Here is a 62,554-nt window from a genome sequence, read left to right as displayed (position 1 = left end):
TGTTTTAAGGACTTTACATTTATTAACTCATTTAATTCTTAAAACAACCTCATGAGGTAGGTGCTGTTACCATCCATATTTGCAACTGAAGGCACAGAGATGTTTAATCATTCGTTTAAGGTCACACAGCGGGTTGGGAGCAGGAGCAGAGCCAGCCTCTGGAATTCATCTTTTTTTTTTTTTTTTTTTTTTTTGAGACGGAGTCTCACTCTGTCGCCCAGGCTGGAGTGCAGTGGCCGGATCTCAGCTCACTGCAAGCTCCACCTCCCGGGTTTACGCCATTCTCCTGCCTCAGCCTCCTGAGTAGCTGGGACTACAGGCGCCCGCCACCTCACCCGGCTAGTTTTTTGTATTTTTTAGTAGAGACGGGGTTTCACCGTGTTAGCCAGGATGGTCTCGATCTTCTGACCTCGTGATCCGCCCGTCTCGGCCTCCCAAAGTGCTGGGATTACAGGCTTGAGCCACCGCGCCCGGCCTGGAATTCATCTTTTAACTAGGATTGCACAGCCTCTTGAAGACATCAAGATAATTCAGAAGATAATTGAGAAGAAATCCATAGCCCCTCGAGTCTGCACCCCCTTTGCCCTGCTCCATGTCAATGATATACAACCATTCACCCATCCTTCTTGACTCCCAGGGTCAGGCTGAAGTCAGCTGGGCAGCATCCTGGACTTCTGTCCCTTCCTCACTGTTCCGGACTTGGCCCTGGCCCTTCCTGACTGTCTTCCTATCTCCCCTGCATCTCTCCCATTCTCACTAACCTAGACCCTCCGCTTCAACCAGGCAGCAGGGCAGATGTGGGCTCTATATCCAGTGGAACTGATTCCGGTCCCCTCTGTGTCCCTCTACAGTTCTGATTTTTACTTTCCTCATGTGAAAGGGAGACAAATACAACACTGAAGACCCAAGATTGTTCTGAGCATCAAATGATAGAATAAAATTCATTCATTCCTTTCTCCATCAGATGGTTTTTGAATATCAACTATGAGCCAGGCCCTATGCTAGGGATACAATGGAGAGCAAAACAGGAATGGCATTGCCTTTCAGGGAACAGGGGAAACAGATAGCAAACAAACACACACAGAGTAATATGCAATTACAAACTCTGATCAGTGTTGTGACTGGAAGGTACTGGATGCTGACTGTCAGGGCATGAAAGAGGACTTGGACCTAGTCTGTGGCTAGGAAAGGTCTCCTTGAGGAACTAACATTTAACCAGAGACAGAAGGGTAAAAGTCAGAGAAAAGAAGCACAGGTGAGTGGAGGAGTTTTTTTCTTTTGTGTGTGTATGAAACAGAGTCTTGCCCTATTGCCCAGGCTGGAGTGCAGAGGTGTGATCTCAGCTCACTGCAATCTCTGCCTCCTGAGTTCAAGAGACTCTCCTGCCTCAGTCTCCCGAGTAGCTGGGACTACAGGCATGCACCACCATGCCTGGCTAATTTTTTTGTATTTTTAATAGAGACCGGGTTTCTCCATGTCAGCCAGGCTGGTCTCAAACCCCTGGTCTCAAGTGATTCATCTGCCTCAGCCTCCCAAAGTGCTGGGATTACAGGCGTGAGCCACTGTGTCCAGCCTGGAGGAGTGTTTTGAAGAGAGGGAATAGCAGGTGAGAACTTGAATAAGCTTCACGCCTCACTGAGATCCTAGCACAATCTGTTTAGAACCTTCCCCACAATTGAGGACCCAACCCCACACACAAATTGCTTAATCCTCATCCTTGAGCAAGTGACACCACTTGCTTTTTCCTTGAGATTATGACAAGCCTGGATGTTTTGTTCCCACTTCTTCAGTCTTCTGAAGAGCTGACCCCTCATCTTTTTCCTTTCAACATACATTTATTGAGCATCAGCAAAGGCTGAATTTGAAGAAGAGGAAGGGTTACTGATGATTTGGGTGGGAAAACACTCCCAGCACTCATGGGAATTGTTCATTCAGTCAATGAATGGTGCCTACTCTGAGCCAGGCCTATGCAAGGCTCTGGGAACAGAACAAGGAATAAGACATGGTCCCATTCCTCTGGAGTCAAGCAATTGCTAACTGGCAATCACCACCTTGTTGGGATGGCCCAAATTGTTCTACTTTCTTCTTCCCTGAGCACTTCTCTTGGTAGGAATTGCTGTTTTAACTAGGCCAAGATGCAAAGCTAGCTTAATCAGTCTTCCAGGAACAACTTTCAGAAAACTCAGTTATGGCACTAGAATCTGTTGGCTCAATCTGGTCCCATGTGGACCACTTGAAGCTTCTCCCATAATGGATGAGTAGACAGGGGCTTGGTGGTGAAAGGTAAAAAGAGTTTGTCCTTTGGCCCAGCAAGACCAGTGCCAGAGGTGGGTATACTGGGCACTGGGAGTAGCTGGAAAGACCAAATATAAGGGAGATTCAGGTTACTTAAGAATTTGCCAATTTGTCAAAGCTGATTGCTGGAAATGGGTCCACAGCCAGGGAGAAGTGGAAGTCTTATAATGGTAGTAAAATGGATCTACCACAGTGAAAAAGCCTGGGGTCACCACTAGGGGAAGCTACCCTCAGACTGATCCCAGACAGGGCCTGTAATGTGATGTGCACAGGCTGGACAGCCATCAGGGCTCCAGGTGGACTTGGACAGCCATCTCTTCTTTAGTCCTCAGTAAGAGTTAAAGAAAGAGGAAAGAAACACGAAAAGCAGCTCAACAGTCAAAGACAGATTTATTTTGGAGAATAAACCTGAGAGGGGCTTCTGGCCGATTTCGGTCATGAGTGCTCTCTCTTACAGACTAAGAGTATTGGTTTTAGGGTGAGAGAGCTTATCACAGGCTTGGAATGTTTCTATGTGTGGGAGAAATTTATTGCAGGTTGGAATGTCTCTGGTCAGAGAGGAGGCAGTCTTGGGCTGGCATGTCTCTGGTTGGGGAGGGATTTATCTTATGGTTGGAGTGTTTCTGGTCAGAGATGTCATTTGTGATTTATGGTCATGCTGACCTTAGACATTAGGCTGATGCCCTTTGGATTTAGGTGGTTTTTGATCAAGGTAAACTTTAAAATGGCGGTGCTTGTCCAAGATGGTGATACTCCTGCTCTGTCAATCCTGACCCTATAGTTATAAAAAGGATGAGGGGTGGTATGTTCTTTCTGGCTACTTCCTGCTGATTGGGGGACAGAGAGTTTTCTGGTCTCAGATTGACTGTAGGAGTAACACTCTGTATTTGTTTCTGGGTAGTTGTCTGTGAAATGGCAATGATCCTTTCAGTTAAAAATATTTGAAAAAAGGTTAATTAGGCAGGGTAAGAACATTAGTCCTAGGTATGTTATTAGAAGAGAAGGCCCAGAAATGGGATGACCCATGCTATTATTTTGTTTCCAAACTAATAATCTGTTTGGTTGTTTTGGTATTCTCTTACCTTTTCAGCCCTTTCTTTAAATTTTTCAGCAGCGTCTCTTACTAGGCCCAATTGGTTGAGATAGAAACAACATTCCTTACCTAATGAGAGGCAGAGGCACATGTTTGGAAAGGCCTGTGTGTTATTTTCTGTTAGTAACCATTTTTCCTGCTATGAGGATAATAATTAAGCAAAATGCTACAGTAACTGAGATTCTCTGTCTGATATTCCACCTTGAGGCCGCTACGGTATATAATCCTACTGCAAATTGTAGAGTGAGTAAAGCAGTTCCCACAGGGTGGCATAGTCAATAATTTCCATTAAAAGATTTTAATATTTGGCTGAGAAGGAGAGGTAGGAATGACAAAAAGCATTTGGTGAAGTAGGGGTGAGACTGAGTAAGATGAGTAGTTCTCACTTAGTTACTTATTTTTTATGATTTTCAGCTTAAGATTTCCTATTTCTTTACATTGATATTTAGGATGTTCCTTTGGGCTGTCAGGGGTTGCTTCCTCAGCTTTCCAGGCTTTGACTTGAGTGTGATGTACCCAGGAGTTGATTCCTGTAACAGATACTGTCTCAATTACCCTGGGTTCCATGGACTTACTAGACGTGGGGGCGAAGGATGCTGGGCACCCTCAGTTATTAGTTGTCAGCGCCAGCAGTGAAGAGATTTCTTCGTGTGATGATCAGAGGCTTAGAGGCAGCGCCTGCTGAAACAGCTAGTTTTCAGTTCATAGGGCTTTGAGAAAGCACAGCTTATTTTGGAAACTTGTAGCCAGGAAAGTTAGAATTTAATTTAAACTGTAGAAAATAATAAAAATTGAGAAACATTTTGCAACACTAGAATTTAATAACAGGCATGCTATAGTTTTTGAAACATAATTTCCTTTCTTCAATTTCCCATTTTTATTAAAAGACAAATCATGGTAGGAATGGCTTGTTTTATTACTCTTGGCTTAATTATTTGCATAAGTGCAGCAAGGATAATTATTTGTTACATAGGCCTTTTAAATTGGCATTGATGGAACTTTTTTCCACAGAAGGAATCTCAGATAAGACTTTTTAAAGCTGAGCCCAGCCATGGAATTGTACTATTAAATACCTATTAGTTTCCCCTTGAGATTCCAAAATAACTTGGGGTTCCTGGCCTATCAGAAAGTGACATTCTTTACTTACTGCAGATCAGAAACCCTGTACAGGGACTGTGTACACAAAACATGAGGCCAGTTTCCCAAGGGCTTCCTTGGCTTCATAAGTCAGGTTTGATTCCTTAAAGGAAAGCACACCATTCCAGTCAAAGCCTTGGTAAAATAACCAGTTTTTCCAGTTGTGTCCTGTTACAAAAGAAAACAGATTCTTATTGCACTTATGCAAATAACTATATTGGCACAACTTAAGAATACTCAGTTTCCAAATTCTGGAGAAAGTCAGGTAGAGAGAAACAAGTATGCTCCAAATTTTGTTCATGGGAGTATACTAAATTGTCAAAAGCTGTCAATAGCTCAAAAGAAGAGTTTCTTTGACTTTGAAAAGCAAAACAAAGGATTATCACTATTTTAAGCAAAACGTCAAAGAGATCACTTCAGTCTCCTATTAGTTCAGTTAATGCAGTTAATTTCTGTCCTGCTTGATAGTAATGAACATATTAGCTCTTCAAAAGTCCTGAATATTTTTCCTCTATTCTGATGTCACAGTCTCCAAAGTTATCCAAAACCTCCATTCAAGAGCACCTGTTAGAGCTTTATAGCTGATTATAAGACTGTCTTCTAAAGAGGACCAAAACAACGCAACAATTGTTGACGGATGACAAAAAGTTTTAGAGTAGCTATAGCTAAAGTCACAATTGACAAGGATATCTGTTACCTTTGTGGCACACAATAATTTTAACATAACAATTATAATTATTACTGATAACATACACTAAGATATATCAGAATTATAGGAGTCTCCCATAACTTTGGAACACATGCCAATAACATATTTATACAAATATAGCTCAAAGAAAGCCAAACACCATTTTATATTTGACAATGCTTTCTGTATGATTTTATACCACATTTTACCATTATATTAGTGTGCTATTAATGTTAAGCTCAATTTTTAACAAAACCTTGTACACAAATTTACTCAATTTTAATGTTTGACCATAAGGTAAAGATTTTTATAGACCCTTTTTAACCCTTTATAATTTTTGCTAAAAATCAAGTTAGCGCTTTAAAAGAAATCTGTGCTTTTATTTTAATGCTCAATTTACAGAAAAACTGGATCATACCCCTTCAACTTTAGCCAATATGTTTACAGAGAATTTCCTTTACAATTAACCTTTCAAAAATTGCTTAAACCTTCATTTTTATTTTATTAAACTTAAAACAGTTCTTTAATCTTTAAATCTAGGTAAAAATCCACATTACATTTTCATGCCTCCTTATAATCTTTTTACCAAAAGTATATGTAAACTTTTTTCAGTAGTCTTAAATACATGTCACACTGTTAACTTTTAGCAACCTTTACTTTTGTTGGTGAGTTTGGGATTTTATTTTTATTTATTTATTTTTGAGATGGAGTTTCACTCTTGTCACCCAGGCTGGAGTGCAATGGTGCAATCTCAACTCACTGCAACCTCCACCTCCTGGATTTAAGCGATTCTTCTGCCTCAGCCTCCCGAGTAGCTGGGATTACAGGCGAGTGCCACCATACCCGGCTAATTTTTATATTTTTAGTAGAGACGGGGTTTCACCATCTTGGCCAGGCTGATCTCGAGCTCCTGACCTCAGGTGATCCTCCTGACTTGGCCTCCCAAAGTGCTGGGATTACAGGCATGAGCCACTGTTCCCAGCCAAGCTTGGGATTTTAATTATGTACTAGGTGTAGAGCCTAGGACTAGACAGAAGTGCAGATAAAGTCTGACTTATCCAAGCATTTAACTCCATGTGTCCTAGGTCTTACCTATCTTCAATGAATCAATGAAGGCCAGTTGTACAGCTAAGAGTTATAGTGGCATTTTATAAAGCATGCAGGAGGCCTAATCACTTTTAAATTGTACATTTCTTTTTCTTTCTTTCTTTTTTTTTTTTTTTGAGACGCAGTCTTGCTCTGTCACCCCAGGCTGGAGTACATTGGCACAATCTTGGCTCACTGCAGTCTCCATCTCCTGGGTTCAAGCAATTCTCCTGTCTCAACCTCCTGAGTAGCTGGGACTACAGGCACATGCCACTACGCCCAGCTAAATTAATTTTTGTATTTTTGGTACAGGCAGGGTTTCACCATATTGGTAAGGTTGGTCTCGAACTCCTGAAATGCCTTGGCCTCCCAAAGTGCTGGGATTACAGGCATGAACCACTGCGCCCACCCTAAATTGTACCTTTCTTACATAAATTTCCTTTTATAAAACTTTTTACGACGTACACAGACAATTTCTGACTTGCCTCAACTTTCTGATTTGTTGTAAACATTCCTTTCTTTAAACAATCAGTTAATTTACTTTAGGACAAGACGTTACCATATAAGATTCTTTTTTATATAAATTATCTTTTCTTTAATTTCAAGATTAGAAGTTAGGGTATTTCACTAAATAGTTCAAGATGGAGCTATCTTTATTAAACCAATATTAATGTTTCATTTATTAAACAATTACACAAGCAAAGATTATTCTGTTTGGGCTGAGTTACAGTTTTATAGCCTCTACGCCAAAATTTAACACCTTACAGTATTTGGCAGAGATAGGTATGAAATTGCTTGATAAATAAATGCAAACAAAAATGTATGCTGGCAACTCTTAAGACATTTCTTTTTATTTATTTATTTATTTATTTATTTATTTATTTATTTATTTTGAGACGGAGTCTTGCTCTGTCGCCCAGGCTGGAGTGCAGTGGTGTGATCTCGGCTCACTGTAACCTCCTCCTCCCGGGTTCACACCATTCTCCTGCCTCAGCCTCCCAAGTAGCTGGGACTACAGGCGCCCACCACCACGCCCGGCTAATTATTTTTTTATATATGTTTAGTAGAGATAGGGTTTCACCGTGTTAGCCAGGATGGTCTCCATCTCCTGACCTCGTGATCCACCCGCCTCGGCCTCCCAAACTGCTGGAATTACAGGCGCGAGCCACCGCGCCCAGTCAAAACATTTCTAATCTTACTGTACCAGTAGGTTTTAAAGATTAAAGTCATGCGAACTGAAGGTCCTACTTTGGGACAAACTTTTACTTTGTCCTTAAAAATGTTTGATTTAGGCCGGGCGCGGTGGCTCAAGCCTGTAATCCCAGCACTTTGGGAGGCCGAGGCGGGCGGATCACGAGGTCAGGAGATCGAGACCATCTGGCTAACACGGTGAAACCCCGTCTCTACTAAAAAATACAAAAAACTAGCCGGGCGAGGTGGCCGGCGCCTGTAGTCCCAGCTACTCGGGAGGCTGAGGCAGGAGAATGGCGTAAACCCGGGAGGCGGAGCTTGCAGTGAGCTGAGATCCGGCCACTGCACGCCAGCCCGGGTGACAGAGCGAGACTCCATCTCAAAAAAAAAAAAAAGTTTGATTTAAGTGCTTATTTTTCTTAGGTCAATTAATTAGAGCTTTTAAAATAGATACTGCACACATAACACGTATATAGCCACACAGATAACCAGAAAAAGATCCAGTAATTATAAGATTTAAACAAAAATTTCCCTGTTGGATTAATGGCCTTCGGGTGAGGCCCTTTAAAAATAGGGCTAGGAAAACAATTTCCAGAACCTAATAAACAAGCATAGCTGGAAGACAAAGACAGATTTTGGGAAGTACTTAATCACCTCTAATTCTAGCGGTTGCATAAGGAAAACAGAGATTTTTCCCAAAATGGGATTTGTGGTGCCTTTTTGTTTTCCCAAGGAGTCCCAGGCCACCAGAAGTCATTTTAGGGTCTTTCATACATGCACCAAGAATGGCAAGGCAGAGTGGAGAAAAGTAATTCAGTTGACTGGGAGAAAAAACCTTTCCTAGGAAAATAAGATTTATGAAGAGACAAAACATAAAGGCCTTTTGAATATACTCATAGCTTGGATATCCATTTTAATTAAGCTGAGCACTGTTTTTTTTTTTTTTTTTTTTTTTTTAATCAGGGGTGAGGGTGAAGGTTAGAATTATGTAAATGTTAGGCCAAGTTAAAGGATTGGGTTATGTGCAGGAATTCCCTGTGGTAATGAGAGGGATTTTTCATAGAAAGATCCTAGGTACTGTTTGATTTGCAACAAATCAGACATGGAGAAAGGGCATGAATGCAAGCAATGCCTTCAACCCCAGCCACTTGCCAGAGAGGGAGAATGGCAGAGATGGTTTGATTAGATGGAGCAGTTTTTGAACGGGTAACAGGTGGAGAAGGGGGGGAAGCGGGATTTGGGGCTGAAGGCTTGGGGGCAGGAGGGGCCACCGGGTCAGAGGGTTCAGACATGCGAGGAGCAGAAGCAGGGGGATGAGAAGGCAGAGGGGGTTCATCTGCAGGGTCAAAAGGGGTTTCAGAGGAAGGGGTTTTGAAGGAAGGAGTTTCAAAGGAAGGAGAGACCTGGGGAAGGTTTTCATTAAGAAGAAGGATTTCATGAAGGGTGTAAGCTTGACACAGGGAGGGTTGGAATCTAAGGTAGAAGAAAGCCTGAATATAGAGAACCTCTTGGCATTTGCCATTCCTGGTTATAAAGTTGTCAAGGTCCCTGAGAATTTGAAAGTCAAAGGTGCCATTTTTGGGCTTTTGGCTTGAAAATTTAATTTGCCATTATTTAATTTTTACTGGGGCCAGGCCATGTTGCAATAAAAATCCAAACACTTTGGCTTTATATTTCCTGTTAGCCAAGTTTGGTGAGTTTGTGAAGGAGACAGCCCAGTGGAGAGGATGTGGGAATGTGGGATTGTTTGGCACCCATGTGGACTGGTAAGAGGAAGCCGAGGGTGTCTGGTTTAGTTCTAGGCATTCCCAGTCAAAAGACAGAGACCTGGAATCCTCTTTATAAAGAGGATGGTCAAGTTGAGAAGAAATTGGGCATCCCCAAGATTTCTTCTAGCTTAGTCCCACTGGTCCTCTGAGGACTAGGATGGCAGACCTGACTTTCCCGAGTACCACAAGAAAGAAAGGGGAAGGCAGATCTTACCAGTTAGCTGGATTAGTGTCTGATGTTAGATGTTCCAGGTGGACTGGCAAAGGGCCTCTTGGACTGGAGCCACAAGAGGTGGGGTGAGGAGGAGAGAAAAACAGAGAGAGAGAGAGAGAGGAGGAGGAGGAGGGAGGAAGAGGGGAGAAAGAGAAATACCTGATACCCCTTGTGGGCAGTCAGAGGTGGATTCCTGAGATCTGAGGGTTTTGAGGGCTCACTGGAGAGTAGCCCCAGCCCGAGCCTCGCAGTCTCCTTCAGGTTAGTTGTCCTTGTCACGCAAATCGCTCAAAAAATAAAGTGAGAGACAAGATGGGGTGGATGGCCAGAGACTCTCAGGATCCAGTGGGATGAGCAGCTGCTGTCCACTGCTTCCTGGGTTGCAAAAGAGCCTCTATCCCCAACACCTGTCCTGGCTTTCAGCACCAAATGTAAGAGTTAAAGAGGGAAGAAACACAAAAAGTGGTTCAACAGTCAAAGACAGGTTTCTTTTGGATAATAAACCTGAGAGGGGCTTCTGGCTGATTTTGGTCAGGAGCATCCTGTCTTACAAACTAGGAGTATTTATTGGTTTTAGGGTGAGAGAGCTTATCACAAGCTTGGAATGTTTCTGTGTGTGTGGGAAGTTTACTGTGGGGTTGGAATGTCTCTGGTCGGAGGAGAGGTTATCTCGGGGCTGGCATGTCTCTGGTTGGGGAGGGATTTATCTTATGGTTGGAATGTTTCTGGTTGGAGATGTCATTTGTGGTTTATGGTCATGCTAACTTTAGCCATTAGGCTGATGTCCTTTGGATTCAGGCGTTTTTTTGATCAAGGTGAACTTTAAAATGGCAGTGCTTGTCCAAGATGGTGATGCTCCTGCTCTGTCACTCAGGGAAGCAGCAGGGCAGCTGCTTGGCTGTGGTCTAGGTAGTCAGGGACCACAGCTAGCTCTGCTATGGAGAAACCCTGATCAAGCTGAAAAACAGTAAATACATTCTCCTTTAATCCACTCTCCCTCCCTGCAGTCATCCCTAGAGCAGGGAGAGAGGATCAGCAACTATAGAGGGTTCACCTTGGAACCACAGTCACCAATCACAACACGATTGTGAAGGAAGAGTTATGCCTGAACTATCCTCTTCCCTGCTTCCAAACCACAGAACTGATGGAAAAGAGTTTTCCTACTTAAATAGAGCTGGTGTGGGGACAAGAGCCACTTTATTTTAAATGCAAATCTACCTGGTTAACCCCCAGTCCCAGGAGTGCCTCTAAAATGTCTAGTTGGGCCAGGCACAGTGGCTCTTGCCTGTAATCCCAGCACTTTGGGAGGCTGAGGTGGGAGGATCACCTGAGGTCAGGAGTTCAAGACCAGCCTGACCAACATGGTGAAACCCTCGTCTCTACTAAAAATACAAAATTAGCCAGTTGTGATGGTGCATGCCTGTAGTCCCAGCCACTTGGGAGGCAGAGGCAGGAGAATTGCTTGAACCCGGGAGGCAGAGGTTGCAGTGAGCCAAGATCATGCCACTGCACTCCAACTTGGGCAACAGAGTGAGACTCCATCTTCAAAAAAAAAAATGTCTAGTTGATGTATTACTCTTTTTTTTTTTTTTTTTGAGACGGAGTCTCGCTCTGTCACCCAGGCTGGAGTGCAGTGGCCGGATCTCAGCTCACTGCAAGCTCCGCCTCCCGGGTTTACGCCATTCTCCGGCCTCAGCCTCCCGAGTAGCTGGGACTACAGGCGCCCGCCACCTCGCCTGGCTAGTTTTTTGTATTTCTTAATAGAGACGGGGTTTCACCGTGTTAGCCAGGATGGTCTCGATCTCCTGACCTCGTGATCCGCCCGTCTCGGCCTCCCAAAGTGCTGGGATTACAGGCTTGAGCCACCGCGCCCGGCCGATGTATTACTCTTTATGTATGAACACTTACTCATTGTAAGTTTCCTTCTTATTGTTGCAGAAACCATAAGCTGTGATGCCTGTAGTCACCCATGTATTCCTTCTAGGATACATATGCTTTTTGCCCAAGATATAAGCTGTGGTTTGAGGGGTTGTAGTGTAGAAATCTACCTGCCTTGTGGTGCCCAGGACCACACATCTAAGTTCCCTTAATAAATCACCCAATACCAACAAACTGGATTTGTGTGCCTCCTCCTTTGGTTTCTCAGCTCCTTCAGCATTTGGGGGTCTCTTTGCATATACAACCCTTTCACAGAACAGTTGGTGATACAGGGGGTTCGAGGGAGCCAGCACTGGCTTTAGAGACAGAACTCCTGGGTGAAAATCCTAGCCCCATTGCTGGCCACATAAGCTTGAACAAGTCATGAAAGATCTCATAGGCTCAGTCTTCACATCTGAGAAGTGCCTGACAGTGTTATTACAAGAGCTGAATGAAGGAGGGGAATGCATGTGGAAGCTCTTCCTAAGCAAGGAGGTGTTATACAAATGTGTTTTTTTTTCCCCCTACATGCACGTGGTCAGTACAACACTTTTCTGATTGGTCTTGTCAAAGAGGATCTCTTTTCCAGCCTGGAGCTAGAAAATAGTTACCCGCATTTGCTACATTAAAACTCCTTTCTGAGAGACTCCCTTTCTCTACTGGCTGCCAAGGAGCTCAGACCTGAACTTGGGACTCACCTGCATCAAAGTTGTAGATCACACTGGCATTTCCTTCTACTCTTTTCCAAGACTCACTTTCCCAGACTCCGTCAAAAAGAAAAGCACTGGTCATTTTTTTTTTTTTTTTTTTTTTTTTGAGATGGAGTCACTTTCTGTTACCCAGACTGGAGTGCAGTGCTGCGATCCCAGCTCACTGCAACCTCTACCACCTGGGTTCAAGTGATTCTCGTGCCTCAGCCTCCCAAGTAGCTGGGATTACAGGTGTGTGCCATCACCCCAGGCTAATTTTTGTATTTTTAGTAGAGATGGGGTTTCACTATGTTGACCAGGCTGGTCTCAAACTCCTGGCCTTAAGCGAGTCACTTACCTCAGTTTCCCAAAGTGCTGGGATTACACACGTGAGACACCGCACCCGGCCCTATTTTGCATGCACTTTCACGCCATATTTAAAGATTCTTGCCGGTCGTGGTGGCTCACACCTGTAATCCTAGCACTTTGGGAGGCCGAGGCAGGATGATTGCTTGAGCTCAAGAGTTCAAGGCCAGCCTGGGCAAGAGAGTGAGACTTCCTGTCTACAAATTATTATTATTTTTTAATTAGCCAGGTGTGGTGGTGGGTGCCTGTAGTCCTAGCTACTTGGGTGACTGAGGTGGGAGAATCACTTGAGCGCTGGAGGTCAGGGCTATGAGCTACGATTACACCATTGCACTCCAGCCTAGGCAACAGTTTAAAAAATAAATTCTCATATTTGTGACAGCTGGGCCATTAGAATACAATATAATCATGCGTGAGAGGAGCCATGGGAAACACTGAGCCTGGCTTATGAAAAAGGTCCTGCAAATCTAATTTCATCTGAAGTTCAACAGACTCTTTCTTCCAGGCACACAGGCGTTATGTGGCCCCACGGGTCCCTTGCCCGTTAGAGGGATTCAGCCACACCCCAGCTTTCCAGTCCCTAGGGTCTTTTGCCAGGACAGTACTTGTGGAGTGTGGGGTGAAGTGGAGGGTGGAGGTGGGACCAAGGCCGAATTTAGCGACCCCCAGCATAAGCTGCGGACGGGTCAAGGCCACGAGGTTGGAGTGCACGGGAACACAGCATAGTGAGGAAGGAAAGGTAGGGACTGCGGTGATAGACTAGGGGTGGACGCGGGGATTGTGTTTTTCTGTAAGCGGGAGAGAGAAGCGCGATCACCAGTGGCAGAGGAGAAAGGTCCAGGGTAGAGATGGGGGCGCTGGGATGGGGGCGGTTAGGAGAGAAGGGCGGGGGCCGGATCGCTGCGAGGACCGGCTCCGGTAGCCGGGGGAGAGGACGCAGGCGCGGGGCGGGAAGCGCAGGGGACGCAGCTCGCTGCTCCTGGTGGGCGAGTGGAGACGCTACCGACCCTGGGTCACGTGAGCCTCCCTGCCCCGTCTCGCCCACCCCTTTCCACACAGAAGTTCGGGGACTCTCAGCTCGGACCACCCACCGGTAGAGTCCGGAGGGTCTGGAGGCGAGCGGTGGTGTCTTATAACTTAGCTCCGAGTTCGAGGGACAGAAAATGCACGACTGGAAGCTTCAGGTCACCCAGACTTGGTTCGAATTCTAGCGTCTGCACTTTCCAGCGGATTACCCCACTTTTCCTCGGCTTGCTCTTCTGAAAGGTGAGCTGGTAACTGTCCTCATCTCGTAGGGCCGTTGTGATGAATAAATGACCCCGCGTAGATGAAAAGCGCTTAGCGCGGAGCTCACTGTTTACCTAGCGAGTGTCCCATGCAGGGGCGGTGGTCATCCTTGTCGCCTTCTGGAGTTCTCCTGGGCGCGGGCCACTGGCGGGTCTGTGCGCCGCGGGGTCCAGTGGTCCCCAAACCACGACAACGATGTCTGGACGTGTCGGCGCCAGGCTGGGCGCACAGAAAGACCTAGGGCGTGGGAGGGGAGTGGGTGACGGGGGCGGGGACAGCCCCAAGCGTCCTGCACCTGCTCTGCTCGCCGAGAATTTGCCCGGGTCGGTGCCAGGGCAGGGCAGTCGGAGGCCTGGCTGCTAGGGTCCGCGACATCCGGCCGTCCGAGGGCGGCGGGATTCGGGATGACTTCGGGCAGGTGAGTGTCCCCGGGGCAGAGCGGGGCAAGAGGTGAAACTTCGGGAGCCTGGATCGCCGCGGGTCCTTTCTGGCGTCTGCAGAGCCGGCAGATGCGGGGGCCACAGACGCCGGAGCCCAGGGAGCTGGCGGTTGGAGTCTTAAGTCCAACCGGTTCCCCGCATAGGTGGCTGCAGACGCGAGGTGAGGGCGCCTGCGAAACGAACTCTGCACCCCCAGGAACGGGGAACGCTGGTTTTCCATGGGAAAATTCCACATGGAGGTGGTCTCTTGCTGTCGGGAATGTGTCTCGGGGACGCCCGAGTGTGAGAATCGGCTCGGAACTGCGGGGTTCGGGGCTGGCTGTTTGTTTGGAACTCAGAGGCGCTGACCCGGCCTGGGGCCCCTTTGCTGCCCACCGGAGGAACCGCCGTCAGGGGTATGTAGGTGCCCGGGCGCGGGGATTGAGTGGGGCTCTGGACAGTCGGGGACCCCGGCGGCTTGGTCTCCTTCACAGTCCGCGCTGAGTCAGGGAAAAGTCGGTTTTCAGATCCAGGCGCCCACCGCAGGGCAGAGTGAGCGGCGGTTGTGTGGCCCCGGGTGCTAAAGAGCCTCTACGGAGTGATATAATAATTAACGGGGTAAAGTCTAAATTAATTTTTATAAGCTACGAAGAAGGATCAGGCACACATTTTGTGTTCTTTTATCCCCGAAGTTTATTTTGTTTGTATTTTCCAAAACTCTAAAACAATTATTAAACATTGACAAAGAAGTCATCTCACAAAAATACAAAAACATGTTTGTGACATGACATCTTGTAAGCATGAAAAAGAACACGTTTGGCTGGACGCAGTGGCTTACACCTGTAATCCCAGCACTTTGGGAGGCTGAGGTGGGCGGATCACTTGAGGTCAGGAGTTCAAGACCAGCCTGGCCAACATGGTGAAACCCGTCTCTACTAAAAACATAAAAATTAGCTGGGTGTGGTGGCAAGTGGCTGTAATTCCAGCTACTTGGGAGGCCGAAGCAGTAGAATGGCTTGAACCCTGGAGCAGAGGTTGCAGCCAGCCCAGATTGCTCCATTGCACGCCAGCTTGGGCGACAGAGCGAGACTCAAAAAAAAAAAAAAAAAAAAAAAAAAAGTAGCAGCACAGGTTGAACAGAGGATTGGTGGAATGGGGGAAAGGAAGGCAGATTGCATCCATTTACGTCCCTGGCTAAGGCTTTCACTCCTGCGTTCCCCTTCCCCAACTTCCCCCACTCCACCTTCCTTAATGGGTGACTGAGAAAGAGGAAGCTGGAAGGCCTGATAATGATGCCAATAAATTTAAAGCTGGCAAATCCTTAGCAAATATGACTTTTCCTCCGCCTGTGGAAACATGCACAAAAGGTCTGCAGTTTTTTGTTTTTTTGTTTTTTTTTTGAGACGAAGTCTCCCTGTGTCTCCCAGACTGGAGTGCAGTGGCGCCATCTCGGCTCACTGCAAGCTCCACCTCCCGGGTTCACGCCATTCTCCTGCCTCAGCCTCCCGAGTAGCTGGGACTACAGGCGCCCGCCACCACGCCCCGCTAATTTTTTGTATTTTTTAGTAGAGACGGGGTTTCACCTTGTTAGCTAGGATGGTCTCGATCTCCTGACCTCGTGATGCACCCGCCTCGGCCTCCCAAAGTGCTGGGATTACAGGCGTGAGCCACCACGCCCGGCCTGCAGTTTCTTTTTAACTGACAAATAATAATCGTACATATTCACGAGGTACATAGTGATATTTTGATACATATAGTGATAAACACATAGCATAGTGATCAGATCAGGATAATTAGCATATACATCTTCTTAAACGTTTATCATTTCTTTGTGTTGGGAACAAACATTAAATATCTTCCTCTTAGCTATTTGAAACTATATTATTATTATTATTTTGAGATGGAGTCTCGCTCCATTGCCCAGGCTGGAGTGCAGTGATGCGATCTTGGCTCACTGCAATCTTTGCCTCCCCAGCTCAAGCGATTCTCCCACCTCAGCCTCCCGAGTAGCTGGGATTACAGGCATGCACACACGCAACACCATGCCCAACGAAATTTTGTAAATTAATTTTATTTTATTTTAATTTTTTGAGACAGAGTCTAGTTCTGTCGCCCAGGCTGGAGTGCAGTGGCGCAATCTCAGCTCACTGCAACCTCCACCTCCCTGGTTCAAGCAATTCCCCTGCCTCAGCCTCCAGAGTAGCCGAAATTATAGGCCCACGCTACCACACTCAGCTAAATTTTTTGTATTTTTAGTAGAGACAGCGTCTCATCATGTTGGCCAAGCTAATCTTGAACTCCTGACTTCAAATGATCCACTTGCCTCGGCCTCCCAAAGTGCTGGGATTACAGACATGAGCCACAGTGCCCAGCCTGAAACTATATATTATTGTAACTATATTCATCCTACAATGTTACAAAATACTGAAAGGCATTTCTGCTATCTAGCTGAAACTGTGTAACCATGCCCTTGGACTTCCTAGTGTTCAGGACCATTAGCCAAATAAATTTTTCTGTATAAATTACCCTGTGGTATACCTGTGGTGTTTTGTAATGGCAGCACAAAATGGGTTAAGACAGTTTCTGTAACTTGATTAGTTTAAATGTATTTATTTTTCTGGGTACCATTTTAGAAAATTTGAAAGTTGTTACAGAAATATGTGACAAAGATAGTGCAAATTCAAATTACACACACACACACACAACACACACACACACACAGAGTATTTCTGGACTTCGATTTGTTCCATTCACTTATTTGCTTATTCCTGAATTGGTACCATGCTTTTAATAACTGTGGCCTTGCGATAACTTTGCTCTTCAGTAGTAATATAGCTATCCTTATTTATTTATTTTTTTTAGATGGAATTTCACTCTGTCACCCAGGCTGGAGTGCAGTGGAGCGATTTCTGCTCACTGCAACCTCCGCCTCCCAGGTTCAAGCGATTCTCCTGCCTCAGCCTCCCGAGTAGCTGGGACTACAGGCGCGTGCCACCACGCCCTCCTGATTTTTTGTATTTTTAGTAGAGATGGGGTTTCACCATGTTAGCTAGGATGGTCTTGATCTCCTGATCTTGTGATCTGCCTACCTTGGCCTCCCAAAGTGCTGGGATTACAGGCGTGAGCCGCCACACCTGGCCCATCCTTCTTATTTTTAATATCTTCCTTGCTATTCTCATGTGTTACTTCTAATAAATTTTAAGAGTCATTTTGACCAATGAAAAATCTGTTCTGCTGGCTTCTGTGGTGTGTGCCTATAGTCCCAGCTACTCAGAAAGCTGAGGCAGGAGGATTACTTCAGCCCAGGAGTTTGGGACCAGCCAGGGCAACACAGTGAGATCCTGGCTCTAAAAAAAGAAAATCCTGGCCAGGTGTGGTGGCTCACGCCTGTAATCCCAGAACTTTGGGAGGCCGAGGTGGGCGGATCACGAGGTCAGGAAATTGAGACCATCCTGGATAACATGGTGAAACTCCGTCTCTATTAAAAAAAAAAAAAAAAAAAAAATTAGTCGGGCATGGTGGCGCATGCCTGTAGTCCCAGCTACTCGGGAGGCTGAGGCAGGAGAATGGCATGAACCTGGGAGGTGGAGCTTGCAGTGAGCTGAGATCGCGCCACTGCACTCCAGCCTGGGCGACAGAGCGAGAAAAAAAGAAAGAAAATCTTGTTTTGCTTTTATTCATGTGGTTATTATATTGAATTTATAAATTAATATAGGGCAAAGTTACATCTCTAAAAATTGAGCCATTCTAATCAAGAATAAAAAGAATCTATCAAGAATCTATCAAGAATAAAAAGCATCTCAATCTATTCATCTATGTATTTCCCTAATACAGTGGTAATTTGCTTAATTCTTTATTTGTTCAGTGACGAAATTAATTCTTGATCGTTACAAAAAAAGAAAAAAGAGAGACTATAGAAACGTGTTCATTGAATAGTGCAGACCACAATTAAGAGCTTGATGTGTGTCATTTCAGGCATACAATCCAATAAAGTTTTAAGTTTTTAAGGGCTCATATTTTATATTTTATGTATATTCAGTAATTTGATTTTTTAAAAGGTGCCTTTATTTACTTAGATGTTTAAGCTCTCACATTAGAGTTTATTTATTTATTTATTTATTTATTTTTGAGATGGAGTTTCGCTCTTGTCGCCCAAGCTGGAGTGCAGTGGCGTGATCTCAGTCCACTGCAACCTCCACCTCCTGGGTTTAAGCGATTCTTATGTCTCAGCCTCCTGAGTAGCTGGCATTACAGGTGCCTGCCACCACACCTAGCTAATTTTTGTATTTGTAGTAGAGACAGGGTTTCGCCATGTTGGCCAGGTTGGTCGCGAACTCCTGACTTCAGGTCATCTGCCCACTTCGGCCTCCCAAAGTGCCGAGATTACAGGCGTGAGCCACCGTGCCCAGCCTCACATTAGAGTTTCACAAGCTGGTGAACGCTTGGCAAATTGTTTCTCCCAGAGAACTACAATCATACATTCTTACACATTAAACTATTATCAATACACATCACAATTTTATCAATTACACAGTAAAACAAATTATCAAGTATACAAATATTAAGTTACACAGCTTAAAAGGCATGCAATATATCAGATGTCTGCTCAATTCATTACCAGAAACCCACTTTTTTCTTTTCTTTTTTTTTTTTTTTTGCCAAAGAGAGATTGACAAGAAAAGGAAAAATCACACTTAAGCAAAATAGCTGTAAACGACTTCCAATAGGTATTTCAAAAATTACAAGTTGTTCAGAAATCTTATGAAATTGCTTTAGCTATATAATATGGTTTGCATGTGTCCCTCAAAGTTCATGTGCTGGAAACTTGATCCCCAATTACACAATGTTAAGAAATGGAGCCTTATAAGAGGTGATTAGGCCAGAAGGGCTCTGTGCTCATGAATGGATTAATGCCATTATCATGGGAGCGGGCTCATTATAGTAGGAGTGGATTCCTTATAAAAGTACAAATTCAGCCCCCTCTTGCTCTGTCTCTCACACGCACTCACTTGTTTTTCCACCTTCCACCATGGGATGATGCAGCAAGAAGGTCCCCAGATGTGTCCCCTGGATCTTGGACTTCCCAACCTCCAGAACATGAACTTCTGTTCTCTGTAAATTACCCAGTCTCAGGTATTCTGTTATAGCAGCACAAAACAGCACAAAACAGACTAAGGCAGTGTGATAACAGAGCACTGTTTCCTTTTAAAACGTATTTACTAAATTAAAAGGTATATTCTACATATTCTGCACAAGACAAAAACCACATTTTACCAAAAATATTTAATTGTTCCCTCCCATTCTTTTTCAGAACTTAACAGGGAGGGCCCTGTTAAGTTGCCCACTAAAATTTAAGCATTTGATGAAATGTAATGTCTGGAGACATTAAAGACATGTGCTTCCATACAGTGTAGATTTTCAAAATGAAAATCCATAACAGCACAAGATGAGACTTATAGGAAGATGTTAAATGATCACTGTGAGACCTGATTACAATCCAATAAAAATCAGCGGTTGCACAAATCTGATGTATACTAGTACAAATGCAGTAGATATAAACATACAGTGAGCAGGCAAATAATCAGATAGGCCCCACTTTCAATGTTTGAAATGACGGGAGGAATAAACCATGTAAGGTCTAGAGTGCTCCTAGTTCCAGGGATTTTAGTTCAGTATGATACTAAAAATATACAAGTATTGGGCAGGCCATTTTGGTACTTAATCTCTCTAAATTTCCTATATATTAACAAGATTCTAGCATGGCAATAGATTTAAAGAAGATTTATAACTCAAGACTGCATGATTTCAGGAAATGTCAGTTGGTACCACCCATAGGCACATCTTGAATGCTGAAAACCAAGAATCTTTTGCTAAGTGCCCAAGAGATCAAGATCGTATGGGCCACCTAAGAGTCTGCCACATAAGTCCCACATGTTTCTTCTTAAGTATCTGCCTGCCTGGGTCATTTTGTGTTGTGTTGTTCATTTGAAGCAGATTTCTGCTTTCATTATGTTTTCTGAGTTGTTGGCTTATAGAAACCTCTATAGGGTAGTGGCTAAAAGTGTGGTCTGCTTTTGAATTCTGCATCCGTCATAACCAAGAGAGCAGGTTACTTTTCCCATTTAGCTTCAGCTATCTCATCTGTTAATTGGTGGAGTAATCAAACTTCTCTCGGCCAGGCGTGGTGGCTCATGCCTGTAATCCCATCAGTTTGGGAGACTGAGGCAGGCAGATCACCTGAGGTCAGGAGTTTGAGACCAGCCTGGCCAACATGGTGAAACCCCGTCTCCACTAAAAATACAAAAAATAGCCGGGCGTGGTGGTGGGCACCTGTAATCCCAGCTATTCAGGAGGCTGAGGCAGGAGAGTCACTTGAACCTGGGAGGTGGAGGTTGCATTGAGCTGAGATTGCGCTACCGCACTCCAGCCTGGGTGACAAAGCAGGACTCTGTCTCAAACAAAACAAAACAAATAACAACAACAAAACAAAAACAAAAAGTAAAACTTCTCTTGTTATGCTCTTGTGAGGACTAAATGAGATAATGCATATAAAGCTCTTGGCAGGTGGTCTAGAACATACTAAGTGGTCATTAGATAATTATTATTATTAATTTTTTACTATATTTTGTCACCAGATACCCTACTAAAATTTTACTAATAGTTTCTCATCTAATACATTTTAGTTTTCTGAATATGTAGTTATTTCATCTGTAAATAATACTTTTTATTTCCCTTTTCATTATTTATCTTTTTATTCCATAAGCTAATCTTACCTGCATTGATTAGCACTTCCATGACGATGTTAGATAATGGCAGTGGGCCTTTTTTTTTTTTTTTTTTTTTTTTTTTTTTTTTTTTTTGAGACAATCTCCCTCTGACACCCAGGCTGGAGTGCAGTAGTGCAACTTTGACTCACTATAACCTCTGCCCTCTGGGCTCAAGTAATCTTCCCACCTCAGCCTCCCAAGTAGCTGAGACCACAGGCCTGGGCCACCATGCCCAGCTATTTTTTTTTTTCCAGTAGAGACATTCACCATGTTGCTGGTCTCAAACTCCTGAGCTCAAGTGATCCGCCTGCCTTGGCCTCCCAAAGTGCCGGGATTACAAGCGTGAGCCACCATGCCCAGCCTATTATTTTTTTAGAGATGGGGTCTCAGTTGCCCAGGCAGTAATGCAGTAGTGCAATCATAGCTCACTACAGCCTTGAACTCGTGGGCTCAAGGGATTCTCCTGCCTTAGTCTCCTGAGTAGCTAGAACTACAGGCACATGCCACTGTGCTTGGCTATTTTTCAATTTTTTGTAGAGACAGGGTCTCACTTTGTTGCCCAGGCCAGTCCTGAACTCCTGGTTTCAAGTGATCCTCCTGGCTCGGTCTCCCAAAGTGCTCAGATTACAGGCATGAGCCACTAAGCCTGGCCAGGTTACATTTGAATTGTGTTGTCAAAATGTATGATCTGAACTATTTCTACTTTATTACAGTTTTCTTTGTGTCCTAATATGTGGCCAATTTTTATAAATGTTCAAGAGCTCTTTAAGAGAATACAAATTACATCATTTTGTTGTTCTGCTGCTTTAAAATATTTTTGAGACTTGATCAAGTTAGACATGTCAGCATCTCTAACTATCTTTGTATTTCTGATCCTTCTTTCATACCCTGCCGTTTTTTCTTTGTATACTTTAATGCTATTATTAGTGGATAAAGTTCATGGCTATCTGTTTTGGTATCATGCATTTGATCACTGTAAGTGGTCTTTTTGTCCTATTTAATACTCTTTTTTTTATTGCCTTGAATTTAGCTATGCTGACATTAGCATTACTAACCTTTTTTTTTTTTTAAGAAGGAGTCTCGCTCTGTCGCCAGGCTGGGGTGCTGTGGCATGATCTTGGCTCACTGCAACCTCTGCCTCCTGGGTTCAAGCCATTTTCCTGTCTCAGCCTCCCAAGTAACTGGCACTACAGGCATGCGCTACCATGCCCAGCTAATTTTTGTACTGTTAGTAGAGACCAGGTTTCACCATGTTGGCCAGGATGGTCTCGATTTCTTGACCTCATGATCTGCCCGCCTTGGCCTCCCAAAGTGCTGGAATTACAGGCGTGAGCCACCGTGCCCAGCCTCTAACCTTTTTTTTTTTTTTTGCTGGATTTTTTTTTTTGGCCATCCTTTTATTTGTAATTTTTCTAAGTCCCTTTGTTGCAACTTGATTCTTTCCTCCTCTGTTTATCAGAAATCAATTTTAGTGATCAATATAAGCTATATGCTTAGCTTACATTTTTCCTGAAGTTATCAGTCTCATATACATTACATAATCAATAAAAAAGATTTTAACATAATCTGTTCTTTTGTGTCCCAACAGCTCGAGATTTCTGTGGCTCCTCAAGATATTAGTCATAATCTTGGGACTTGGCGTTGCTGGTTTTATGTTCGGAAGCACGTTCCTTCAAGCAGTGTTCAGTAGCCTCAAGCCAGAGCTCCCAAGTCCTGCCCCGGATGTCCGGAAGCTGAAGCTTCTGCCTGAGGAACATCTCAGGAACCTCTTTTCCTACGATGGAATCTGGTGAGAGACTGAGTGTTCTTTCTTTCACCTTAGTGCACACATCTTCCTTGCTCCTCCTCTGGAGTACTGGCACCATTGTACAGATGGTTCTCTTGCTTTTCTAAACCTGTGCTGAATGCGCAAGTTACTGCAAGCCAGGATAGGGCTTGGTCTATAGGATCCAGTCTATGTCCTCTATAGCACCCAGTAAAATCCCTGCAAACTTTGGAGAGCATGTAGTTTTTGATCAAAACCGCAGAAAAGATGCTGCTTCTCTGTCCCTCTGCCCTCCTTTCATGGTGGGGTGAGATACAACTGACAGTCATGTAGCTCTCAGATTTAAAGAAGTTAGGTGCAGGGGATAATTCAAGAGGAAGAGTCTTCAGCCTTTCTCTGTCCCTACTTCCCTCCCTTTGTCCTTTTGTCTCTGTGAGGGGCCAGTGCAGGGGATTCCAGGGTCTCATCATCTCAGAACAGTTGGGTGTAGGAAAGAAGATTTTCAGAGTAAACTACACATTGGATTAGGACTCCGGTTTCCTCTCACCCACCAGCCTACCCACCCAATCCATATTTACAATCCTCTTGCTTGTTTCAGGCTGTTCCCGAAAAATCAGTGCAAATGTGAAGCCAACAAAGAGCGGGGAAGTTACAACTTTCAGGATGCCTATGACCAGAGCGACCTCCCAGCAGTGAAAGTGAGGAGACAGGCTGAATTTGAACACTTTCAGAGGAGGTAATGCAGGCCATGAAGGCTCTTGGGTTCTGAGATGGAACAAAAGCTCTCCCCATGTCCTGAGGGTGTGAGTCTTAAGAGAAAAAGCAGGAAGGAATTCTCTCTCTTGCAAGGGTCCCTGGGAGGAACTATTAGGAATGAAACAAAAAGAAGGAATTGAGGAAATCATCCTTAAATGAAGATTTCCAAAACTTTGTATGTATAAAACATTTCATAACAACAACAAAAAGCTGGGGTTGGTGACACATGTCTGTAATTCTAGTATTTTGGGAGGCCAAGATGGGAGGATAGCTTGAGCCCAGGAGTTTGAGACCAGCTTGGGCAATATAGTGAGATCCCACCTCTACCAAAAAAAATTTTAAATTAGCCAGGCATGATGGTACACGCCTGTAGTCCCAGCTACTCAGGAGGCTGAAGTGAGAGGATCACTTGAGCCCAGGAAGTTGAAGCTGCAATGAGCCGTGATCACACCACTGCATTCCAGCTTGGGCAACATATTGAAACTCTGTCTCCAACAAAAGCAAAAACAAACACAAAAAGCAAAAGGAATGGAGATAGTTTGAAATATCTGGTGGTACAGCCTCCATGCACCCAGGCCATCATAGCAGGTGATTTTGTAGTCATCACCAAGTTGCCCTATTTTATTCACTTATATGTTGAGAGCATACTATCCCTGTGCTATATGCAAGGAGTGTATCATTTTGTTTTAGATTACAAGGAGTGTCAACACTCAGGTGTATCAACCAGGATTGTTGGTTGAAAAGGGCAGAACTTGGCTGGGCACGGTGGCTCACGCCTATAATTCCAGCACTTTGGGAGACTGAGGTGGGAGGATCACTTGAGGTCAGGAGTTTAAGACTAGCCTGGCCAACATGGTGAAACTCCATCTCTACTAAAAATACAAAAATTAGCCAGGTATGGTGGTACACGCTTGTAATCCCAACTGCTTGGGAAGCTGAGGCAGGAGAATCACTTGAACCCAGGAGGTGGAGGTTGTAGTGAGCCGAGATTGTGCCATTGCACTCCAGCCTGAGCAACAGAGCGAGACTTCATCTCAAAAAAAAGAAAAAAGAAAAAAGTAAACAAAACAAAAACAAACCAACAAAACAAAAACAAACAAACAAACAAACAAAACAAGAAAAGGGCTGAACTTGGCCGGGCGCGGTGGCTCACGCCTGTAATCCCAGCACTTTGGGAGGCCGAGGTGGGCGGATCATGAGATCAGGAGATGGAGACCATCCTGGCTAACATGGTGAAAACCTGTCTCTACTAAAAATACAAAATATTAGCTGGGCGTGGTGGCGGGCGCCTGTAGTCCCAGCTACTCGGGAGGCTGAGGCAGGAGAATGGCATGAACCCGGGAGGCAGAGTTTACAGTGAGCCGAGATCACGCCACTGCACTCCAGCCTGGGTGACAGTGAGACTCTGTCTCAAAATAAATAAATAAATAAATAAATAAATAAATAAATAGGGCTGAACTTGATTCTGGATGACTTACATCAAAAGGGAATTTGTTAGAAGGATGCTGGGGCCTTACCAAACCCATAGGTGGTAGGATGTCCAGGCTGGGAAATCAGGTAAGAACTAAAGGAGCATGAAGAACTGGTCAGGCTCCAGGGCCATCTGGTCCCCATATTGTTGGTGCTTCTGCAATGAACTGTCCCCAGGTCACTACCTTAGTGCTCAATTAACTGAGCCTAACTCATGAATGGAAAGGAAGGGAAAGGGTGCATCAGACCCCTCCAGGTTTGACTTTTGAAGCTAGCCACTGCCTTAGTCCATTTTCTGTTGCTATGGCAGAATACCACAGACGGGATAATTTATAAAGAAAAGCTAAGTTTATTTAGCTTATGATTCTGGAGGCTGAGAAGTCTAACAGCGTGGTGCTGGCATCTGGTGAAGTCTTCTTGCTGCATCATAACATGGTGGAGGGTATCACGTATTGAGAGGGCAAGAGCACATGCATCAGCTGAGGTCTCTCTTCCTCTTCTTCTTATAAAACCACCAGTCGCTTGGTTGGGCAAGGTGGCTCACGCCTGTAATTTCAGCACTTTGGGAGGCCAAGACAGGTGAACCACCTGAGGTCAGGAGTTTGAGACTAGCTTGGGCAACATGGCGAAACTCCATCTCTACTAAAAATATAAAAATTAGCCGGGTGTGGTGGTGAGTGCCTATAGTCCCAGATACTCAGGAGGCTGAGGCGGGAGACTCGCTTGAACCTGGGAAGTAGAGGTTGCAGTGAGCTGAGATCGGACCACTGGACTCACTCTAGTCTGGGTGACAGAGTGAGACTCCATCTCAAAACAACAACAACAACAACAAAAACCACCAGTCCCATCATGGAGTCCCTACCTGATGACCTTATCCTAATTAATTCCTAAAGGCCCCTACCTCCAAACAACATACGAATTTGGGAATTAAGTTTCTAACACATGAAATTTGGGGAACACATTCAAATTATAGTAGCCACTACCCTCCAAATTACATGCAAATGGAAAGCTCCCCAGAAGACAGATGGAGGCACTGTCTCCATCAGGAGGTGTTGAAAGCTGGACAGCCAGTGGAATACACAGGAGATGCTGGCATGGATTTCAACCCTGGTGCGCCTAGCTATGTGAGGAGCATCTGGTCTTGGTAGTTAACAGTGCTGCCGCAGCTGACTGGCTGCATTCAGGTCCTGCATCCTCTACCTGCCAGCTAGGTGATCTTGGGCAAGCTGCTTAATCTCTGTAAAATGGGGATGCTAATAATACCTAGCTCCAGTCGGGCGTGGTGGCTGACTCCTGTAATCCCAGCACTTTGGGAGGCCGAGCCAGGCAGATCACCTGAGGTCAGGAGTTTGAGACCAGCCTGGCCAACATGGTGAAACCCCATGTATTAGTCAGGGTTCTCTTAGAGGGCCAGAACCAACAGGCGGGGGCGGGGGGGGAGAGAGAGAGAGAGAGAGATTATTAAGTGTTAACTTACATGATCACAAGGTCCCACAATAGGCTGTCTGCAAGCTGAGGAGCAAAGAGAGCCAGTCCAAGTTCCAAAACTAAAGAACTTGGAGTCCAATGTTCAAGGGCAGGAAGCATCCAGCACAGGAGAAAGATATAGGCTGGGAGGCTAGGCTTTTCTCGTCGCTTCACGTTTTTCTGTCTGCTTTATATTTGATGGCAGCTGATTAGATGATGCCCACCCAATTAAGGGTGGGTCTGCCTTCCCCAGCCCATTGACTCAAATATCAATCTCCTTTGGCAACACCCTCACAGACACACCCTGGATCAGTATTGCATCCTTCAATCCAATTGAGTTGACATTTAGCGTTAACCATCACAAGTCCACCCTTTTGTCAACTTGAACCCATACACATCTCCTGAGATCATACATAATCTTCAAATAAAGACAATCATAAGGTCATAATTATGCCTAACATAATACAACTATCTTTCATACAACCAGAAACGCACCAATCCCCAATCCAAATACTATTACATAAAGTTAACAATACTTAGAATCTGATATGAAGTCAATAAATCTTATGTCACATGACAAAGGAAAGGAAATAAAATGAAGATATTTTCTTAGTACAAGTGTGTATATGCACAAACATGTTTTTAACAAAAGAAGGAGGAAATACTCATGACGATTACAGTCCTCATTTCTGCAGCTGGTACCTGCAAGCACCTCAGCAGGTAATGGTTTTTTTTTTTTTTCCTAGTGGAGTGACCCAAACCTTCATTCCTGAAGGGTCTAGGTCATTTGTAGTCCTGCCTGGATTGGGCTATTGTAGTTTCCCATTGACCTTAATCACAGGGCATGGTAATACTAAGAGACACCCTAATGGATCTCCTGTATTCCCTGTGCACTCTTCCTTACATCCGTTGTGGAGCAGTAGACTGATTTCATCTTGATGGCCTGGGTCAGTCACCCCAGCTAACACAGTAACTTCCTTCTTAGCCTGTTGACTTAAAGGTAGGAGGATCCCAAAGTGTCCAGGTGGCAATCTTAACTTCCACTTTAATGGAATCACTGTTGTGTATCCTGGTGGCAGCAGTCCTCCCTCTGGAACTAAGACCTCGAAGCCAGCAGAACATAATGTCGCAGGAACAGGAAGCAAAACTTTTGCTAGTGGATCACTAGGGGTGATGGTGACCCTTTGATTCCTGGACCCGTGAATCCTGGCGATGGAAGAAGCAGTACCACATATTGGACGCTGATTCAGAGCATACATGGCCTTCTGGAGAACTTTGCCTCAGCCCTGCAAAGTATTGTCACTTAGTTGGCACTATAATTGTGACTTCAAAAGGCCATTCCACCGTTCTATCAATCCAGCTGCTTCAGGATGATGGGGAATATGGTAAGACCAGTGAATTCCATGAGCATGAACCCGTTGCCTCACTTCTTCTTTTATTTTCTTTTCTTTTCTTTCTTTTTTTTTTTTTTTAAGATGGAGTTTTGTTCTTGTTGCCCAGGCTGGAGTGCAATGGCATGATCTCAGCTCACTGCAACCTCCTCCTCCCAGACTCGAGCAATTCTCCTATCTCAGCCACCCGAGTAGTGGGATTACAGGTGCACACCACCACGCCCAGCTAATTTTTGTATTTTTTATAGAGATGGGGTTTCCCCATGTTGCCCAGGCTGATTTTGGACTCCTAGCCTCAAGTGATCCCCCTATCTTGGCCTCCCAAAGTGCTAGGATTACAGGTGTGAGCCACCATGCCTGGCCCAACACTGTCTTTTCTTAATTTCCACTGCTGACTGCTCTGTAGGGATTCCCAAATTCTAGCTAAGCCATGTGTCTAAACATTCCTGTCTGATTGAGGGCTCCTTAAGGTGAGACTGTAGTTTTCCAATCAGTCCAAGGGCTCTATGAGAGCTAAACAGTCCTCCATCAGACTGGAAGGTTCATGCTTACAAGGGCTATGTCTCCTCGCTTAGACTGGTACTTCCAAGGCTGGACTCTCTCCTTCTTTAGATTAGGGATTCCCTGAAGGTTGGCACTGCTCTTGCAGGATGTCTTCAGCTAATGAAATTACATATGATAAATAACCCAGAATCATTTGCTCCCTGGTCAATGTCACATAAGCTATATAAATCTCTGGAGTATATACAGGAGATATTTCGCAATTTACATGCTTCTTTATATGTTGGGTGAGGTAATCTGGCAAAATTGCGTTTGGAGACCACATCTTATCCTCCAGAGAATGCATGACTGATGTGAAAGGAATGACCCAGGGATCCATATAGGATGACTAATTAAGAGGATGTCTGTGCCTCTTGTCTGTATCCTTGAAATTATGAGTAGAGCTTGATACTAGATGAGATCTCTGACTCAGTTGAGGCTGATTGGTCAATCTGATCCTGTGTGTTAGTGCTGTATTATACTTCCATTAAAAAGCAGCATGTGTAATGCTCCTCTAAGAAGAAGTTCATTTTTTTCTTCTTTTCTTGTTCTCTTTCCCTTCCTCCCTCCCTCCCTCTCTCTCTCTTTTTCTCTTTGTTTCTCTTTCTTCCTCCCTCCCTCCCCCCTCTCTCTCTCTCTTTCCTTCCTTCCTTCCTTCCTTCCTTCCTTCCTTCCTTCCTTCCTTCCTTCCTTCCTTCCTTCCTTCCTTCCTTCCTTTCTTCCTTTCTTTCCTTTCTTTCCTTTCTTTCTTTCTTGATAAAGTCTGCCTCTGCTGCCCAGGCTGGAGTGCAGTGGTGCAAACTCGGCTCACTGCAACCTCCACCTTCTGGGCTCAAGCAGTCCTCTCACCTCAGCCTCCCAAATAGCTGGGACTACAGGTGCATGCTACCATGCCTGACTAATTTTTGTAGTTTTTGTAGATATGGGTTTTTGCCATGTTGCCCAGGCTTGTCTTAAACTCCTGAGCTCAAGCAGTCCACCCACCTCAGCCTCCCAAAGTGCTGGGAATACAGGCCTGAGCCACAGTGTCTGGCCAGAAAAAGTCCATTTTAACCCACTCCCCTGACCACTACCACTGCCATCCTCATCCCTTTCTTAAATGATAGGTTCCCTTGTAAACCCAGCTAAAGAGTCTGCCATTATGAATTTGGTATGTATTATTCCACACTATTTTTAAATACTGTTATATACATGTATGTTATATATATGTGTGTATGTGTATATATCCATATAAACATATACTGTTGGTTTTTTGTGTGTTTTAGTATACTTGGTACCATAAAAACAAATCACTCTGAAATTTGTTTTTTTCATTCAATTATATACATATATATATATATATTTCAGATTATAAATTTATTCAATGCAAAATAATCCTCTGGTTGGGTGCGGTGGCTCATGCCTGTAATTCTAGCACTTTGGGAGGCTGAGGCAGGCGGATCACTTGAGGTCAGAAACCCAGCTTGGCCACCATGGTGAAACCCTGTCTCTACTAAAAATACAAAAATTAGCCGAGTGTGATGGTGGGCACCTGTAATCCCAGCTACTCAGGAGGCTGAGGCAGGAGAATCGCTTGAACCTGGGAGGTGGAGGTGGCAGTGAGCCAAGATTGTGCCACTGCACTCCAGCCTGGGTGACAGAGTGAGACCCTGTCTCAAGAAAAGCTAAAAACAAAACAAAAATCCTCTCCAATTTTACTGAGGTGGCTGACCACGTCCACGACCAAATCTGCCTCTTACTGGAATTTGGTTGTTGATGCAGCCTCAACCTTGGCTCTCTTGTTGACAGCAGGCTATTGGCTTCCCCACTTGTGGGTCTCGCAGGTGTCTCACCCTCCAAACCTTTAGGCGGAGACCTGCCAGTCTCTGCACAGCTGTGGTGTAGGGTGGCAGGCACAATCTTGGGGGGCAGATGGAGGTCATCGTGGAGATACCGGATACCCTCGTTGGTAATGTACCCGTAGAAATGTCTCCAGGAAAACTGTTCCTGCACAAAGCCTCAGGACTTGAGAGACTGCATGACTTTCTTTTTTTTTTTTTTTTTTTTTTTTTTTTTTTTTTTTGAGACGGAGTCTTGCTCTGTCGCCCAGGCTGGAGTGCAGTGGCGCGATCTCGGCTCACTGCAAGCTCCGCCTCCCGGGTTCACGCCATTCTCCTGCCTCAGCCTCCCGAGTAGCTGGGACTACAGGCGCCCACAACCGCGCCCGGCTAATTTTTTTGTATTTTTAGTAGAGACGGGGTTTCACCGTGGTCTCCATCTCCTGACCTTGTGATCCGCCCGCCTCGGCCTCCCAAAGTGCTGGGATTACAGGCGTGAGCCACCGCGCCCGGCCCGAGACTGCATGACTTTCATGACAAGAAGCTTGGCCACCGTGACTCCCTCCTTTAAAAGGAGTTAATAGAGCTGGGCGCGGTGGCTCACGCCTGTAATCCCAGCACTTTGGGAGGCCGAGGCCGGCGGATCATGAGGTCAAGAGATCAAGACCATCCTGGCCAACATGGTGAAACCCTGAGTCTACTAAAAATACAAAAATTAGCTGGGCGTGGTGGCACTTGCCTGTAGTCCCAGCTACTCAGGAGGCTGAGGCAGGAGAATTGCTTGAACCCAGGCGGTGGAGGTTGCAATGAGCTGAAATGGCGCCACTGCATTCCAGCCTGGCGACAAAGCGAGACCCTGTCTCAAAAAAAAAAAAAAAAACAAAAATGAGTTCATAAATGGCATTCCTGTTCTTCTTAGGTGTCAACATCTCGGCGGCTGCAGGGTCCGGGGCCAGAACTGGAAAGAAGTATGAAATGTTTTTAAGAGCTATGTATATATCTAGTTCATCCCTCTTAATTGCAATATAGCTATGAATATGAATATGCTGCATTTTACTAAGCCATTTCCCTATTGAAAGGTAGATTGTTGAAAAACCTTCATTTTTACATTTATATTATTTACAATAAAATTACATTATATTTACATTATTTCCTTTTTCATTAAGACATATATAAGGGCCAGGCGCTGTGGCTCACGCCTGTAATCCCAACACTTTGGGAGGCCGAGGTGGGTGGATCACTTGAGGCCAGGAGTTCGAGACCAGCCTGGCCAACATGGTGAAACCCCATCTCTACAAAAAATACAAAAATTAGCCGGGCATGGTGGCGTGTGCCTGTAATCCAAGCTACTCAGGAGAATGAGGCAGGAAAATTGCTTGAACCCGGGAGGTGGAGTTTGCAGTGTGCCGAGACCGCACCACTGCACTCCAGCCTGGGTGACAGAGTGAGTGAGACTTCGTCTCAGAGAAAAGAAAAATACAGAGGCTGTGCGCGGTGGCTCAAGCCTGTAATCCCAGCACTTTGGGAGGCCGAAATGGGTGGATCACGAGGTCAGGAGATCGAGACCATCCTGGCTAACACGGTGAAACCCCGTCTCTACTAAAAAACTAGCCGGGCGAGGTGGCGGGCGCCTGTAGTCCCAGCTACTCAGGAGGCTGAGGCAGGAGAATGGCGTGAACCCGGGAGGCGGAGCTTGCAGTGAGCTGAGATCCAGCCACTGCACTCCAGCCTGGGCCACAGAGCGAGACTTCGTCTCAAAAAAAAAAAAAAAGAAAAAGAAAATTACATGTATAAGGATGTTCATTTCAAACAGTGCTGAAATGAACATTTTTATGCTTGTCCTATTGTTCACACATGCAAGCATTTCTCCTTTCACCTAGCATCTTACTTGCTAGATCCCAGGGTATGCCTTTTTTATTTTTGATAGATATTGCCAAATTTCCCTCAAGAGGGCTTGTGTAAACTCACACTTTCATGAAGAGTGTGTGTCACACCTTACGTACACCTAACACTTGCTATCATCAAATTTTCAAACTTTAATGAGAAAGGTATTCCATGTTCTTTTTTTAAATTCACATTTCCCTGATTGAAGCTGAGCATGTTTCATATGTTCATTGCCATTTGTATTTCCTCTTCTGTTAATTGCCTGTTTATGTTCTTTACCGTTTAAAAATTTTGTCTTTTTCATATTCCCGTAAGTATTCACTATGATGGTCTAATCTTTTTTTTCAAGGTAATTAAATGATCTCCTGGTTAAACTGAGTCCCGAAGGCTAACATTTCAACCATTATACCTTAGTCCCTCAAAAAACTAATGTTGCTGGATTGTGCTATGTGCTTGCTTTTGACTAAAGATTGTTATCAGCCTGTCGTGGTGGCTCACATTTGTAATCCGTAAAAATAGTTACTCTGTTTGCTCTAAAAATATTGTGACAACAATTACTCCCATATACACTTTCTTGTGATTTAGTTTATTTTTTATTTCAGTGGTAGGAGAAATTCCACTTCCCTTCAGGAATTGGTCTACTTCTTCCTTTGGGCAGTAAGGACCATGTAATGGTTGTCAATAGCTTTTTATCCTGGTTCCCATGAAGTTCAGATGTGACTTTGGTGTTTAGCTGCTGCAGCTGGGTGGGTCTCTACCATCTGATAATTTTATTTCTTCTTTTATGCTGGTCATGGTTTTTTTTTTTTTTTAAATGTGCTTTGTTAGCCAGGCATGGTGGCTTTCTCCTATAGTCCTGGCTTCTCTGAAGGCTGAGGTAGGAGGATCGCTTGAGCCCAGGGGTTGGAGACCAGTCTGGAGAACACAGTGAGACCCTATCTCTACAAAAAATTTTTGAAAATTAGCCAGGCTTGGTGGCATGTACCTGTAGTCCTGGCTATGAAAAGGCTGAGATGGGAGGACTGCCTGAGCCAGGGAGGTCAAGACTGCTGCGAGCTGTGATTGTGCCACTATACTCCAGCCCAGGCAACAAAGTGAAACCCTGTCTCAAAAACAAAAATGAGGCCAGGCGCAGTGGCTCATGCCTGTAATCCCAGCACTTTGGGAGGCCAAGGCAGGTGGATCACTTGAGATCAGGAGTTCAAGACCAGCCTGGCCAACATGGTGAAACCCTGCCTCTACTAAAAATACAAAAAAAATTAGCCAGGCATGGTGGTGCATTCCTATAATCCCAGCTACTCAGGAGGCTGAGGCAGGAGAATCGCTTGAACATGGGAGGCAGAGGTTGCATGAGCCGAGATAGTGCCACTGCACTCCAGCCTCGGTGACAGAGCGAGACTCCATCTCAAAAAAAAAAAAAAAAAAAAAAAAAAAGGCTTTGTTATAAACTACCTCAGTACCTTTGTGGAGGCCAGAAGAGGGGAGGAAATAAGGACGGTGGGGTGAGAATGGAGGGAGACAGGGACAACCCAATTTTGATTTCTCCACATTGTCAGGGCAAGGCTCTGTGCACAGGCACCACTTTGAGAACAAACCAGGGACCAGAATCAGGGCAGCTGCTGATGTTTCTGTTCTCCTTCCTGCAGAGAAGGGCTGCCCCGCCCACTGCCCCTGCTGGCCCAGCCCAACCTCCCCTTTGGGTACCCGGTCCACGGAGTGGAGGTGATGCCCCTACACACAGTTCCCATTCCGGGTAAGTACATCCACATCCCGAGAGGCCCCAGACAACATTCTCACTCTTCTTAGGCAAAAGGAGGGAGAGGTCGGGTGCAGTGGCTCATGCCTGTAATCCCAGCACTTTGGGAGGCCAAGGCAAGAGTTCAAGGCTGCAGTGAGCTATCATGTTGCCAGTACACTCCAGCCTGGGTGACAGAGCGAGATCCTGCTGTCTCTTAAAACAACAACAAAAAAGGGGCCGGGTGCTGTGGCTGGTGCCTGCCTATAATCTTAGCACTTTGGGAGGCTGAGGTGGGTGGGCTGCTTGAGCTCAGGAGTTCGAGACCAGCCTGGGCAATATGGCAAAACCCTGTCTCTATAAAAAATAGAAAAATTAGCTGGATGTGGCGGTGGGCACCTGTAGTCCCAGCTACTTGTGGGGTTGAAGCAGAAGGCTTGCTTGAACTTGGGAGGTCGAGGCTGCAGTGAGCAGAGATTGTGCCGCTGCACTTCAGCCTGAGTGACAAAGTGAGACACTGTCTCAAAAATAAATAAATAAATAAATAAATAATAAAAATAAAAGTATGGAGTAGGCATTCATTGGTACCTGCTGTGTACTCAGCACAAGGCAAGAAGCTTGATGTGATTTTTTTTTTTTTTGATGGAGTCTTGCTCCATCTCTCAGGCTACAGTGCAGTAGCATGATCTCGAGTCACTGCAACCTCCACCACCCGGGTTCAAATGATCCTCCTGCCTCAGCCTCCCAAGTAGCTGAGATCACAGGCGTCCGCCACCACGCCTGGCTAATTTTTTGTATTTTTAGTAGAGACGGGTTTTCACCAGGCTGGTCTGGTCTCGAATTCCTGACCTCAGGTGATCTGCTCACCTCGGCCTCCCAAAGTGCTGGGATTACAGGCATGAACCACCAAGCCTGGCCGGGAGTGCACTATGAAAAGAATATTTCTGTTGGTTAAAACTGCCCTCCATGGTGGATTTTTACACACCCCTCTAGTTCAGCATCACATCCCTCATCAGAGTAAAGTGGAATATTATCAGAGGGACCAGAAGGATGAGCCTGCAGGCACAGACGTCCCCTCCCAGTGCAGAGATGTTGGATTCTGTGGGGCTGTCCAGTGAAGTCTTCTGCTTGTGGGCTCTTGGCATCTTGAGGCAAATAGCCCCCGGAAACCCGCAAGCTCCAGAAAAGACCTCCAAGTAAGGTCTGGGTGTGGTGACACCTGGGGATCTGACATACTTCATGGACCCAGCCTAGCTCTCTCTAGGTCCAGCACTGAGTAGCATGACAGATATCTGAAATTCACAAACCACACCTCAAACAGGTGAGATGAGAATGAGTGCCCGAGACACAGGGGTATGCGGGACATCAACAGATGGCGCGCCCCACACAGAAGGAAGGGCAGGGTCCCAGACAGGGGACAAAGGGGACAGGGAAGCAGAGGTGAGAGTTTAGTAAGTTATCAAGGCCACATAGAGAGGATGTATTTGAATTCAAATTTGAATTAGTCCTACTATGAGAACAGAGATAGATTCTAAAGTAAATGCATTTGGAGTCAAGCACTAGTGTTCTTGAATAGCCATCTTAAAAATTGTTTTTCATTTTGGATGATTCATTTCTTATTGTGGTAAAATATATATAACGCACTTGGCACAGTGGCTCATGCCTGTAATCCCAGCACTTTGGGAGGCTAAGGCTGGTGGATCACTTGAGGTCAGGAGTTTGAGACCAGCCTGGCCAACGCGGTGAAACCCCATCTCTACTAAAAATACAAAAATTAGTCGAGTGTGGTGGCTCACACCTGTAGTCCCAGCTACTCGGGAGGCTGAGGCAGGAGAATCACTTGAACTCGGGAGGCAGAGGTTACAGTGAGTTGAGATTGCACCACTGCACTCCAGCCTGGGTGACAGAGTGAGACTCTGTCTTAAAAAAAAAAAAAATATATATATATATATATATATGTATATATGTTATATAGAAGTATATCTATTTTATATAGAAACATATATAGCATATATAAAAATGTATATGTTATATAGAAGTATATATATTTTATATAGAAATATATGTTACATTAGTACTATATATAAACATATATATTATATTAACATTATTTACAATACATTATATATAAACATAAAATTAACAATTTTAACCATTTTAAAGTGTATACTTCAGTGACACGAAGTATATTCATGTTGTTGTGCAACCATCAGTCACCACCAGAACTTTTCCATCATCCCCAACTGAAACTCTCTTCTCTAACTGAATTCCCCACTGTCCCTCTCCCCCGCCCCTGGCAACCACCATTCTGCTTTCTGTCTCTATGGGTTTGGCTACTCCAGGTGCCTTATACAAGATGACTCATTATTCATCCACCAGTTCCTCCCTTTCAGTAACACAGATTCCCAGAAGGAACGGAATTAATTCACAGCCTCCAAAGCTGAGGATGGGCATCAGAGGTTTTAGAACCGTTGGGGTTTGAGAAAGACCATGAAACAACACCTAACAGAGGCCTGGGGAGAGGAGCACATGTCAGCAAACACTCTGGGTGGGAAGTGACACTTGAGGGAGCCCTCAAGGATGTGCAGGAGTCCACGAGGTTGGCAAGAGCAGCGGGGAGCTGTGGTGTCTCTCACGAGCCATTTTCTTTCCTTTTCCCTGTGTCCTCCAGGTCTCCAGTTTGAAGGACCCGATGCTCCCATCTACGAGGTGAGTCCTCCTCCCAGCCCCTCTTTGCACTTGGTGTCCTGTCCTCATTCCCTCAACTGCGGCTGCTCTCAGCCTTTGATGGACCCCCTGTCCAGATTTAAGGTCAGACATGAGCCCAAGGAGGGAGGGGAAGGAAGGGTGTGTAGAAAACGTGACTTCTAGCCTTGGGAGTGGCTGGAGTTCCAGAGAGGATTTCTCAGACCAAACTGAAGAATGGGATCCATTGGCTGCTCCTGCTTCTGGTGTGAGAGGAAGCAGCCACCACAGCCATGGGCTCTGGCACGGCGTGGCCTCTGTCAGGGTTAAGGCTGGCAAGACAGATGGTGCTTGTGCCCTGCCTTTCTTTCCCCACTTTACGCAGCTCCACATTAAGGTCTTATGGTGCTATATCTGGTCAGTGGATGCAAATCGCGTCCCAAGAGGAGTCTGGGAAGTGTGGTTTTAGTTTTCCCACCTTTACATGTTAGTCAGAGGTGGGAATGGGTGATGAGGGAGCAGATAGGCAAGGCCTCTGCCATCTGTCACCGTTGGGTTCTTGTTTCTCTATGTTGTCTTCTTTTTTTGAGACAGGGTCTCACTCGGTCACCCAGGCTGGAGTGCAGTGGTGCAATCATGACTCACTGCAGACTTGACCTCCTGGGCTCAGGCAATCCTCCCACATCAGCCTGTGAGTAGCTGGGACTACAGGCACACACCAACAAAGCTGGTTAATTTTTTTTTTTTTAAAAGACAGAGTCTCCCTCTGTCACCCAGCCTAGAGTGCAGTAGTGTGATCTCTGCTCACTGCAACCTCCACCTCCTGAGTTCAATTGATTCTCCTGCCTCAGCCTCCCAAGTAGCTGGGACTACAGGTGTGCACCACCACACCCAGCTAATTTTTTGTATTTTTAGTAGAGACAGCGTTTCACCACGTTGGCCAGGCTGGTCTCGAACTCCTGACCTCAAGTGATCCATCTTGACCTCCCAAAGTGCTGAGATTACAGGCATGAGCCACCGTGCCTGGCCCCTGGTTACTTATTTTTTATTTTTAGTAGAGATGTGGTCTCGCCATGTTGCCCAGGCTGGTTTTGAACTCCTGCGCTCAAATGATCCTCCCACCTCGGTCTCCCAAAGCACTGGGATTACAGGCATGAGCCATCATGCCTGGCTATATTGTCTTCTTCGTAGTCCTACTCTGGACCTGAATTCCCTGCTGCACGTAGTTCCGTGCTTACCATCTCTCTTCCACACTGGAATATAAGCTTCATGAAGGCATTTACTGCTGTTTTCCCAGTGCCTGTAACTCGGTTTTTATTTATTTATTTATTTATTTATTTATTTTTGAGATGAAGTCTCACTCTTGTCCCCCAGGCTGGAGTGCAATGGCACAATCTTGGCTCACTGCAACCTCTGCCTCCCAGGTTTAAGCGATTTTCCTGCCTCAGCCTCCCGAGTAGCTGGGATTACAGGCACCTGCCAGCACGCCTGGCTTATTTTTGTATTTTTAGTAGAGACAGGGTTTCACCATATTGGCCAGGCGGGTCTTGAACTCCTGACCTCAGGTGATCCATCCGCCTCAGCCTCCCAAAGTGCTGGGATTACAGGCGTGAGCCACCGCACCCGGCCTGTAACACGGTTTTTAGAAAGTATCTGTCGACTGACTAGTGTCAACAGTGTTGGGAGTGACACTGTCCAGTTTCCTTTAATAGATAACTGTGATGACTCACAGAAGACAAGAGAAGAGAGTGGCTGTGGGGGTAGCAATGAGGTGGAGAGGAGTAAGCCAGTTCTAGTTGCATTTTGGAGGCAGAGCTGAGAGGACTTGCCACCGGACGGGCTGTCTGTGTGGAGAAAAGGGAAGAGCAAGGAGGACTTCCCTTGGGGCCTGGAATAGCTGAGTGGATGGAGGCGCCATCCGCAAGGCAGAGGGAACGGAAGTGAGGGTGGGAGGAAATGGGTTTACAGAGGAAAATCAGTAGTTCCATTTTGAAGACAACAGGTTTGAGTTGCTTGTGAAATGTTCCAGCAGTTGGATCTCAGAAAGGTGAGCTGAGACCTACTACAATGTGACCCCATCTGCAAAAGAACGGGTTTTAAAGCCATGGGAACAGATGTAATCTAGCAGGAAGGTGTGGAGTGAGAAGGGAAAAAAGTCTAGGATTGGAGTTTGAGACCAGCCTGGCAAACATGGCAAAAGCCCGTCTCTACTAAAAATACAAAAACAAATTAGCCAGGTGTGGTGGCTCATGCCTGTAACCCCAGCTACTCGGGAGGCTGGGGCAGGAGAATTGCTTGAACCTGGGAGGCGGAGGTTGCAGTGAGCTGAGATTGTGCCACTGCACTCCAGCCTGGGTGACAGAGCAAGCCTCCATCTCAAAAAAAAAAAAAAAAAAAAAAAAAAAAAAGCATCCAGATCATGTTCTGAAAAACTCCATTTGGAGATAGAGAGAGAGAGGAGGAGGAGGAGTTGTCAAAGAGAGGTCAAAAAAGGCCGTGGGTCTTTTTTGTCACGAAGAATGGAACCCTGCAAGCTGAGAGATGGGAATGTTTCCAGAAATGGGTCCTTTCATCCTTGGGGCCCTAGGACTTGGGGGTTTGGGGGCGGGGGCGCTAGCACAGTGACTCCCTGCAGAGCCAGCCCTACACTGTCAAGGGCACCCTGGTGCTTCTCCCCTCACCCTTATGTGCTCTGCCGTGGCTCCTGGCCTGGGTATGTGTGGACCTTTCCAGAGAGATATTTTCCAATCTCTGCATTGAGCATCATTCTACCTCACCCACCCTAGGTCACCCTGACAGCTTCTCTGGGGACACTGAACACCCTTGCTGACGTCCCAGACAGTGTAGTGCAGGGCAGAGGCCAGAAGCAGCTTACCATTTCTACCAGTGACCGGAAGCTGTTGAACTTCATCCTTCAGCACGTGACATACACCAGCACGGGGTACCAGCACCAGAAGGTGGACATAGGTGAGAGCCTGTCCTTGGGGTGCAAAATGCTTAGTGATCCAGAAGATCCCTCTGGGCCCTCTCAAAGTCGTCCTCCTTCAGGAAGCCTGCCTGTTTTTGTGTGTTTTTTGTTTGTTTGTTTGAGACAGAGTCTCACTCTGCCACCCAGGCTGGAGTGCAGTGTTGTGATCTCCGCTCACTGCAACCTCCACCCCCCAGGTTTAAGGGATTCTCCTGCCTCAACCTCCCAAGTAGCTAGGATTACAGGCGCCTGCCACCATGCCCGGCTAATTTTTGTATTTTGAATAGAGACAGGGTTGCACCATCTTGGCCAGGCTGGTCTTGAACTCCTGACCTCATGATCTCCCTGCCTCGGCCTCCCAAAGTGCTGGCATTACAGGCGTGAACTACTGCACCCAGCCTGCCTGCCTGCTTTTAAGATTCCTGCCCTCTTTCTTCTTTCTAACCCCAGACACATAACTTCATAATTGCAGTACCCAGTACTAACCCCACATTGCCATTGACCCCATAGAGCCACTCGGGGAGAGAACAAATCATGCTGTGCGCGTTGCACATGGTGAGAACCATCCAGTTCTGCCCCCAGTCCTCTGCTGCTCTCAGAGCTGAAGATTTCCACTGCAGTAGAGGAGGGAGCCAGCCTGTGCCTCAGCATCTTGTCTTGGGCACTAATAGGAAAGAACTGGGAGAACTCCCCGTTCCAAGGGCAGTGACTTTGTCTCTCCCCTCCTTCCCTCCCACCAAGAAGTTCTAGGGAGAACAATCCCTGCCACTCTCAGGGCAGCCTGGGTTTCTTTCTGGATGAGTTAAAAGCACCCTTTTCTCTTTTGACCAGATACACAGGATGCATTCCCAGGACACCAGCGGAAAAAAATGTAACAGGGTTACAGATGATATTCATGGTCACTAGCTAAAGAGTTAATTCTCCCCACCTTCAGATTTTCAAACATTCCTCTTCACAAGATTACCCTGTGAGGCAAAATAGGGTGGGTATTGTTATCCTGGTTTTGCAGACAGAGAAAAAAGTCAGATAGGAAATGGTAAAGTCAAACTTAGCCCAGACCCTCTGGTTTCAAGCCCACTCCACCCTACCACATCCTCACAGGGGAAGGAATGTGAACTTAGGAGTCATTGAGCACGTTGCCCCAGGGACACAGCAAGGCGGAAGCCTGAATGCCAGATACTCTATGGGGTCCTTAATCTCATCCCAGCCAGGACTCTCCCCACCAAACCTGCACTCGCCTGTCATGGTGGCTTCCCGGGGTGGCATGGAGTTTGATCCAGACATGATACTGCCTGTGCCATGACCTTATTTCTCCCTCCAGTGAGTCTGGAGTCCCGGTCCTCAGTGGCCAAGTTTCCAGTGACCATCCGCCATCCTGTCATACCCAAGCTATACGACCCTGGACCAGGTAAGGCCCTTGTCCTTGGGGCTCCATGGTGGCACCCTGTGAAGCTATTGGTGAAATTCAGAAGGGATCACCTCTGAGACGGAGGATAATTGATCAAAACGACAGCTCTGATATGCTCCCTGACAAGCTTTGTTGGGAGGAAAAAACTTCTAGGACACAGTCCCCTAAAATTGCTCAATGATATTTAACTTATTTTGTGGTTGTGTGCTAGTTTTGGGAAAGAAAAGCCAATGAATTATAACATTTTAGTAAGTAATAATAATAAAAAGAGTGGTACTGAATCAAATTGGAAATCCAGATATAAACCCAGTACATGTTGGAATTTCACTGTGTGATAAAGACAACTTGTCTGGCTGGGCGCGGTGGCTCACGTCTGTAATCTCAACACTTTGGAAGGCCTAGGTGGGCGGATCACCTGGTCTTTCAAGACCAGCCTAGCATATGGTGAAACCCCACCTCTACTAAAAATACACAAATTAGCCGCGCGTGGCGGCGTGCGCCTGTAATCCCAGCTACTCGGGAGGCTGAGGCAGGAGAATCTCTTGAACCTAGGAGGTGGAGGTTTCAGTGAATTGAGATTACGCCACTTCACTCCAGCCTAGGCAATAGAGCAAGACTCTGTCTCAAAAAAAAGAGAGAGAGAGAGAGACAGCTTGTCAAATTAAAGGAGGGCAAATGAACAAATTAAAAATGGGCTTTTCAAAAAATTATGTGAGATAATGGTGTAGCTATAAGAAAGATAAAAAGCTGAATCCAAGTGTGATGGCACCTGTAATCCAGCTCACAGCTCTAATCTCAGCTACTCAGGAGGCAGAGATGGGAGGGTGGCTTGAGCCTGGGAAGTTGAAGCTGCAGTGAGCCACGATCACCACTATACTCCAGCCTGTGCAACGGAGCAAGACCCTGTCTCAAAAAAAAATTAACAATTGAAAAATAACTTTTAAATTAGAAGTAAAACTTGAATCTATGCCACAGTTCATACCAAGATAAATTCCAATTGGTCAGATATCTAAATACGTTTTAAAGTACTAGAAAAAAAACTTGTAGTTTAAAAGTCAGCCAGGTGTGGTGGCGTGCACCTGTAATCCCAGCTATTGGGGGGCTGATGCAGAAGAATCATTTGAACCCTGGAGGCAAAGGTTGCAGGGAGCCGAGATCCTGCCATTGCATTCCAGCCTGGGCGACAGGGCAAGACTCTGTCTCAAAAAAAAAAAAAAATTGTAGTTTAAAAAGCAATTTTAGGGTATAAGGCATGACACAAAACTCAGAGATCATAAAGAAAAAAATAAAAATATAAAATATATAAAATTTTTTATATTAAAATTAGCAAATTTTAATAAGTCAAGTCATATAACAAACGACAAATTGGGAAAAAATCTTTAATTCACGTTAAAGACAAAGGTCTAATTTTACTTAAGGGCATCTATGGGCCGGGCGCAGTGGCTCACGCCTGTAATCGCAACACTTTTGGAGGCCGAGACTGGCAGATCACGAGGTCAGGAGATCGAGACCACCTGGCTAACACGGTGAAATCCCATGTCTACTAAAAATACAAAAAATTAGCCAGGCGTGTTGGCAGGTGCCTGTAGTCCCAGCTACTCAGGAGACTGAAGCAGGAGAATAGCGTGAACCCGGGAGGCGGAGATTGCAGTGAGCTGAGATCACGCCACTGCACTCCAGCTTGGGGGACAGAGTAAGACTCTGTCTCAAGAAAAAAAAAAAAAGCATCTATGAATCAATAAGAAAATAACACCCAATAATGGAAAAATGCGCAGTTCAGAAAAAATTAAATTCAGCAACACTTTTAGCCGTTAAAATATATGCCCACTCTCACACTGAGAAAAGTGCATATGAAAACTACTTTCAGGCTGGGCGCGGTGGCTCAAGCCTGTAATCCCAGCACTTTGGGAGGCTGAGACGGGCGGATCACGAGGTCAGGAGATCGAGACCATCCTGGCTAACACAGTGAAACCCCATCTCTACTAAAAATACAAAAAACTAGCCGGGCGAGGTGGCGGGCGCCTGTAGTCCCAGCTACTCGGGAGGCTGAGGCAGGAGAATGGCGTAAACCCGGGAGGCAGAGCTTGCAGTGAGCTGAGATCCGGCCACTGCACTCCAGCCCCAGCGGCAGAGCAAGACTCTGTCTCAAAAAAAAAAAAAAAAAAAAAGAAAACTACTTTCACATCAAAAAGGTTTTGGACAGGGCTAGAAAAACAGCATATCAATTGCAGTTAGGAATGCAAATTGGCACCTCTCTGGAGGCAATTTGGCAATACCTATCAACATTTTAAATGTGTTTAAATGTTTAAATATCCTTTAGGCCGGCAATTCCATTTCTATAAATTATCCTACAGATATTAATATATGTGTGAAACGACATTTGTTTGAGGTTATTTATTGCAGCACTGTTTGCAATGACAAAAAACAGAATGGGCTGGGCACAGTGGTTCACACCAGTAATCCCAGCATTTTGGGAGGCCAAGGTGAGCAGATCACTTAAGGTCAGGAGTTCAGGATCAGCCTGGCCAACATGGTGAAAACCCATCTCTACTAAAAATCCAAAAAATCCAAAATCGGGCATGGTGGTACATGTCTGTATTCCCTGCTACTTGGGAGGCTGAAGCAGGAGAATCGCTTGAACCTAGGAGGCAGAGTTTGCAGTGAGCTGAGATCACGCCACTGCACTCCAGTCTGGGTGACAGAGCCAGAACCTGTCTAAAAAAAGGGGGCAAGAGGGTGGCACAGGGGGAGGGTTCTGGAACAACTGCTGTCCAAACGACTTCTGATTTTTGTCATTCTAGGAAAGTGGCTCTGTGTACTCACCCACTAACAGGTAGGGTTGTGGCTTCCAGCATGCATTAACTCCAGCTGGCCCCATGCCATGCAGACACGGGAACTGCACAGTCCGATGCCAGTTCTCCGTTTAGTGGCTGAATCCCAAACACACCTGCAGCTCCAGTTGTGACGTCATGGGGTCTTTTCCGTAGGAAAGCTGTCCGCTCTCCAGTCTCTTGTACGTCACATGCCTTAAGATAGACAATTCGGTCCAGGCCTTGCAATCTCCAAGTAAACGTATTTCTAACCATGTCTTCCTGAGGATAGAGATCAGGTAAGCTTTTCTCTAGGAGTTGCAGATGATGGTAGAAGCAAGTCTCAAGATTTGTAGATGTTTTCTCCTCTTCCTGGGCTCCATGACCCTCCATATTGAACCCTTAGATGGCACAGAATCTGATCTCCATGATTCTGTGCATTTCAACTCCTAATACTAAGACGAAGACCAGGAGCATGTAATCCCAGCACTTTAGGAGGCCGAGGCAGGCAGATCACCTGAGGTCAGAAGTTTGAGACCAGGAGACTAGGAGTTGAGACCATCCTGGCCAACATAGTGAAACCCCATCTCTACTAAAAATACAAAATTAGCCAGGTGTGCTGGCACATGCCTATAATCCCAGCTACTTGGGAGGCTGAGGCAGAAGAATCACTTGAACCTGGGAGGCGGAGGTTGCAGTGAGCCGAGATTGCACCATTGCATTCCAGCCTGGGCAACAGAAGCAAAACTCCATCTCAAAAAAAATAATAATAATAAAATAAATAAATAAATAAATAGCAGATCACAAGCGAAGTGCTAACAGGCAGGAGGTGTAAAATAAAGCATTCAGACAGACAGTTGGGAAATGACATAGTGGAGCCAACAGAACCAGGAAATGCAACAAATTGGGTATGTTGTAAATGTCTTTATTTTCTAATGCAACTAACAAACTCTTATTAAGCACCTCCTGGGTACAAGAGGCATGAGACCCACAGACACTGACAGGTTATGGCAGAAATAAGCCATTGGATCAAAGTAGGAAAAGACAGTGAAGCTTCCTACAGGACAGAGCTCTGACACCCACTGTTTTCTGCCCAGAGAGGAAGCTCAGAAACCTGGTTACCATTGCCACCAAGACTTTCCTCCGCCCCCACAAGCTCATGATCATGCTCCAGAGTATTCGAGAGTATTACCCAGACTTGACCGTGATAGTGGCTGACGACAGCAAGAAGCCCCTGGAAATTAAAGACAACCATGTGGAGTATTACACTATGCCCTTTGGGAAGGTATGTCCCTCTCAGATTGGGGGGCACCTGCATTCCAGGACAAGAGGGCCCCAGGGTCAGGTTCCACCCTGGATGGGGCCGCTTCCTCAAGGGTCTTCCCAAGAAAGCAGGGTCCAGGAGTAGGAGTGGGTGAGGGCTGTCCTCTGAGTCCCCTTGCTGATTCAGAGAGAAATTGGTCAGCCTCACTTTTCCGCATTCATGAGGTGATTATTCCACCTTTCCTCATTTTTTTTTTCTTTCCCTTTTTTTTTTTTTTTGAGATGGAGTCTTGCTCTGTCGCTCAGGCTGCAGTGCAGTAGCATGATCTCAGCTCACTGCAACCTCCACCTCCTGAATTCAAGTGATTCTCCTGCCTCGGCCTCCCGAGTAGGTGGGACCACGAGCATGACCACCACACCCGGCTTTTTTTTGTATTTTTAGTAGAGACGGGGTTTCACCATGTTGGGCAGGCTGGTCTCAAACTCCTGACCTTAGGTGACCCGCCTGTCTTGGTTTCCCAAAGTACTGGGATTACAGATGTGAGCCACCACGCCCAGTCTCTCATTTCTATTTTTTTATTTTTCATTTTTTTGAGATGGAGTCTTGCTCTGTCACCTAGGCTGGAGTGCAGTGGTGCAATCATGGTGATCATGGCAGCCTCAACCGTAAAGTCTCAAGTGATTTTCTCCCCTCTGCCTCCCTAGTAGCTGGGACTACAGGCATGCACCATGATGCCAGGCTAATTTTTAAAATTTTTTGTAGAGATGGGGTCTCACTGTGTTGGCCAGGTTGGTCTCGAACTCCTGGGCTCAAGTGTTCCTTCCACCTAGGCTTCCCAAAGTGCTGGAATTACAGGCATGAGCCACTGTACCCTGCTCCCATCTTTCCTCATTTCTGATGTGGAAATTGACTGGGGTCCTTACAGTGACTTGAGGTCTCTGATATCCCAAAGATTCCTGACATGTAGAGAAATCTCTCATCTCCATGATTCTACCAAAGCTAGGGTCTTGGCCTCTCTCTCCTCTTTCTCTCTCTCCCTCTTTCTCCTTGACTCTCCCTCCCCACTCTCTTTCTCTCTCCTTCTCCCTCTCTTCTTCCCACCCTCCCGCTCTCCCCTTCCTCTCTTTCTCCCCACTCTCTCTTTCTCTCTCCCTCTCTTCTTCCAACCCTCCCTCTCTCCCCCTGCCTCCCTCTCTGCCTCCCCGCTCTTTCTCTCTCCCTCTTATTCCCACCCTCCCTCTCTTCCCCTGCCTCTCTCTCTCTCTGCCTCCCTGCTCTCTCTTTCTCTTTCCCTTTCTTCTTCCCACCCTCCCTCTCTCCCCCCACCTCTCTCTCTTCCTCCCCACTCTCTCTTTCTCTCTCCCTCTCCCTCTCTTCTTCACACCCTCCCTCTCTCTACCCGCACCTCTCTCTCTCCTTGCTACTCTCTCCCTCTCTCATTTTTTTCCTCCCTCTCTCTCCCCCTTCCTTCCTCCAAGGACAAAGGAGGAAGTGAATATTATACATACCAGACGTCCCTCAAACTTGACATCTTACAGGAGACAAAAGGAGAGCCATAGAAACTGTCATGTGAAAAGGGACTTCAGCCAATTCATATAGGCCATAGAGCCAAAGAGTGACTTTCTAGCCTTTTTTTGTCTCAGTCTTTGATCCACATAGTCACTGTCCCTTCCAGACTTTCTCTGAGACATGGACTTCCTTCAACCCTGTGGTTCTCAGCCTTGGCTTTACATTGGATTCGCTCGCACCGGTTCTAAAGGAATTTGTCTGCAGTGCATGCAGCCTGGCCGTTGGAAATTTAGAAAGCGCCCCCAGGTGATTCTAATATGTAATATGGGCAACCACTCCTTCAACCTCATTTCATCTATAGGGTTGGTTTGCTGGTAGGAACCTGGCCATATCTCAGGTGACCACCAAATACGTTCTCTGGGTGGACGATGATTTTCTCTTCAACGAGAAGACCAAGATTGAGGTGCTGGTGGATGTCCTGGAGAAAACGGAACTGGACGTGGTAAGGGACAGTTGCCAGTTTTACCCAGCCGCATTCTGTAGAGATGGAGAAGGAGGGAGATGAGAGCGGGAAGAAATATATGAGAAGAGGAGGGGGAGGGAGGGGAGGGAGAGGGGCTGGCACAGGAGGTGAATAGGCCAGTGCAACCCAGGTGGAGAGTGCTGCACCAGCTCAGGCCTCCACACTGACTTCTCTTTGAGTAAATTACAACCCCTCCCTAATTTGCAATTGTTTTCCTTTATTGGTGTGTTTATGCAGAATTTCTAACTTCCTCCATTGACTAGTATGAGATTAAAGACAGCAGCCCTCTGGTTCTGTCACACAACATTAAAAACAGTATAAATGGTACAAAGCTTTAAAAGCACACATGGCACTAATGACATTTTTAAAAAGAATAAGAAGAAAATAATAAAAACAGCCTAGGCATGGTGTCTCACACCTGTAGTCCCAGCCCTTTGGGAGGCTGAAGCAGGGTGATCACTTGAGCCCAGGAGTTCAAGACCAGCTTGGGCAACATGGCAAAACCTCATCCGTACAAAGAAATAAAAAAAATTAGCCAGGGGTGGTGGTGTGCATCTGTAGTTCAAGCTACTCAGGAGCTGAGGTGGGAGGATCACCTGAGCCCAGGAGGTTGAGGATGCAGTGAGCTGAGATTGTGTCACTGCGCTCCAGCCTGGACGACAGAGTGATACCTGTCTCAAAAAAAGAAAAGAAAAGAATAAAAACATCAAAAGCAAATTCACCGTAGAAAAGAAAAAGGGGCATGGATGAGAAGGTAAGTGGTGTCGTGACCACAGTTAACTCTACTGCAAGTGGACAATCTGCAAAACACCTAGATCAGCAAAGACATCTCTTGGCAACTCGTACAGAGACCAGAGCACAATAACTTAAGAAAGAAGATGAGGGCCGGGCGCGGTGGCTCAAGCCTGTAATCCCAGCACTTTGGGAGGCCGAGGTGGGTGGATCACGAGGTCAGGAGATCGAGACTATCCTGGCTAACATGGTGAAACCCCGTCTCTACTAAAAATACAAAAAACTAGCCGGGCGTGGTGGCGGGCGCCTGTAGTCTCAGCTACTTGGGAGGCTGAGGCGGGAGAATGGCGTGAACCCGGGAGGCGGAGCTTGCAGTGAGCCGAGATCATGCCACTGCACTCCAGCCTGGGAGACAGAGCGAGACTCCGTCTCAAAAAAAAAAAAAAAAAAAAAAAAAGAAAGAAGATGTTCCAGCTCATGTAACAAGCACACTGGCAGCTGAGCTGGCTTCAGGATCATCCTGGATCAGCTTCCTTTTCTTGTTGCTCCTCGATCCTTTGGTTCCTGGCTGCATGGTCAGGAGGAAGATGGGAAGAGGAAGTGAAGGGAGAGCAGGTTTCTTTTAAGGATGTGATGTAAACATTTCTCGCATCAGTTCTAAATCATATCCCTTCAGCCAGAACTTGGTCACACAGTGAAACCTTGCTGCAAGGGAGGTCGGGAAATGCAGTCTTTTTTTCCTTAAATAACAAATGGGCTTTTGTGTTTTCTTTTATAGATTGGGGGGCCCAGGTGCAGATAGCTTATACACATGTCTTTCGTAGTGCTGAAGTCTGGGCTTTTAGTGTACCCTTTACCCGCATAGCGAACATTGTACCCAACAGGTAATTTTTCAACCCTCACCCAGTCTTCTCTTTTTTTTTTTGAGACAGAGTCTTGCTCTGTCACCCAGGCTGGAGTGCAGTGGCACGATCTCGGCTCACTGCAGCCTCTATCTCCTGGGTTCAAGTGATTCTCCTACCTCAGCCTCCCGAGTAGCTGGAACCATAGGCACATGCCACCATGCCCAGCTGATTTTTGTATTTTTAGTAGAGACAGGGTCTCACCATATTGGCCAGGCTGCTCTCGAACTCCTGAGCTCAGGAGATCCACCCACCTCAGCCTCCCAAAGTGCTGGGATTACTGGCGTGAGCCACCATGCCCGGCCTAACCCTCGACCACTCTTAACCTCCTATCTTTTGTATTCCCCGGTGTCTGTTATTCCACTCTGTATGCCCATGTGTACCCATTGTTTAGCTCCCGGAAATGCAGTCTTTAGCTGACTAGTTGACTATGTCATAAAACTCAGAAGGGTCATTTACTAAAAGGAAGAAGGAAAGAACAGGTGATGGGGGACAATGAGCAGACTTTACCATGTCCCCCTTAGAAGATTATGATTCTTTCAGAGATAGATGTACTTGCTCATCTGTTGTGCTCAGGCTCAAACATGAAAATACACGTCTCTTCTGTGAGTTCATGGATAGGCAGTTCAGAGAGGTAAGCCAGGAGCAGAAAATAGTAGGAAGACACCTCGAGACAAACAGCTCCCTGCAAGACATCTAACAAGTGGAAATTCCGCAAATGGACCAGTGCACACGGGCTGCCTCTTTCCCATACTGCAGTACTCGTCTCCCAGTGGAAGGGAGTGAGTTACCTTCTTCTGGAAAGATAACCTTCTTTGGTCTTGGGTAAGGGCTACTCATGCCAAGGAGATTTTCTGGGGTACGCAGGAAATAAAAGAGCCCAGGGACCCAACAGTAGTCTAGTGAAAGCCGTGGCCACAACAGCAAAAAGGCAGTCCCTGAGGGATAATTTGAAGGATAGATAGAGAAATAACAATTCTTGTTATAACCAAGGTGCAGTCCAGCAAGGCTTCCTGGAAGAGGCAGGATGAATATTGATCTGCACTCTCTAACATGGGTTTCTCTGCCTGCTGGTTAGGTAGGCGGCAGTGTGCTGGGAAATGTGTTCCAGTTTAAGTTGTTGCTGGAACAGAGTGAGAACGGGGCCTGCCTTCACAAGAGGACGGGATTTTTCCAACCCCTGGATGGCTTCCCCAACTGTGTGGTGACCAGTGGCGTGGTCAACTTCTTCCTGGCCCATACGGAGCGACTCCAAAGAGTTGGCTTTGATCCCCGCCTGCAACGAGTGGCTCACTCAGGTGGGAAGGCTGAAAGAGTGAGGAAGGGAGCTGGGCTGGGAATTAGCTACAAAAGTTTGTTCTTTCCAAGGGCTGTACCCAGCTGGCTGATGGTGGTCGCCTGCCCAGCAGCAGTATGTCCTTTTCCCCTTTCTCCCCAGACTAGGGAGCTCTTGATCTCTCTGACCTCCCTCCTCACGTCTCTTTGACTTCTGTGTATGCTGTAGGCTGCCCTTCTTTTCCTTTCCCTTCCTTTCCTTACAGCTCTGTCTTCTTCCTCCTTTCCCATGCTGCTTCATATTCTATTTTTCCAGAAATCCTGTCCTGTTAACTGCTCTCTCTTTCCCTCTTACTCCATCAGCCCTGGAGTCCACAGTTCTGTCCAGTTTGAAAGCCAATCTGTGCCTCTCTGCCTCTGTGCCCATATCTCTGCCTGAGAAATGAGCTTATTTATTTCCTTCCAGCTCATCAGCAGGGACAGGCTCCTAGAGTTAAGGGTGTGGCTTCACGTGGGGCTTCACAGTTCACACTCTCCAGTGTATGAACTGTGTCCTCTCCCTGGGACTCTCCCCCCTCAGACCTGGAATAGTACCCATTTTTCTGACCACAGCTCCCACTTCCTTCTGCTCTCCCTCTCTTTGCAGAATTCTTCATTGATGGGCTGGGGACCCTACTCGTGGGGTCATGCCCAGAAGTGATTATAGGTCACCAGTCTCGGTCTCCAGTGGTGGACTCAGAGCTGGCTGCCCTAGAGAAGACCTACAATACATACCGGTCCAACACCCTCGCCCAGGTCCAGTTCAAGCTGGCTCTCCACTACTTCAAGAACCATCTCCAATGTGCCACATAAAGGTGTGAGGGCATAGGAGAAACACTAGACTGGCTGGTTATGGTATCTATAGCAGGCCACCAAAAACTGGACTCCTGATAGGTGAACATTGTAGCAAACCAGCTGGTGAGTAGGGCAAAGGGAAATGGCTCAGTTACTGAAGTACCAATCAAAGGTGAAGGGTCGTTAGAAATGAACCAGTCACTGACCAGGGCAGTGGAGACTGTATTAATAGCAATGATTTGTACAATGCCCTGCTTTTTATGAATCATTTACATGGACAGTATCTCATATCATCTCATCTGATCTCACACAGAAGACTACATTTGTTGGTGTCCTCAGTCAAAAGAACAGCTGCCTGGTCCTTGATAGTTGTTTGGTGGAGATTCTGTCACAGTCAGAAGCATTGGCTCCAGCATCACTGTCGTCCCTACATTTGTATTGGGTTCTATCTTGTAGACTCAAAAATGTGAACAATCTAGGGTCCTTGCCTTGAGGAGGTTTGCAGCCTGGTTCAGTTCAGTCTAATCACAGAATCAGGCAGCCAGGGTCAGAGGATCAGAGAAGGGAAGGCATCATCAGGTCCCAGGCAGCAGAGGAAGTCTCCGTGGAGTGAACTTGTTAGGAGCCTGAAAGCAGACATTCAGGCATCAGAGAGGGCAGGAGGGTCCTGGGGCCATCCCACTGTCTACCAGAACAAAGGCTGCCCTGGCATCAGACTTGCTCCAGACCTGTTCCAGAATGCCAGGGATTGAACTCAGAGCCCATGCCAAGGTGTCCAAGGTGTGACGGCAAACAGACAGTGTGAGTGTGGTGACAGGCCACCAAGCTCCAGGGACCTGAGGCCAGTTGCTGATCACTCAAAACTCATGACATTTACAGAGTGGTTCCATCACTCTGTTGTTGGATAAGCCTCTTTCTGTTGCCTGGGGGTTGGCAGATTGCTGAGACCAGCTCAATCGTGGAGACCCTAACCCAGCGGTGCTGGAGGAATTAAAGACACACACACAGAAATATAGAGGGTGGAGTGGGAAATCAGGGGACTCACAGCCTTCAGAGTTGAGAGCCCCAAACAGAGTTTGACCCACTTATTTATTGACAGCAAGCCAGTGATAAACATTGTTTCTATAGATTATAGATTAACTAAAAGTACTCCTTATGGGAAACAAAGGGATGGGCTCTGGCTAGTTATCTGCAGCAGGAACATGTCCTTAAGGCACAGATAGCTCATGCTATTGTTTGTGGCTTAGGAATGCTTTAAGTTGTTTTCAGCCCTGGGTGAGCCAGGTGTTCCTTGCCCTTATTCCGGTAAACCCACAACCTTCAGCGTGGGCATCATGGCCATCACGAACATGTCACAGTACTGCAGATATTTTGTTTATGGCCAGTTTTTGGGCCAGTTTATGGCCCAGCTTGGGGGCCTGTTCCCAACATGTCCCGCTTTTTTGTTTTCCGAAGCAATAAAAGCAAAGGCAGCTTTGTCATGGTGAGCTACTCTCAGGAGTTGGGATCCGTATCTGCAGACTATACAAAGACAAACAACACAGATTAAGAGCACAATCATCACTGAAATCACAGAGCTACCAAGTGTCTTTATCTATTTTAATGGGTTAATAGCTGCTAATCTGTCTGCAGCTCCTTCAAGCACTCCAGTTCCTGGCATTAAGGTCAGGTGTGCCCAGGATGCTTTAAATATTTGTTCTTTTAATTTTGCAATATCCAAAGACAAGTTTGTAGAGTGTCCTTCTAGATGCTTTTTTATTTTTTCCTAAATTTTGATCTTATTAAGAGTCATTAATAGTTTCCACAAATCCTTATGTTTAGCTCCTACAGTGGCCTTATCATTTGAGATTGAGGTGCCACTATACTGCCATGTTTCCAGATAATAGGAACTCTTGACGTATTTCTTACCCTTTCTAGCATCTAATGTTTTGTTTAGACCAGCTGAATGTAGTGTGGCTGTGGCATGCAGACTGAGAGGTGCAATTCAGCTAAACATCCCCTTAGGGGACTAATCAATAATGATTCCATAGGAATTGTTGTGCAGCACTTCTGCCTGTTCTGCTATGCAATCTTCCCAAACAAGTTAGTTCATTATTTCTAGCCAGGTCCAATTCTGTTTACAAATAGATTTTTGAGGGCGGTATGCTTCAATTATAGGAGCAGATTTATTATGGTAAATACTGAGATCAGAAAGCATGTGTAACTGTGTCATACAGTGATTACATCCAGGCATTATTGCCAGCCAAGATTGATAAATATGCCCAATAAGTATAATTGTTCTCTGTTGTTCCTTGTTGCAGGAACACTCATAGCAATGGTGATCACCGCTATCATAGCTATCATTAAATTACTCATTGTGACTGGTTGTCCCACTTTCCTCAGGTTTTCTTCTGCCATCTGTGACAGCTTCTTGATCTGTCCCCAGGTAGGTGGCTGTGTTCGACAGCTGTTGCTTGTGATAGTTGGGGTCCTCCTCAGCGTCAGTCTTGACATGGCTGCAACCAGGGTCTCCTCGGGATCCTCCTGGAATCTCTTCCTCAGCATCTGGCTCATGATAAGGTTTCAGGTGTCTTGACGGCACCCAAACTGGCTGTTGATTCAGTCCTGAAGAAACACAAGCACAACCTCTACCTCAAGTTATTATTTTACGTATTTCCCAAATTTTTGTTATTGGATCTCTCCACCAGACCAGTTGTTCTGCTTCTGTCTTTGCAGCTGGTTTCTGTATATGCTGTTCAGCTGCTGGCCTTTAGGCAGGCTCAAAAAATTTAATGTCAATAATGCTAGAATCAGTTGCATATGGGGTGTCCCATAGTCCCTGTTTTCCCCTTTTGCTTTTGCAACTGCTGTTTCAGGGAGAGATTCATTCTTTCTACTATAGCATGTCCTTGAGAATTATATGGGATGCCAGTAATGTGTTTAATATTCCATATAGAGAAAAATGTAGCTAGAGCTTGGCTAGTATAGCCTGGGACATTATCTGTTTTAATAGAAGCTGGAATGCCCATCACTGCAAAACACTGCAAAAGGTGACGTTTAACACAGGCAGAAGACTCTCCTGATTGGCATGTAGCCCACACAATGTGAGAAAAGGTGCCCACACATACATGTACATAAGCTAGTCTCCCAAACGAGGGAACATGTGTGACATCCATTTGCCAAAGATAATTAGGTTCCAATCCTCAAGGATTATTAACTCCTCCTGTAAAAGATGAGGAATCCACTATTTGGCAAGTTGGGCATCACTGGATAATAGCTTTAGCTTCTTTCCAGGTAGTGCTGTATCTGCGTTTGAGACTAGAGGCATTAATATGGGTTAAATTGTGAAAGTGTCTAGCATTAGATATTGCATTAGCAACTAGGCAATCAGCCATTTGATTCCCTTCAGTTAAACGTCCTGGAAGAGATGCATGAGCCCTTATGTGAGTGATGTAAAAAGGATACATTCTACTCCTGACTGCTGTTTGCAATTGGGTAAATAAAGTCATCAGTTGCTCATCTGTGTGGAATCATAGTTGAGCATTTTCAGTTGTGTGGAATGAACCATGTATGAGGAATCAGAAATCACATTAATAGGCATATTAAAAGCAGTCAATACCTCAATTACAGCTACCAGCTCCACTTTTTGAGCTGAAGTATAGGGAGTCTGAAGCCCTTACTTTTCAAGCCAGAATAAGAAGCTTTACCATTACTAGACCCATCTGTGAAGACATTTTCAGCACCTTCAAGTGGTTTGAATTTAGTTATTTTAGGGAGAATCCAATTAGTTAATTTCAAAAATTGAAACAATTTTGGGAAAATGATTATCAAGAATACTCACAAAGTCAGCTACATGGGTTTGCCAAGTAAGACTATTTATAAAAGCTTGCTGTATTTGTGCCTTCATGAGAGGGACAATAATTTTTCCAGGATCATATCCATGTGATTTAACAATCCGAGTTCTCCCATTTCCTATCATAGTAGCGATTTGATCCAAATAAGGAGTTAGAGTCCATGAATTAGTATGTGGAAGAAAAGGCCACTCTACAAGATCTTGCTCTTGAACAATAACACCAGTAGGTGAATGCTGACTTGAAAAAATTAGAAAATCTAGAGTCTTTTCTGGATCTATTCTATTTATTTAAGCTTTATGGACTTGCTTTTTGATTAGCTGCAGTTCTGCTTCAGCTTCTTTTGTTAATAGCCAAGGGCTAGTGAGACTAGCATCTCCTCTAAGATTAGAAAATAGATTACTCATGGCATAGGTAGGAATGCCTAGAGCGTCATATCCAATTAATGTCCCCTAGTAATTTTTGAAAGTAATTTAATGCTTTCAGTTGATCCCTATGTATGGTTACTTTCTGTGGCACAATGGTAGTGTCATTTACTAAGGTCCCCAAGTAGGAGTAAGGAGTAGCAGTCTGAATTTTGTCAGGAGCTATAATTAAACCAGTATGAGAAATCAAATTTTGCAAGTGAGCATAACATTGGAGTAACATATCTCGAGTGGGGGCAGCACAAAGTATATCATCCATATAATGAATAATGTAACACTGTGAAAATTTTTTTACGAGTAAGTTCAATTGCTTGCCCTACATAAGTCTGGCAAATTGTTGGACTGTTTAACATGCCCTGTGGCAACACTTTCCAATGGAAATGCTTAGCAGGCTGCAGGTTGTTTACTGCAGGAATTATAAATGCAAACCATTCACAGTCCTGCTCAGCTAAGGGGATAGTAAAGAAACAGTATTTTAAATCTATGACTTAAAGGCCAATTTTTTGGAATCATAGCAGGAGAAGGCAGTCCTGGCTGCAATGTCCTCATAGATTGTATAACTGAATTAATGGCTCTTAAGTTAGTTAACAGTCTCCATTTACCTGATTTTTTCTTAATTATAAAAACTGGAGAATTCCAAGGGGAAAATGTTGGAGCTATGTATCCTTTTTCTAATTGTTCAGTAACTAAGTCCTCTAAAGCCTCCAGTTTCTCTTTACTTAGCAGCCATTGTTCTGTCCAAATTGGCTTATCTGTTAACCATTTTAAAGGTATAGGTTCTGGAGGCTTAACAATGGCTGCCATCAAAAATGATATCCTAATCTTTGGCGGGAACTTTGTCTTTCCGCTTGAAGCAGTTCTTTCAAACCTTGCCAATTTTTCCTAGTCCCATACCAGGGACATACCCCATTTCATGCATCATATGTTGACTTTGAGGGCTATACAATTGCTCTGGAATTAGAACTTGTGCTCCCCATTGTTTTAACAAGTCTTTTTCCCATAAATGTATAGGTACAGGAGTTATAATTGGTTGAATAGTCCCAGGTTGTCCATCGGGCCTTCACAATGCAAAATACAACTACCTTGATATACTTCAGGGGCTTTACCAACTCCAACTATGTTAAATTGAGCAGGTTGAATTGGCCACGTGGATGGCCAGTGTTGTAGAGAAATGACAGAAATGTTTGCTCCTGTATCTACCAAACCTTTAAATTTCTTTCCCTGAATAGTTATTTCACAGGTAGGATGTTTATCAATAATTTGATTCACCCAATAAGCTGCTTTGCCTTGTTTATTTGTGCTTCTAAATCCTCCTGTTCGTTTAATTTCACTTTTCCCCATTTCCACATACAGCACAATCAGGAGTTGTGCTGTATGCTTTCCTGGCTCTGCTTTCCAGGGAAGAGAAGTAAATATAACAATTTCAATTTCCACATTGTAATCTGAATCAATAACTCCTGTGTGTACTTGCACTCCTTTTAAATTTAAACTAGATCTACCTAGAAGTAATCCTATCATCCCCCCTGGCAAGCATCCACAGACCCCTGTTGTAACTTTTTGTGGGGGTTCCCCAGGCATAAGGCTCACAGCTTTTGTGCAGCATAAATCTACTGCAGCACTACTGGCTGTGGTGGGGTACAGACATTGTACAGGGGTGAGGGAGTGAGCTATAATATTTCCCTGTTGATCTTGGGGGTGTATCCTAACAGGGAACTGCCATGCTTCTATATCATCCTCTCGTCTAGCTTGCTGAATTCCTGCCTGAATAGAATTGAGAGTGGTTGCTCAAGGCGCTGCTAGAACAGTCACTGGGGCAACTACTTTTCGCCCAGTGTCCTCTGGAAAAGAAAGATCTGGAGGGTCAGGTCACTAGTTCTTCAAAATAATGAGGGGGGGCAGAAGGGTAGGGACAACCCTCTTCCTCTTTTGCTGCTTTAGCTTTAGCTGGCAAACAAACCTGCTCTGTCATCTCTTCTGTTACTTTGTTATACTTTCCTTCCTTCTCATCATTAGTGTGAAAAGGTTCCAAGGTGGAACAAACCAGAGCCCACACTTGTCCCATTGTTACCCTGATGCTTCTGAGTTCCCCTTCTTACTCACTACGGGGATTGCTTAAGAGTACTTGGGTGTCCTCCAGCTTAGTTCCATGTTCTCCAACCGTCACTCCAGAGACCCTTCAACCAGGGTTCAAGCCCCACGTTGGGCGCCACTTGCTGACACCAGCTCGGTCGTGGAGACCCCAACCCAGCGGTGCTAGAGGAATTAAAGACACACACAGAAATATAGAGTGTGGAGTGGTAAATCAGGGGACTCAGCCTTCAGAGCTGACAGCCCCAAACAGAGTTTGGCCCACATATTTCTTGACAGCAAGTCAGTGATAAGCATTGTTTCTATAGATTAACTAAAAGTATTCCTTATGGGAAACAAAGGGATGGGTCAAAACAAAGGGATGGTCTCTGGCTAGTTATCTGCAGCAGGAACATGTCCTTAAGGCACAGATCACTCATGCTATTGTTTGTGGCTTAGGAACGCCTTAATAGGTTTTCCACCCTGGGTGGGCCAGGTGTTACTTGCCCTCATTCCAGTAAACCCACAACCTTCAGCGTGGGCATCATGACCATCACAAACATGTCACACAGTGCTGCAGAGATTTTGTTTATGGCCAGTTTTGGGGCCAGTTTATGGCCAATTTTGGGGGCCTGTTGCCAACAGCAGATTCTATGACCCCTCCAGCCCCGCCTTCACAGTTTCTGTTTACCTGTAGACTTTTTCTTCCTGAATGTGGCCTAGGGTAGTTCAGGATCATTAAAAATGTGTTCTGTGAGATATTATTAAAAATTCCTGAAAAATGGACTTACAGCAAAATTGATTTTGGTGCTCAAATAATTTTGAAAAATACCGCTATGTCTCCTTCTTGGCAGGCTGCAGTTCACATTAGTGTAGTAAAGGCTCTGAGAAGACCTGAGGTAAGGAAATCTCTTTAACTTTGTTTAATTCGGCATTTCTGAAGTATGGATAGAGACTAGCAGTCATTTTTTATTCTCCCAAAACAGAACTGAGCACATACCTCATTCATTGTATGTCATAAAGATTATATTGCTATAGTTTTTCTGTATTCTAACATAGCTATAGGCCGGGCATGGTGGTTCACACCTGTAATCCCAGCACTTTGGGAAGCCATGGCAGGAAAATTGCTTGAGCCTCAGGAGTTTGAGGCCAGCCTGGGCAACATAGCAAGACCCCATCTCTAGTAAAAAAATAAAGGATAAATATAGGCAGCCTTTGATTGGAAGGAAAAAATAAGATAAACAAGCATAGTTATATAGGAAAACAACATTGCATTGTCCCATCCCAACACAGTCCCATATGAATCCTCTTAGATCCAAGCAAGAAGAGCCCCTACCTTGACCTTGTGCTCTAGAGTACCTTGCATGTCACAGACATGTGCATTTACTGATGAAGCCCAGGGCATCTCTGTCACTTAGGATCCAGTGCTTGGCACCAATACAGCATGACTGGTAACCCTAAACATCCACTCTTGGGACTAATGCTATTCAGGCCCCAGGGAAATGCTTCTCCACATCTCTTGCCTTGTGTCTTCAAAAGACAATTGCATCCAAATGCAATGAAAGTTTGTGGATGGTGCTTTGGAGTACTGGTAGGATTTTGGCTGCAATGTGCTTAGGTAAAAGGAAATGACGAATTTTAAAATTTGCTAGATTCTGGTGGGCGCAGTGGCTCACACCTGTAATCCCAGCACTTTGGGAGGCCGAGGCAGGTGGATCATTTGAAGTCAGGAGTTCGAGACCAGCCTGGCCAACATGGTTAAAACCCTGTCTCTACTAAAAATACAAAAATTAGTCAGGTGTGGTAGCACACACTTGTAATCCCCAGCTACTTGGGAGGCTGAGACAGAAGTGCTTGAACCCAGGAGGCAGAGGTTGCAGTGAGCTGTGATCATGCCATGGCTCTCCAGCAGCCTGGACAACAGAGTGAGACCCTGTCTCAGAAAAAAAGAAAGAAAAGAAAGTGTTGGTCAGGCACAATGGGTCATGCCTGTAATCCCAGCACTTTGGGAGGCGGAGGCAGGAGGATCACTTAAGCTCAGGAGTTCAAGACCAGCATGGGCAACATAGTGACACCCTGTCTCTATATTTAAAATTTTTTAAGTTAAAAAAAAAAAAAAGTAAAGTCTTGCCATGAAAAAAATGTCAACTCAACTAAAACCGCGTGCTTAGGGATTCTGGCACAAGCCCCTTATCTCATTGCAGGCTGATAACAAAGAGCTCCCAGGCCAGGCCTCAGAGCACACTTTGAGTAGCATTGCTTTAGATTAGGGATCAGCAAACATTTTTGTAAAGGACTAGATAGTAAATATTTTAGGTTTTGTAATCCACACAAGGTCTCTGTTATGTATGCTTTTAAAAAGATAACTCTTTAAAACTGTAAAAGCCATACTGAGAGCTTATGGGGCCATTCAAAAACAAGCCATAGGCTGCATTTGGCCCTTGGCTGTAGTTTGCTACTTTACCTAAAACTTAAATAGAGGCCGGGCACGGTGGCTCAAGCCTGTAATCCCAGCACTTTGGGAGGCCGAGACGGGCGGATCACGAGGTCAGGAGATCGAGACCATCCTGGCTGACACGGTGAAACCCCGTCTCTACTAAAAAATACAAAAAACTAGCTGGGCGAGGTGGTGGGCTCCTGTAGTCCCAGCTACTCGGGAGGCTGAGGCAGGAGAATGGCATGAACCCGGGAGGCGGAGCTTGCAGTGAGCTGAGATCCGGCCACTGCACTCCAGCCTGGGCGGCAGAGCGAGACTCCGTCTCAAAAAAAAAAAAAAAAAAAAACAAAAAAAAACTTAAATAGAGTACAAATTATGTGAACAATCTTGATTATAAAAGCATAATTAGTAATTTTTGTTGAAATAAAAGCAAGAAAATTAAATGATATGGGATATATGGTAATTTACAAATTAGATATATATATATGTGTATGTGATGTGTCTTTGTGTTTTTTGTTTTGTTTTGTTTTTGTGAGACAGAGTCTCACTCTTTTGTCCAGGCTGGAGTGCAGTGTTGTGATCTTGGCTCACTGCAACATCCGCCTCCCAAGTTCAAGCAATTCTCATACCTCAGTCTCTCTAGTAGCTGGAATTACAGGTACCCACTACCATGCCCAGCTAATTTTTGTATTTTTTGTAGAAACGGAGTTTCACCATGCTGGCCAGGCTCATCTTGAATTCCTGATCTCAAGTGATCTGTCCACCTTGGCCTCCCAAAGTGCTGGAATTACAGCCATGAGCCACTGCGCCCAGTCGAGTGGTGGTTTTTTTGAACAACGAAAAGTAGTCAATATATCAAAGCAATGGAATTTATTTATTTGTTTGTTATTATTATTATTATTATTATTATTATTTTGAGACAGAGTTTTGTTCCTGTCGCCCAGGCTGGAGTACAATGCTATGATCTCAGCTCACCGCAACCTCCGCCTCCCACATTCAAGCGATTCTCCTGCCTCAGCCTCCCGAGTAGCTGCGATTACAGGCATGTGCCACCACGCCTGGCTAATTTTGTATTTTTAGTGGAGACGGGGTTTCTCCATGTTGGTCAGGCTGGTCTTGAACTCCTGACCTCAGGTGATCCTCCCACCTCGGCCTCCCAAAGTGCTGGGATTAAAGGAATGAGCCACTGTGCCCAGCCAATTTAATTATTATTATTATACATACCTTGGTGTTGGCTTGATGGATTGTTGATGTTTGGATGAGTAAGAACAAATGGCCCAGTGCGGTGGCTCACGCCTGTAATCCCAGCAGTTTGGGAGGCTGAGGCGGGCAGATCACCTGAGGTCAGGAGTTGGAGACCAACCTGGCCAACATGGTGAAACTCTATCTCTACTAAAAATACAAAAAATTAGCTGAGCATGTGGTGCATGCCTGTAATCCCAGCTACTCAGGAGGCTGAGGCACAAGAATCGCTTGAACATGGGAGGCAGAGGTTGCAGTGAGGTGAGATCATGCCACTGCACTCCAGCCTGGGCGACAGAGCAAAACATTGTCCAACAACAACAACAACAACAACAACAACAACACAAAACAAAACAAAAATAAACCACCACCGCTTTTCAATTCTTTTTAATTTTGCTACTATAATGACATCTTTGTCAAGGTAAGAGGATAGAACATTAAACAGTTTGCTAGCTTCATTTTTTACAGCTTTAAATATTTAGACATAAGGATGTTGGTTTTCATGTGTACTCTTTTTTTAATCTTTAGAGACAGAGTCTCACTCTGTTGCCCAGGCTGGAGTGCAATGGCGCCATCTTGGATTCAAGCAATTCTTGTGCTTCAGCCACCTGAGTAGCTGGGACTACAGGCATGCATCACCACACCCAGCTAATTTTTGTATTTTTTGTAGAGATGGGGTTTCACCATGTTGGCAGGCTGGTGTCAAATACCTGGGCTCAAGCGATCCTCCCACCTCAGCCTCCCAAAATCCTGGGATTACAGGCTTGAGCCACCATGCCTGGCTTGATTAACCTAATTTGAGTTGGTTCCTGTTACTTATAAACAAAGTGTCCTAAATAATACAACCATGCTGTACAACTGCCTGTTTCCAAAACAAAAAGGCATACATAAATAAAAGGTTTTCTCCTTTGGGCAGTTTGGAAGCAAAAATCAGGTCACAGACAATCCCAGACACATAGGCTTTCCTCCAGCCTTGAGTTTCAGACACAACCAAAGAGCCTGGACCAAACCAATGACAAAGCTATCCTTCCAGGACAGAGTATCCCCCTGATACTTTCTGCTGAACTCCAAATTTCAGGAAAGCTGGGTACAAATAGTCAAATAATTGCATGGGCCTCCAGGGGGCGCTCAAGCCTACCCTCTCTGTTTCTTTTACTTCTTCCCCACCCGCTTAACCCAGGAAAGGAAAACTGCTGCTGTGCTTTTGGAGGGGACGGATCTTATTGGCTACTGGGCTACAGGTCTTTTTCTTGCCTGCATAGGTGTGTCCATTTCCTGTGACTGAAGTAGAAATTGAGTCTGAGGTCAGCTGGCTTCTTCTACAGTCTTATGAAGGTGTTTGATTTTTTTTTTTTTTTGAGATGTTGTCTTGCTCTGTTGCTCAGCCTGGAGTGCAGTGGTGCGATCTTGGCTCACTGCAACCTCTGCCTCCGGGATTCCAGCAATTCTCCTGCCTCAGCCTCCCGAGTAGCTGGGACTACAGGTGTGTGTCATCATGCCCGGCTAATTTTTTTTTATTTTTTTTTTATTTTTAGTAGAGACGGGGTTTCACCATGTTGGCCAGATGGTCTTGATCTCTTGACCTTGTGATCCACCCGCCTTGGTCTCCCAAAGTGCTGGGATTACAGGCGTGCACCACCACGCCTGGCCAAAATCTCATAATGTTTTAAGAAGGTTTACAAATTTGTGTTGGCCCGCATTCAAAGCCGTCCCGGGCCACAGATTGGACCAGCCTGCTCTAGGAGAAGCACCCCCGTCCTTTACCTTCCAGATCCACATCTGGTGGGCAGTGGGCAGGCTGACCTTTCTGAAACCTACACACAGCTTTAACTGCCCACTTCCTGTTAGTGGTGTTCACAGGCGTGGGCATGGCTGTAGGAGCAGAAACTCGTTAGCTGTT

At 45.4% G+C, this 62,554-nt stretch overlaps 1 protein-coding gene across 5 annotated transcripts; it reads left to right on the top strand.

The window, feature by feature from the left end:
- The first annotated feature begins 13,133 nt into the window (after positions 1-13,133).
- Positions 13,134-53,013, top strand: B4GALNT2 (beta-1,4-N-acetyl-galactosaminyltransferase 2). 5 transcript variants are annotated; one of them, XM_015119344.2, is made up of 11 exons: positions 13,134-13,184; positions 22,507-22,707; positions 23,282-23,419; positions 33,655-33,761; positions 36,415-36,452; positions 39,215-39,395; positions 40,718-40,804; positions 44,712-44,899; positions 46,749-46,889; positions 49,623-49,842; positions 50,466-53,013. In XM_015119344.2, exons 2-11 carry the CDS (start codon positions 22,571-22,573, stop codon positions 50,669-50,671), a joined length of 1,443 nt encoding a protein of 480 aa, XP_014974830.1. In that variant the 5' UTR covers positions 13,134-13,184; positions 22,507-22,570; the 3' UTR covers positions 50,672-53,013. The 5 variants fall into 5 exon arrangements, with proteins under 5 accessions (XP_014974830.1, XP_077827377.1, XP_077827376.1 ...); XM_077971251.1 differs by lacking the exon at positions 13,134-13,184 and adding an exon at positions 14,023-14,150; XM_077971250.1 differs by lacking the exon at positions 13,134-13,184 and adding an exon at positions 14,023-14,150 and having other exon boundaries at positions 36,415-36,554.
- The last annotated feature ends 9,541 nt before the right edge of the window (positions 53,014-62,554 follow it).

This window comes from Macaca mulatta, chromosome 16, assembly GCF_049350105.2.
Source record: "Macaca mulatta isolate MMU2019108-1 chromosome 16, T2T-MMU8v2.0, whole genome shotgun sequence".
NCBI classification, from domain to species: Eukaryota; Metazoa; Chordata; class Mammalia; order Primates; family Cercopithecidae; genus Macaca; species Macaca mulatta.
The sequence above is the reverse complement of the archived record's forward strand: the minus strand, read 5'-3'. Positions and strand labels throughout refer to the sequence as shown.

Bases quoted from the DNA above. Each gene is read 5' to 3' on its own strand.
- B4GALNT2 (XM_077971249.1), top strand. From the start codon at position 14,242: ATGCGGGGGCCACAGACGCCGGAGCCCAGGGAGCTGGCGGTTGGAGTC. The intron at 14,568-22,506 runs GTATGTAGGTGC...GTGTCCCAACAG, and splicing joins CGGAGGAACCGCCGTCAGGG to CTCGAGATTTCTGTGGCTCC. The intron at 33,762-36,414 runs GTAAGTACATCC...TGTGTCCTCCAG, and splicing joins ACACACAGTTCCCATTCCGG to GTCTCCAGTTTGAAGGACCC.